Raw genomic sequence first — 72,089 nt, forward strand, 5'->3', positions numbered from 1 at the left:
TTGCCAGGTTTTTAATTCTGCCATCGTCGAACCTTAATCCCCATTAAGGTCATCTCTACAGATTCAACAGTATCATCGAATACTTTAAAATAATATGATGTAATGCATCATTTATAGAATTTAGCCAATTAATCTAAATTCATTATTAGCTCCTTAATGAATAAGCTTGGTGTCTTGCACACAATCCTAAATGACATAAAACAAGTGCAATTACTACTACGAGCATTATTACTATTATTAATGGATCAGTTTTAAATGAGGCTAGCATGTATACATACAAATAAATAATACATATGGCACTTGTTTCAGGCTTGGTTTAAATTACCAGCATAATAGGATAAGCGGCAGGAACCAATTAAAGATATCATAAAGCACTTAACACTACAAGCAGTTATTACACAGAGATAAGGACTTTCAAATAAGATCGCACTAATACTGTAGCATGTTAAATAATGAGTGAATTCTTTATCGCCGTATTTCAATGAGTCTATCGATAACAGAGCAACGTCATTTTGTTTCTAACACACCTACCAAGATAACCATGCAGTTCGGACAATGTGGCGTTGTGGTTTTCATTTACTTTTCTTCCATTGATAGTCCCCCAATCTGGCAACGTGGGTCTGACCCCGCCTGTCATTGATGCCAATATCAAGCAAAGATGATCAATAACAACAAGAAACCCCCTCTCTGCTTTACATTTGAAATTTTGTACTTGTCAGTGAATTTCCCACATATCGGAACTTCTTATCGCTGTAGATGCCGCAACGTCTATGCTACATGCAACCCACCGGAACTTTCTCCCTTCACGATAAACATCTCCCTAGAGATTAACTGTCTCTGGATTTACGATCCCTGCCGACCACGCCTCCGGTGTAGTCGTGGTTCGACAGTGGCCCCGACTGCGAAAAAAGGCGAGCCCGTGCGCCGGCGCCCGGAAAACCCCGTCGACGCGAGCGAACTCACGGCGTGAGCGAAGCCGCCATTTTACATCCTTGAGAGTGACAGAGTGGAGCCGGACTCGTGCCGGGGAGTTGTGCACCCATCTCCTTTTTTTAAAAACTCCTTTTTTTTCCTTCCGAAATTGTCCATACCATACAGTTTAGTGACTCATTATCAGGTAAGAAAAAATGTTTACTATACTGTCAAGCGGACAAGTTGCAAAGTAAAACGGCTGTAGGTACTTGTTCAAACTGTATGATTAAACAAAGTAGAAACTGGTTTGGGATGGATCTTGGGACCGGCTTTTTGAAATGGACTCCATTTAGCCAGCTAGTCTAACAGCTATGTGGCGGCACGTTGGCCGACTGGGCCTTTACGTGTTATAATTTAGACTGATTGTTTTGGAAAAGTTGACAAAAAATGTCATGGGGGTTAATGCTGTTTTATTCATTCATATGATTAACATCGCTAGCACGCTAAATTTCACTTGGCTTGGAATACTAAGTAGCTAACCAACTGTCTTGAGTTAACGTTAGCTAGTTAGCTAGATGTGGGGTAGTTTGTTCAGGAGTTAGCCAACTTAGCTAGCCTATTATTGTAAGTATTAGCTACTTATCTAGTATCTAATGCTGGGCCTTTATATACGCTTTTGATTCATAACAGACTGGCATAGCTGAGGTCTTTGGGTAGATAATTTTAAGAACTGAAGCGAGCGAGAGCGCTCTTATTAGTGGTAGCCAACTAGCATTGAGGTGATTAACAGTGCCTAGCTAACTGTAGAGTCGGGTTGTATAATACCAAACTGTTACTTTGTGTTTGCTAACGTCGGGTGTTTTAGGTAGCCAAGTTAGACAGCAGTTTGCCATGCATTGTTTGTAAGCTAGCTTAATAGCCATACAGTTAGGTAGCAAACGCTAGTTAGCCACCCATTAAACAATGGTCAGGCTGCTGCCTGGGCAGTTAATAAATTTGTTTGTTGGGCAACTTGTTAAGATACTGAAAAAGAGCTAGCTAACTGGACCCGGCCTTCAGTTTTAAGGTAGTGAGATACATTAGCTACTAGCTAGCTAATGTGTTTGTCTGTGCACTGTTTTCGTTAGCTAGATTAGCTCGTTGCAGTGCATTGTTTTGCTAGCTTGTTCCTAGGTACATAGGGCTAGACGAAGTACCTATCTGCAACGTTAGTCTGTTTAAATTTGTAGCAGTCACTTAGCCAGATCACTGGCTAGTTATCTTGCTGTGATATCTGGCTAGCTACCGGAAACTGTGGCGGTGTAGGAAGGAACACGTGTACCACTGCTGTGCGCTGCACATCGCCGAGGACGGCGGGTGTGGATGGGCTTTGTTCGGGAGCGGTGCTGGCTGCCACTGTATTCGCGACGGTAGCTTAGCTCAAGGCGGGGAAGCTGTCAAAATGGTTGACATAATCTCCCAACAAAAGACCCGATCACGCGAAAGTAGAAGCTTGCCCAGTGTAAGAGGCAGCCGTCGCTTGCTAGCAAGCTAGCAGGCTAGTGGCTGCTGTCCCAACTGTAACACCCCGTAATGCAACCAGTTAGACTGTTTGGCTCCATGCTTTGAGTAATAGTATTGCTGGCTAGCTTTTGTGAAGTATAGAGTGTTCCGAAAATTCCTGGGTGCCCCAGTGGTTCACATGGAAAGAGAAGCCATCCTAAACATTAATGTAGTGACAGGATTGATCCAGAGCCGTACTGCTGTGTGATGCCGAACTCTCTAGTTTTACTAAGGGTATGGTGGCTATGATGAGTTAGCCAGCTGCCGCGTGTATGCTCATGCATTGTAATTACATGAATAATGACCCCGTCATCTAACATTCTTTGACCCCCCTCCCCCCAACTTTTGGATTAATTTGGCTCATTGCGTTTGCACAGATTTCTGGAGACATGGCCACAGAACATGTAAATGGAAATGGTACAGAAGAACCCATGGACACCACTGCTGCAGTTACCCATTCTGAACACTTCCAGACTTTATTAGAAGCTGGTTTACCACAGAAAGTTGCTGAAAAACTAGACGAAATTTACCTAGCAGGTAAGGCTCACCAAACACACCCCCAAAGCGTGCTATTCATGCAATCTTTATTCCCCCCCACACACACTTCGCATGTGCAGTTGCATCCAGGATTCCCCTTTAGCTAAATGTGGGAATTGGGACACTCAAGCAACTTTTTGTGGTTTCATAACAAAATGGGTACTGCAGACTTTTAAAAGACAACCCCTCACCCCTCACATTTGAATACTGCAACATCAGTGTGGGGCATAATGTTGTTTGTGTTGTATGTCTGAGCAATGGAAGTGCTGTGGCATGTAATAGTATTGCGTCATCACTTGTTAATGAACTGGGCTTGTAACCATAAGGTTGGAGGTTCAGATCCTGGGAGGGATTCAGCTGTTTTACCTTTGTACAGGGTACTTGAACTCAGTGGTTGCGGTTTGCATTCAGCTGTGTAAATGGACAAACATGCAAGGTTGTTAAGTGCAAAGCAAGCGAAGGACAGCATTGTTTTCCTTCAGAGAGAGATAAGGGAGGCCTGGTGCATTTCTTAAAGGCAGAGATCAGGGGACGCCTTTGGGTGCTGTAATGGGGGGGGGGGGGGGGGGGTGGACAGCCAGATGGGCACATGCAAAAACAATAGCAGCAGCTGGCCGAGGCTGGGACAGGTGACATGCCCTCCACGAAAAGCGGACCGTGGACAAGCTAATTATAGCGGGGAGTGGGGGGTGGAGGCAGCGAAGATGATGGTGTCAGGTTACACCGTCACATCTGCTGTGATTAGCCCTGACAAGGTGGAATAAAGCCGGGCTGCTCAGCGCGTTTGCCTAGAATAAAATGGGCTTGTCCCCTTTAGCGTCTTTGTTCCAGGAGCATCTTTGTTCCTTTCTCTTCCCTTCCTTTTTGGACAGTCCAACGGATTTTTGTCTAACGCTTCCAAATAAAATTGAAAAGGGAAAAATTTGCCTCCCTTGGAGCACAGAAAGACGCAGGTTTCTGTCCCAGCCACGGGAACAGATGAACCGTCGTTTTTTGTGGAGTTGGACCCACGGTGCTTGTAATCTTGCTTTGATATCTTCTGCACAGTATTCCGTGCTTTTGTGCAAATCTGTTGTCGTGATGGTTCAGGGCCCAGGTCTGATTGGATAGAATGAGATGTTTGTGCGACGTGTCTGTCCCTTGTGGAGCGCTGACATGCCTCCTGTGCCTCCACAGGCTTGGTAGCGCACAAAGACCTTGATGAAAGGGCGATAGAGGCGTTGAAAGAGTTTAATGAAGACGGCGCCCTGCAAGTCCTGCTACAGTTTAAAGACAGCGACCTTTCACATGTTCAGGTGCGTATATGAAGGCAAGTCACAGGGAATGTCAGGACACAGTCATTTACTCAGGCACTCACTCACTCACATACACACATTCACTCCACACTGTTTCTCTCTCTCATGCACACGCGCGCGCGCACACACAAAAACTTACTTACTTGTACACATTGTCTCACAGGTGCACACTCTTCTCTCTTCTTTTTAGAACAAAAGTGCCTTTCTTTGTGGAGTAATGAAGACTTACAGACAAAGGGAGAAACAGGGGACCAAAGTGTCAGATTCCAGTAAAGGACCAGATGAAGCAAAAATCAAAGTAAGTCAGAATGTTGTGCAAACAGCTGCTAAGTAACCCTAACAAGGCTTGTATGACACCCCAGTCTCCTTGGAGTTACATTGCTTGTGATGGCGGTGACACCACCCATATATGCACCTCTGACTTAATGTAAATCCCTGCCTTCTCCCTCACTGCCATGAATTTAGCTGCAGCAAAGTTTGTTGATGTGTCTTGAAATTGTCACACTGTCTGGTTGTCTCTGAAGCACACATGGCTGTTTTGGTTGTAGTTAACAGTTAAGCATTTTAACAGGCCCTCCTGGAGCGGACTGGCTACACGCTGGATGTAACGACGGGTCAGAGGAAGTATGGAGGACCCCCTCCGGAGTCGGTCTATTCAGGAACCCAGCCCACCATAGGCACGGAGGTAAGGCCTTCGGCGAATTCCACTTAATCCCAGGGTACTGCTGGTGTTCCAGAATGATGAATTATGTACTCTGTCCTGGAGTAACATTTGTTACACTGATAGTTTACCGCTAAGATCTGACTGAACACCACAGTTTTTTGTCACCCAAGCTACTGAATGAGCTTGGTTTTCACTTTGAAGCCCTTCTACTTGTCATTTTAGTCCGGTGTATTTCTGCTGCCGCGCACGGCATTAACGCTTGGAAAAATGTGTTGTCTCAGATTTTTGTGGGGAAAATCCCACGGGATTTGTTTGAGGATGAACTGGTGCCACTCTTCGAGAAGGCGGGGCCCATCTGGGACCTGCGGCTCATGATGGACCCCCTCAGCGGCCTGAACAGGGGCTACGCCTTCCTCACATTCTGCACTAAAGAAGCGGCTCAGGAGGCAGTCAAGCTGGTACTTGTGCCCCATGTGTCCCCTGCATACACCCCTACAACACTGGTGCTATTTTTCCCCAGTATGTCCTCTGCATGTCTCCTACATACCCACATGCCCTTTATACATCCCCTACACCACCCTGCAACATATTTTATGTACACCATCTATATTCGTTATACACACCCCCTTTATCTCCTTATGACAAAGCTGGTCATTGCCTCTCCCATTAAAAAGGTTATTGTTTAAAAACACTTGAATGGAGATGTGGAAAGACATGATATTTGTTATAAATAAAGACAGTGTAAAACCAAGGAGGAAAACAGCCCTCCTCAGTTCTGTCCTTGCTTTCCCCTCTCTTTTCCCTCACAGCCCACCTTTTATCAGATGGTGGGTTTTGATCAGTTAGGCTGTGGTCTACCAGTTACACACACACCTGCCCTAATGCTTTTTTACTGTGTGAGGTGACCTTTTACAAAAACAGTTTGTGGTTTGTAAATAAAAACAAATGCGCATAGGGCCCTAAAAGCATGCATTCTTACACATTGCATGGATAAAAATAGGAAATAACTTAGTCCATAGTGATGGTACATACATCTTTCATGTCCCGTATATCTTTGCTGTTTTACCTCCTACACATAATTTATGTCACCTGTATGCACCCCTTCATATCTTACACCCACACATCACTCCTACTTATGCTTTCCCGGTATGTATCATACACATCCTTTGTATAACAGGTACATCTCCCCTATACTTTCTTTGTGTGGCTGACTTGTGTGAAGACTCTTTGGATCTGTGTTACTCACAGCTTACACCTTTCCCTCTCTGCAGTGTAATAACAGTGAAATCAGGCCTGGCAAGCACATTGGCGTGTGCATCTCCGTGGCTAACAACAGACTGTTTGTCGGTTCCATCCCCAAGAGCAAAACGAAAGAGCAGATTGTGGAGGAATTCGCTAAAGTCACAGGTGAGCAGGTCCTTGACAGATCACTATCCTCACTGCATAGTCCTGCATGTTACCCTGGATTATCATTAGATGAGCGATCAGTCTACTGTCAAGAGCCTCACCAGATGGTTATGCTTGCCGTCCCTTGGTGTTCATAAGAACATTTCATTCCTTTATAGTTAAGCACATTTCAAGTGCTGTTTGCCCAGCATAGTTTGAGAGGTAGTCCTGGAATCATTGTAACCACAGTGAGTTTTGCCTAGTTCGACAATTTTAAGTAAATGTTAGTTTTTTTTCCAGTCTTGCACAATATGCAGTTAAGTAGTTGTTAGGCTTAGTGGAAAAAGAAGTTAGAACAGCTAAACCTTTGTTTAACATGTCATTCAGAATTGGAGATAAAGTGCGTTGCGGTTAGATTAGACACCAGTCCCTTTAACAGAATACTGACCTGACTTTACCCCTTTGCTCACACAGAGGGCCTTAATGACGTCATACTGTACCATCAGCCAGACGACAAAAAAAAGAACAGAGGCTTTTGCTTTTTGGAGTATGAAGACCACAAGTCGGCTGCCATGGCGCGGCGCCGGCTAATGAGTGGCAAAGTGAAGGTGTGGGGCAATGTGACGGTGACGGTGGAGTGGGCTGACCCCATCGAGGACCCCGACCCAGAGGTCATGGCCAAGGTGAGGAGGCAGTGGGGGGGCTGAGGGGAGATCTCCTCCAGGGTTTCACCGCTGAGCGGATGGTGTGGTGTGCCCCCTAAGCCAGGGCACTCTGCTTTTTTTCAGACACCCCCTTGAGGCCACTTCCTGCATTGCTTTCACTTCTATCAAATATGCTGCCTCAGATAATTGTATTGGCTGTAACAATGGGCACAGAATGTCTGAGTGTTTTCACGGGGAAAACGGAATAGAAGCGCTGATATTTAAAGTGGTGGCACTACATAAGGGCTGTATTGATTGAACATTGTCACATTCTTTGGCGGCGGGGGGGGGGGGGGGGGGGGGGGCTGAAAATATGACCTCAACAATATGCTGGAAATCCCTGTGATCTTGTGTGACATTTTGTGGCACTGCATCCTCAGATGCTTTCTGTACTATGAACATTAGTTGGTAGGTGCCCCCAAACTAGATAAATATTTTTTTTAGTTCATCTAATAAATTTGCAGAATCAGCCAAAGGGGAAAAGCACAGCCTGTTTGAGCTTACCCATTTCCTCAGCCTCCTGTCTCCTTACATGGGTCTCCTGGCATTCTTTCTTCTGCATTTCTCTAACGGAGCCCTATTGCCTTTGTCTTGTGAATCACAGGTGAAGGTTTTATTTGTCCGCAACCTCGCGAGCACTGTAACGGAAGAAATACTTGAAAACACCTTCAGCCAGTTCGGAAAGTTGGAGCGAGTGAAGAAGCTTAAAGACTACGCCTTCATTCACTTCGACGAGAGAGATGGAGCAGTGAAGGTACAGAGAGGGATTTCTGTACAATTGAGTGGCAGGAATTCAATGTGCCTGTTGTGTCGTTGCACAGTGATAGTAACTGCTGAAATGTGGGAGGTGATTTAATGTTTTTCAAAGCTAGAAATAGCCTGTGAGGTGATGTGTAAACTTTTGAAAGGAACCTGACATGCTTATTCCTTTTTACTCGATGTGTGTGTTTATCTATATGTTTTATATTTTTTTATATATTTTCATACATGTATGATTGAGAGAAAATAAACATGTCTGGTTGACTGAGCACTCCTGCCGCTGTTGTAAAATTGTTAATAAAGGTAGGTACATACGCGATGATATAACACATTTTACTTCCATACAGTGATGGGAGCAGAAAAAATGTGAGGTAATACCCCTGATGGTCATGTGATGTAATTACCCCCACTGTCATGCAGCAATAGTCATTTCAGGAATTTGCCAGGTGATTTAATTTACGCTACTGTCATGCAATGGTAGTAAAGTCAGAAGTGTGTCAGGTGATGTAATCTACCCTGCTGTCATGCTATGATGGTAATGTCAGGAATGTGACAGGTGATTGAGTGTGGCCTACTGTCGTTCTACAATGACTGCAACGGAGATGAGAGAACGTGATATTCCACTACGGTTGCACTGTGGATAGTAAATGCAGGAATGTGTGAGGTGATTTAGTGTGGCCTACTTTCACTTGACAATGATCGTTATTGAAAACGGGAGATGATTTAATATTCCGTCCTGTTGTGCCGACGCTGGCCCGGCCGCGGCAGGGAAGGCGCGGGGAATTAACCGGCGCTGTCGCTGTCCGCAGGCGCTGGCTGAGATGAACGGTAAAGACCTGGAAGGAGAGCACATCGAGATCGTGTTCGCCAAGCCCCCGGACCAGAAGAGGAAAGAGCGCAAGGCCCAGAGGCAGGCCGCCAAAACGCAAATGTGAGTCAGCCGCTGCGCAGTAGGCATCACTGGAGACGCCCTTTTTATGGGTCTGATGGGGACATGGCTGAATTTGTGCAGTATTGCGTGTATGTGTAGGTGCAGGTGACCTTTTTAATGTCGCATACCGCCTTGTCTTTCCAAAAACAGCCCGGGTGTCTTTCAACAACCTTTTAAATTCTGATGTCCATGAAATGCTGCTCCCTCCAACATTTGGAGTCTGTTTCACTACACCATGTCAACTGACTTAATATGCAGAAAATCTCATGTTATGAGAAATTGCATTTTGGAAGTGTATGCAAAGTGGCATTTGATTGGCTGTGGGCTGCGTTACCCCCTCAAGACTTGGATGTCAGGTTTTATCAGTCACAGGAAAGTAATGTTGGATGTTGGAAGGCAGTAAGCCCTGTTGGCATTAAGTTGGCTTGTTTGTCGGGTTTTAAGCACAGATTCCCTCCCCTGACTCGATCAGGGAACGTTCGCTCATGATGGCATGGATGACTTGAGTATATGTGATATTTAGCATCCGCACTGCAAACGGTGCTCTCCGCATGCTGCCCGGTCTGTCTGCAGCAGAGGCAGGTTGTGGGAACGGTGTTGCATTGTGCAGAAGTGCACAGGAGCTGCTGACGAAAGTGAGCGCAGCCCACACTACACCAGCCCTGCTGATGTCATGGCCTGGTTACCGTCTCTGTTTTGTCTGCTCAGCAGTGGGGGAATCTGAAGGCGTCCAGAATTGTTCAGTGGAAAAAAGGAACAATACCTGATATCTCTCTATCAGTGCACATTCAACATTGGTTTTCATTCCTTGTTTATATATAATAAATTTGGAAACCCATGGAAATTGTTTTGAACATACCAAGCGCAAGCAGAACAGATGGCATGGACTAGGCAGTCTGGTAAATGCATGGTTTTTCCAGCCAAACGTTTCCTGTGGGTTTACATTTAAGAGCCATGCGAATGCGGGGTGTAGCCGGTGGCCTGTCCTACACGGTGCATTATGGGACTGTACGCAGAAGCAGCTTCATTCTGTGACACAAGCCCACACAACCTTTGTAAATGTCCACGATTTTGTTTGAACAGCAGTGGGGGTATTAGCTGTTTTTTGTTTTTTTTTCTTGTGGTTGGGACTTGTTCTTGTTTGTGATGAAGTTCAGGTGAAGACAGGTGAGGCATGTTTGAATGTGATTGGAGCCTTGCACATAAATATTTAATCACGAATATACAGGATTAGCTGTTACTCTGCCTTTAAACGTTCCCTCTCTTCTCCCCACCCCCACCCTCCCTTTTTTTTTTTTTTTTAAACAATGCAGGTATGATGATTACTATTACTATGGCCCACCCCACATGCCCCCTCCCTCTAGAGGCAGAGGCCGGGGTGGCCGGGGGGGCTACTCCTACCCCCCCGACTACTACAGCTACGAAGACTACTACGATTACTATGGCTACGACTACCACAATTACCGAGGCGGCTACGAGGACCCCTACTACGGCTACGACGACTTTCAGGCCCCAGTCAGAGGGCGGGGTGGGCGGGGCGGCCGGGGGGGCGGCCCCACCCCGGGCCCGTGGGCCCGCCGCTCCCAGGGGCAGGGCCGGCTTCTCCCAGCGAGGGGGTCCCGGATCGAGCAGAGGGGCGCGAGGGGCCAGAGGAGTCGCTCCGCTGAGGGGCCGCGGGGTACGTGCTTCGCGAGGTGGCCGCGGTGGAAATGTAGGAGGCAAGCGCAAAGCTGACGGGTACAACCAGCCAGATTCCAAGCGGCGCCAGACCAATAATCAGAACTGGGGCTCTCAACCCATTGCCCAGCAACCCCTACAAGGTGGTGATCACTCTGGTAACTATGGTTACAAGTCTGACAACCAGGAGTTTTATCAGGATTCTTATGGGCAACAGTGGAATTAGATCAAGCGTAGCAGAGCTTTGAGGGCAGAGAACATTTTCATACTAGCCTGGGGCAATCAAACGTCCCGAAACCAATGGCCTCATGAAACTTGAATGGCTACCTTTTTTATTTTCTATTTTTTTTAATTGGTGTCATCTGGCCAGATTTCTCACTTGTGTGTATATATATTTTTACCTATCCGCTTGGACTTGAACACTAGTTACACTCCCAGCTGCTTCTGGCGAACTTGTACTATTTTATTATTTTTAATCCAGTTTGGACATTTGGACATTTACTTTCACAGGCTTTAAGTGCAGTCTTTTTGGCTGTAGTGTTATATGTATATTTATAGCAATTTTCTCCATGTCTTAAAAGTAGGTTAACAACAGCAAACACAACCTTCAGTTTCCTGTATGAAATACAAATAAAATAACTATTTGTATGCTACTGAAGATAACACTGCTACAAAATAACGTCTTGTTATTTAAAAATATGGACCTTGGTCCTAGTTTTGGCTTTGTTTTGGCTTGTATCCTTTGCTGTTTGTCTGCTTGAATAAAATTGCACACAACCGTGTAACAAACTTCAAATTGTGTTTCAAATTCATGTTTCGGCAAATTTTTTCCACAAATTGCATTCAAATTTAAGGCTCCATGTGGAAGAAATGGACCAAGAGGTTTGCTTTCTCTAGCTCCATGCTGCAATGTCACTTTGCATGCCTTCAAATTACGTAGACCTTTTCAATTTCACATAGTGGAAGTGAGTGGACATTCTCTTTTAGCTGCTCAGGCTAATTATGTAGCTGCACAGCTCGTTTAGTGCCCATTTTGTGCTTTCCTTTAACACAGAGCACCAGTGCACAGTACACTGTGGAAAAATTGATTGCAATTTGATTCTACATGATGCACCCCCACAGGAGAAGATATTAATCTTTTGTCATTTTGAATTCGGAAAACTTCCATAAAGTCTTAGTGCACTTTTGCACAGTTTTCACTTTTGTGCAACAAAAAATTGTCAATTTGTAATTGGCAGTGATTGAAAAAGCACAATTTGATTTTGATGAAGGGCTTTTTTTTTTTTTTTTTTTTTGGAGACCCTGGTCATGGTTAACTGTCCGAACTTGCATGTTGGTATGATTATCATTATTATTTAAAAAGACAGTCTGTGCTACTCCTTCAGTAAGGCACGATGATTGTGCATGCAGTTCCTCAAAGCTTTTGCATCTAGAGTAAAGAATAACATCTGCTTTTGCTCATCCTAACTCACCTTTCTGCCCTTTTTCTGGTGTCTCCCTCGTTGGAGAATGCTGTGAAACTACTGATCTGCCCGCTGCTCTGAAAAACTTTCATCTGCATTTATGCATGAGACTCCAAGGGCGTCATAGTCCGTAGTGAAGTTAGTGGCCAGTTGTATGTTCTGTCTTTCCTCTTTGCTGTGAGGTTTCACTGGTGTGAGTGCTCTCATTAGGTGTTATGAGTGTGTGAGTTGCGGTGTACAACACTCTCCTAATTTCGTCCTTTTGTTACCTGGCTAGCAGGGAAAAGCGGTCGAGGCCGGTCCTGACCTGTTTCTCTGAAGACTGATTCGCTGCGTGAGGGTTACGCCGGAGCCTGCCAGCGGACACGACGGTAAGGTCGACGTGATGGTCCAATGATATTCCAGCCTTACAGAAGCCTGTCTCCCAGACTGCCACCTGACGAGATCGACGGAGCAAAATCGAAGACGTGTTACTTGCTTGGACTTTTTAATTTGTTCAGATAGGAGCCTTGCGTTTAGCAGAACTTGCCACCGTAGCTCCACCCCCCTCCCTCCCCCCCAAAAAAAAGAAAAAAAAAAATTGCCATTTTAAAATTATTGAAGATGTTCAGATTTTCTGAAAAGCATAGTCAACCTAAATACAACATCAAATGTATTTTTGCACTTTTTAAGTTTGTCTTAGTTTGAAGTGGCTCAAAAGGAGCTTGTTTTGCTATTGTACGTTTTTTTGTGCTAATTTACAGCTTTATGTTGGAATATCCATGTTTTTAATCTTAATTGTTTTGATTTGGATAGCTTTGAAGAGAACGTTTGCAGATTTTTTTTTTTTAAGCTGTAACCACCTGGCACGAAGAGTCAGGCATTCCAGGAAAGTGGTTCTTTTCAGAACTTGTCTTTTAAAGGGTTGGTTGACTACCTCAGTACAGAGGACTAAACTACCCTGTGTACTGTATATAGGGGAGACTTTATAGATAAAAACAGGGCCTGTTCTCCCATGAAATATGCACACAGGCAACAGCAGAACAGATGTACTAAATTTAATATAGTCATTTTGCTGCTGTGCTGACATTGCAGACAGTCAAACTGGGCATGTAAAATAATCTCATATGATGAGCCAGAACAGGCCCCGTTTTCATCCTATTTTAACTGAATGAGCACCTTTGCTCCTTCGGATTGTGTAGTTACTGGTTGTATGATAGTTTGACAAAAAAAAGTTACTTTTGTAAAAGCTTGAACATCAGAAAAAGGTTTCAAAGCCCTGCGGTGTCCCTTTTTTCCAATGGAAGACAGTACACCCGATGTTTTTTGTTTTTTTTCTAATAATACTAATGCAGAGGTTGCATCGAAGCAATTATGTTCAGTACTGCTACAGTCCCATCTGTTGTACAGAGTTTGTCCTAATCATGCACACCTCTTCATGCTCATCCCTGGAACATCCTGACGTGTTGCCTTTTCTGCCAAGCTCCTTGAACGTGCCGAAAGGTCAAGTGTCACGCCTTGGCAGCACGCAATGTTAGTTGCGCTAACCAGAGAAGGCTGGTGGTCGTCCAGTTTAGAAGGGGATACTGCGGCTTTGATTCGTACTCCATGCATTGCAAAAAGGAGACTGAACTACTCACCCCAAGTTTGTACACAGTTAACTCTCTCAGCAAGCCTACCATTACCATACACCTTTGGAAAGAAAAGATGTTACCAGTTTTAAATATTGTTGGTGGCCAACAACGTTTTTTTGCATTCCTGCAAATAAATTGTTTTATACTGTAAGATGCGGTGAGTGTAACTTATTTTTGTAATAAAGTTTTTGATTTTTATCTGTGTCTTAAAACTGCTTACTGTGCCAGATCTCCAGAGCTATAACCTGAATCGCCCCTTGTGTGTGCGTGTGTGTGTGAATCCCAGTTCCCACTGATGTGTGTTCTGCAATGGATATTTCTCTTTAATTCAATTTGTATCATTACATACAGCATCAAATGAGTATCAGTGGTGGCCATGCAAAGCCAGTTTCTCTCATCCTTATTTGGAAATTCTTTACTGATCGGATTGTTGCAGTCATATGTATTAATATATTCAGTATGGATTGCATACATTTTTCCTGCCTCACACTGTAAGGGAATTATGCTGGGAATACCCTGTGTCAGTGTGACAGCTCTTCTATGGGGTGTCCACATTTTGCCAGTACCTTTTGTCACCTCACTAAGTGGTCGTTCATGGATCTAGTAGAAAAAACAAAACTTTAAGCCACAACTTAAGTTGAAGGGGAACAATATAAGAATGAATTCCACAGACACATAGGGTAATACGGGGAAGTTGAATACATGACCTGAAATGGTGAAATGCAAGGGAGTTCACTTATGGTACGTTGATGCGTTTTGAAGGCTAGCCTTTGGAAAAGACAAAAAGGAAATAGGGCAGTTGTGTTTGAGGCTATTTGAGATCACTGGGGTCTGGAGAAGCAGGGGCGCGTGCACACACACACGTATATATATATATATATATATATATATATATATATCAAAGGAAACATAAGTATAGTTAGTTATAGTAATTATAACATAAATTATAATTTACGTTTCTTGATTAAAACCCAAAAATCCCCGAAACACCAAAAAAGACACTAGCAAATAGTTCTGTAAACCGACTTTGTTTCAATTAGCACTACACTGAAATGCTTTGCATTGCCTGAGACAATGCGTCAGAAATATTCTGAGGTTTTTTGCTGATATCAAAATTCCTCGCGATTAAAAGGAAGTGACATCAGTATGAGGCAAACGCACCAAAATACCTCCAGAGGCAATTGATCTGGGAGATTATGCACCCCTCGATCGTTTCTGGTTTGCGGAAAAAGTTCCGGTTTTTATTGATGTTTTTGGCGACTTGAGGAGTTCCGTTACGGCTACGGTGGGTAACATCGCTACGATTTTTCAATGCGACATGCAGAGATTATTATATGATTTTTACTATGGTGAATCTGGTGCTTACCTCGCTCCAACTCCCAGGGGATGCAGTTTAGTACAGAGCTAACACTGCAACTACTTACACAGATAGGTAAACTTAGCTGGCTGGCTAACAAGTAAAAATACAGGTGCATTTTAAAACATTCATATGTGTGGGAGGATCTGTCCACGTAAATGTAATTACATCAACAACAATGTAATGCCATCTTTTTAATTAAGATAGCAAGGTTGTTTAGCTTTATAGCTTGCTATCGATTCCAGCACTGCAGTGCAGGCAGAAGCGACAGAGCCGCTTGCTAGCTGGCCACCTGGCTACATCAGTAATTGTAGCTATTCATCGTTATGAGGTAGCTTGTTGGGGTAAGTTGAAACAACACGCCACATTATTAACATAACAAACCAGTACCCTGTTTGTAGATGTCTTTTAAGTTCAGCTTGTTTGATTGCCTGATCGACAGACTTCCTAGCTTCAGAGATCCTAGCTTGCTAAGCTACCTTAGCTGGTCGCTATGTCTGTAACATTTTGGCTGCTGTTTTCAAGAACTCTAATTATGTACTAACGGACGTTTGTTTCACTTCGTATGAAGGTCATGGCTGTTCCAAAAAAATTGCACAAACGTAAAACGCGCAGCAGCAAATGTCAGCTTGGTACCGCTGGTGTTTCCTCTGGCGTCTACTCCGTTAGCCCGCTATGAGAAACGCTATTGAAATTTGATAGTATGTTGCTAGCTACACTTTGTTATTGTGTCAACCCTTTCCCGTATCAATGTGCCAGCTAATAGTGTCATTGCTGATTTTGTTTCTTCAAACAGAATCAGCAATGCAGTGTATTAGGACACGATTGGAGACGTTGAAGCGGAGGCTGAAGTTGGACCTCTTCAGAGAGCTGGGTCGCCAGTATCCAGTTTTCTGTTTTCTTTTACTGTTTTTGCTTTTTTCAACGGTTCTCCTAAATAGGTACACTTTGCATTTCTGTATCATTCGAAAGGTTGCTTTATCGATCTGTAGCCATCGTACAGATTGCAAACATTTGGACACACACAGTGTAGCTCATCCAGAAAACAGTTGTTAGGACCAAAGGTGATCTATGAGCCACCCTCCTCTTCAGCACCCAGTTTGACTATAAGGCCCACTATGAAGATACTTTTTCAATCTACTGCTTGAAAGTTGAGACTGTGTCAGATTCGTGGACACAATAAAAGAGCTTTGCATGAAAAAGCTCTACTGTCAGATTTTTTTTTTTTTTTGCCAGTTGTGGAACTACCAGATTAAATATTAAATCACGATATTAAACTGGAAATTTTCACTCAAGTGATTTTTTAAGCAATACACCTCACTGTTTCATGTTTCTCACAGGATTAATCAGAATTAATCACGGAGGTGGCTGCAGTAGCTATTAAAGTCCTGCATATGACTTGTTCACAGGCTACAGCTGGTGAATCATCGCACAGTGCCTGAAACATGCACCTCACATATTTATATTCCCATTGTTGTAATGATTTAGGTATTTGGTCAGTTGCTACAGTTAACAGTTGTCCTTTCTCAGATATCTTCACATTCTGATGGTGTTCTGGTCCTTCCTGGCTGGTGTTGTTACTTTCTACTGCTCTCTCGGGCCAGAGTCCCTGCTGCCGAACTTCCTTTTCACAATAAAGCCGAAGCCCAAGGTAAAACCAGAGTGTCACTCCAAGGAAACCAAAGCATAATAGAGTGATCATCGGAGTGGTTTGACTTTTTCTGTTATGGCTCATTTACCAATAAGGTCAATGAATGAAGGACTGCTGCAGTAACACGGTCTTGCCACTAGATGGTACACAAATGGTAAAGCACCAGGAGAGTAACAGCAGCTGTTGAATAGACAGGGCCAAATGCACCAACCTACACAGGGGTATAAACCTCAGGATTAGATCAGGACTGTACCAATAAACTCTAATTTGTATGAAATGAAGCAGGGCAGTTGTACCAATTTCACCTGGACTGGCAGTTCCAGTAGAGGTAAATGATGAAGTGATCTTAAACTGAGTTGATCCTCTTGCTTAATCTCTTTGTTCCAGCAGCAGGAGCAGCAGGAATTATTCCCCTTGGGACACAGCTGTGCGGTCTGTGGGAAGATCAAGTGCAAACGCCACAGGTAGGACTGTGTCCTGAGTAAACCACATATTGATAACATCTACAGTACCAGTCAAAAAATGTGGACACACCAGATTAACATAATGGGAAATGTGCAGTCAAAGACATTTTGATCTACTTATGCTTAAATGCTTGAAATAAATTTGTTGCTGAGACAAATATAAATTGTGAAGTTGGTGCCTTGCTTATAACACTTTTTTGGTCACAGCATGATTCCATTTGTGTTATTGCATAGTTTTGATGTCTTTACTATTATATCAAAATGTGGAAAATAGTAAAAACAAAAAAAGTGTGTCCAAACGTTTGACTGGTGCTGTAGATATAAGCTAAAATGTTTCCATTATATACAGAACTCACTGCAGGTTACTGCTAATGTCCTGTTGACAGGGCCTCAGTCAGTGATCACCCTTTTTGAATCAATATTGTCCTGTATAGATTATCTGGCAAAAAAAAAGAGGCAGACTATGACATCATTGAAACTTCATGCATGAAGAAAAAGAAGGACAGCAGATGCCGGACATGCCTGTATTGCCCAGTGAATGGTGGTCATATTACCAGCAATTGAAGCAAACAGTTCATCATCAAGGGATATGCTGGAGAGGGTCTCTTGGTGGCTGGAGATGACCTGGCTAGGTTTGTGCTGTATCACATTACACAGTGTTGGCAGTGTGGTCTGTAGGGTTGCATACTCGGGCAGATGGCAAACATGGCTTGTATAGATTGTGTGAAAGGCCTGCTGCTTAGGCTTAGAGGTGCTTAAGATGACGATGCTCAAATTTCCCAGGGGAAGGGGGGAAGCAGTGTTCCCCCTAGTTGGGGGGGGGGGATTTCCCAGGTGGGGCACTGCTGCCATACCCTTGAGCAAGGTACTTAACCCCAGTTGCTTCCAGTAAATACACAGCTTTATAAATATAATATGGGTGACAGTTAAGCTGAGCAGGTTGCAGCACATGGTAAGCAGCTAAATAGTTGTGGTTTGGCATGAATGGGAGTCCGTCATGATTGTAAAGTATCTGAAAAGATCCTCAACTAAAGTGGTCATCCCTCAGTCTGCAATCCCTCAGGGTGGTGCTGCCTGTTAACCTCTTGCCGGTTCACTGCTTCACCGGATATTGATTACCGCAGAGCACTTCTCACACAGCAGACAGAACCATGCTGCCAGCTGCTCACCCAGGCATCGTAATCTCCTTCCCTGAAGTGTGCTGGCGTACATGTAAAGGAAGTCATCAGTTTAGCCTAGGGGATACCTTCCTGGAGAACATCACATATAATTTAGCTGTTAATTATATGTGTTCTTTTCAGACTTGGTGTTGTAAGTGGGGGAATTCTTAAGCATATATTTGTACCTCTTAACTAATTCTCTTATTAAAGCAACTGACCAACATAAATGAGGTTCATAAAGTGACCTGTATACTGATGCACTCTGTGCTGCTCCACTCCGCCGAGGGGGATCATTAGTGTGGTGAGGGGAGGCAGCTGCACCCCTCAATTTTCCTCTCCAATGCTGACACAACCTACATCCTACATGATTCATACATTTTTTAATGGTAATTACAGTGTGCACATATAAATATGACCAAAGATGGTACTTTGACAAAAAGAAACACAGTGAAAGTGTTTGGTGGGACATGCCATGTATTTATATATCAGCTTACTAAGGTTCATGAATTTTGTGAATTCTTGAAATAAGTCTCTCCCAGTAGAACATGTAGAATGACTGCTTTTTCCAGAGAAGATATTTAAAGTCGGATTAAAGATAATTAAAGTCTAATTAGATATTTGTGTGAAGTGTTACTAATCTAACATACTGATATTTTGAGTCCAGCTATTGGTAAAAATAGTAAGTTAATTTTCAGGGAATAAATATTGTTGCATAGTATTAAGATACTGTAATTTAGCTTTTCTGAGAGGGCAGCTGAAGTCTGAATATAGTTTGCATTTGACCGCATTGAAATTTTAGTCTTAAGACTGTGACTTGGATTGATTTTATCTGATTATGAAGTAAGATCATTTTGATGCAGGACAATTCTGACTTTTTAGCTCCTTCATAAGTGTTATGCTCTACTGCCATCAAGTGGCCAAACTTCTGTGCTGTTGTGGTGTCAGCAATTTGCCATCCCCCATTGGTCCCCACGACAGTGATAAGCAAAACTGAGTGCCCTTGTGGATACAGTGAATTATCCATGCTCTTATATCAATTGCTTTAGAAAATTAACTACAAGACAGCAAAAGGCCCCTCTCTATTAAATACTCTCAAATTGCTTTTTAATGTCTTCATAACAGACCAACGCTGCTGTTGGAGAACTATCAGCCATGGCTCGACCTCAAAGTCTACTCTAAAGTGGATGCTTCTCTCGCAGAGGTATGAAGCATATTTATCATGACTTGTTTTGCTTCTTCATGCATTCAAGAAAATATTCACATTGCAGTGTATTTGCAATTGGTTCCTAGATTCTGGAGCTGGTTCTGGAGAATTTTGTCTACCCCTGGTACAGGTATGTTGTTGCATTACGGAGAGAACCGTCACCAAATGCTGCATGTTACCTTCCGTGACTTTAGCCATGCTTATCGTTGTCGATGGCTCCTCCTTTGCAGGGACATCACAGATGATGAGGCATTTGTTGACGAGCTGAGAGTGACCTTGCGCTTCTTTGCGGCGGTGTTGGTCCGCCGGGCCCAGAAGGTAAACCAGAACAGGCCCAGGAACAATGGGGTCAGATTTTCCGCAGCAGCAGGTCTGTGATTTCCTGCTGACTGAGCGCGCATTAAGGGCTTTGTTCGTGGAGATTTATGATTTCACATACAGATGTAAACCAGAGTCAGAGGAGTTTATGACATTATACTCTGATGAAGGTTGAGGATTGTTTGGGCACTATAGTGGACAGAGATGTTGTCTCCGTGGGAGAAAAGCGCTATAGATTATCATCTACTGTTTCAGCCAAATGGTCCATCTGGCCAAGTGCACATATGCAAAGATATAGCTCCTTTATGGGGAACTCATTTATGTGGAGTCATTATGTATATGCCATGATCTGATATGCTGTACATGTCTAAAAGCGTAGGTGTAGGCCAGAGGAATCTTTTTTCCTTTTATTCTTTTTATTTTGTAGGTTGATGTTCCATCTCTTATAACGATGAAACTTCTAAAAGTTGCCATGAAACACATTGAGATAATTACTAAGGCTCGTCAGAAAGGTATGCCGGAATTTTTTTTGTTTTGTTTTTGTGATGGTGATTTTTTTTCTTCAGTGGCATTCATTTTGCTTACACATGTGAGATAAAATGGAAACTTTACAGAAATAACTAACATTACAGCGAAGTGCTAAATCCCGAAAGGTACATGTAAGCACCTGTCTGTTGCCCCTGCAGTGAAGAACTCGGAGTTCCTGCAGCAGGCTGCGCTGGAGGAGTATGGACCCGATCTCCACATGGCCCTGAGGAGCCGACGAGACGAGCTTCTCTACCTCAGGAAGCTGACCGAAATGCTCTTCCCTTACATCCTGCCCCCCAAAGCCAGCGACTGCAGGTGAGTAAACTCTTACACCTAACCCCCCATAGCCACTGCCTGCACACAAGTGGGGCGGCAGTGTAGCAAGGTGGTAAGGTGCAGGACTTGTACCTGAAAGGTTGCCGGTTCGATTCCCTACTGGGGCCCTGCTGCTGTACCCTTGGGCAAGGCACTTAACCCAGAATTGCCTCTGTAAATATCCAGCTGTATAAATAGGTTACAATTTTTTACATGTTACCCATGTAAGTCGCTCTGGATAAGAGCGTCTGTTAAAATTTCAGTAATGTAATGTAATGAGTAAGCTCTTACATCTGACCGTGCATAGCCACTGACTGCAGGTGAAAATTTGGCCCACAGCACCTCTGGTTTTGTTTGGCCTTTTAGAGAGTATATGCACTCTAGGATTATGTTGTGTGGACATGTTGGCAGCCTTGGCTGTTAGGTGTTTTAAAGCGTGTGCCTGTTTCCTGACTCTGCTCAGATCCCTGACACTCCTGATTCGAGAGGTGCTGGCAGGATCTGTGTTCCTCCCATCCATGGACTTCTTGGCTGACCCTGTGAGTAGCACTGAGACTCACACTACTGCTGCAGTATGTGGTGTGAACAATGATCTTGGCAGGTGCCCTGCTGGACCCTCTAGTGGTGAAATATAGTTACTGCAGTTATCCCTAGCTCGCTCTCTGTTAGTGAGTGAGGGAGTGAGTTAGTGAGGGAGAGAGGGAGGTACAGTACTGTTGCTATGGCTGTTTCCTCCAGTCTCAGCCAAACCATGTCGCTAAGTGGACTGAATACACTGGCTCTGTGGAGCCTAGCCCAGGCCTAACCTGGGACAAAATGGCATACGTTGTGTTATGCATGTGCATGTGTTGAGGCATTATACCTTCCTGAAACCTGCAAATGTGATCGGTTCTTTTATACCGTGACACGCGTCTTGTAATTGATGGATATATGTATTTACGTGTGTGTGTGCGCTTATGTGTAATGTTTTTTATTGTTGTTCTGGCAGGACACTGTGAACCATTTGCTGCTTATTTTTATTGACAGCACCCCGGTAAGTACACGGGATGTCGGCTTTTATGGTGTCTTGAGTAGAGGAATGAAATAGCAGGCTCTCTCCTGTCTGTTCCTGATGAAGATTGATTTGTAGAGAAGAGTGATCGTCTCAAGTGACACGTCTTAGCAGTAGCAGCCAAAAGCAGCAATTAAAAGAGAGTTATTGATTGCTTGTGATTGGTTATTGATTGCTTTTGTGTGTGCATGTGTTTGTTTGTGTGTGTGTATGTGCGTGTGCGCGTGTGTGTGTGTGTGTGTGTGTGTGTGTGTGTGTGTGTGCACGCGCTTTCATGTCTCTTCAGCCTGAGCCTGCCACAGAGCCTCCCTCCGCCCTAGTGCCATTTCTGCAGAAGTACTCCGACCTTCGCAACAAGAAGGCTTCGGTGAGATCCCTGTGCATTTATTGCTGCTGCTGCCCTTGTAACCCTGCCACCAACACCTGACACGCCTCTGATTCCTCCTTTTACCCCTCCCTCCTGACACCTGACCCCTGACCCCCTGGCCCCTCCCCCCTGACACCTGACCTGCCCCTGACTCCTCCCCCTTGTTCCTCCCCCGATACCTGACCCACCACTGACCCCTCCCCTTGTCCCTCCCCCTTTCCCAGGTGCTGAAGCTGGAGCTGAAGGAGATCCGCGAGCAGCAGGACCTCCTCTTCCGCTTCATGAACTTCCTGAAGCAGGAGGGCGCGGTGCACGTGCTGCAGTTCTGCCTCACTGTGGGTAAGGAGCTCTCTCCAGGACTGTGGTCACGTTGGGGAGGAGACACACAGCAGTGGGATCATGTGAGGGGGCGTGTCACACAAGGGGCAGAGGCTCTGAACGAAGAATTTCTCAGGGCAGTGGTTTAAAACCCTGAACCATTTTGTATCATGACTTATTAATTAGTAATTTTTGGATGAAAAGTGTATTCAAGGGTTTTATTGATCATGATGATTGCATGTTTTTTTTTTTTTGGCCATTGTGGGGTCCGAAAGTGGGTTGCGTGGAAGGGAAAGGTTGGGGTAGAAGGGACAGAATGTTCGCCCCACCCCAGTATGCTCAGGGAACATTGTGGTGCATTTTTGTAATGGAAATTAGTCGTGGATATCAAGTCTCTCTGCTGGTTTGCTGTGTTTAAAGCTTAGTCATGGATGTGAAGTCTCTGCTGATTCCCAGTGTCCAGAGCGAGAGGAGTATGTGGTAGTGTAGAGCAGTGGTGAGGATTTGTTACCAGAAGGATGCAGGTTTGAATCATGGCTCGGATACTGCTGAATTCCTTCAGTCCAGCAGATAAAGTAACATGTCAATGAGAAGCTACGTTAACTTGCTCTGGATAGTGGTGTCAGTTAATCTCAAATATATACTTTAACTGCTAGTAAATGTGTGGTTGAAAACTTGCGCAGTATTGGGGAATGAAAGTTCCAGGAGAAGTAATGGAAACAACAGTTACTGCCTCTAAGGAATTGTGGGTAATCTGTGTTTGTCCTTTTCCCTCCCCCCTCAGAGGAGTTCAACGACAAGATTCTGTGTCCGGAACTCAGCGACTCAGAGATGCTGATGCTCCACGAGGAGGTGAACAAGATTTACGAGACCTACTGCCTGGAAGAGAGCGTGGACAAGATCCGCTTTGACCCTTTCATTGTGGAAGAGATTCGCAACAGTATGTGGGGGGAGGGGGTTATTTTTCAGACACATTGCTTTCTTTTTTTTTTTAGTGGATCTTCTTAGTGGTAATTTTTTTAAAACGGACTGTGTTGGGTATTCATTTTTTTAACAAATAAACACAGTGTTGGTTCGGTTCGGTCTGGGGACTTGGACCAGGTTTTGTGACCTCTCGTCTCCCGCTTCCTTCACGCCAGTTGCTGAGGGACCGTACACAGAGGTGGTCAGGCTCCAGACCATGCGCTGCCTGTTTGAGGCCTATGAGCATGTGCTATCCCTGCTGGAGAACGTCTTCACCCCCATGTTCTGCCACAGTGACGAGGTAAATCCCACCTACCCCCCCCACGGAGACACACCCACTCCCCCTCTCCCCCTCCTCATGTCCTACCCCCTCTCCTCCAGACTCGCACACTGACTCGTCCTGACGCTGTTTGCTCTTACACTTGGGCATTGTAACCTCAGTTGCTCAATATAAATCTGGCCGCGTGCAGTTTGCGGTCAGCCCACAGGAGCTGGGGACAGGCCAGAGTCATGGGCAACACCTGGTGCAGATAGCGTTCTGCGTGAGCACCTGAGACCTTGTGCCATCTCCCCGAGCACCCGGCGGCTTTCTGAATCGCGTGGTTTCAATTCATCTGTAGGTTTGCGGTGGTGTGTGAACGAGCACAGGGCCAGGGCGTGACTCTGCTACAAGCGTGTGGGTTTCTGTTGCCCTTCTCTCTCTGCAGTATTTCAGGCAGCTGCTGAGGGGGGCCGAGTCACCTGCCAGGAACTCCAAACTGAGCAGGTTGGTGTTAGCCATTCACAGCCCTTCCCCATGCACACTGTGCACTGATCTCAGAACTGAGCAGGGTAGTGCTAGCCCTTCACAACGTTTCCCCACAGACACTGCGCACTGATCTCAGAACAGGGTAGGGTGGATTTATTCCTCCACAGTGCTTCCCCACACACACTGTGCACTGATCTAAGAACTGAGCAGGTTGGTGTTAGTCCTCCACAGCGCTTTCCCCTGCATACTGTGCACTGATCTCAGAACAGAGCAGGGTGGTGTTAACCCTCCACAGTGCTTCCCTCCCCCACATACTGTATACTGATCTCAGAAATGAGCACTCCTCATGTATGGGCTGCAGGAGCTATGTGCTCTTTTACCTGCAAGCAGGTCCACTGTATGTTTCTGTACGGTTGAGCTCAGAAAGGACCAATTCCTAGGATGTGCTGATGTGCACGCCTTGGTTTTACAGGTGGCAGTCTGCCCCTGTGAGCTGCTGTATAATGGAACTACCCATGCTGATATTTGGATTGTACTGGTATTTATCTATGCTGTTCTATACCTGTAGTAATTGATTCTCCTGCTACCTCCCATAAAATGTGTAGTTAGCTCATTAAACAGAGACCATTTCTACCCTTTCAATTTGGAGTCACTAACTAATCATATAGGCCAATGGTAAATAAATTCCACAATTTGAGTGTTTTTTTCCATCGTACTGCTTGAAAGAGATTTTGAGGTTTACTCCATTCATGTAAGAATCAGAATATGAGTCTCTAATTGGCTGAAAAATTATAGGGTGTCTCTCATGATAGCCAGTCCTCCGTTTATTGGTAGAAACTGATGCACTGGTACCTTCTGGAATCAGATCCTTTAAGGGGGTGCCATTCACCATCACCGACATGATGAAGTAGGCATTCACTGTTGTGGCCACCCCTCTCTGCAGGGCAGTCAGTTTCACACAAAGCAATGCAGAACTGGGATGCACCCTTTGCACAAAGCCACTGTGGTCTCCCAGCCAATGTCAATCAGCTGAACTGCCGTTAGTGAGAGTACCAGTAAAGAAGCACCGATTGGTCAGCCTAGTTCTTTGCTGTCACTTTGTCACCTGGTCACCTGGTCACCTTGTCACCTGGTTCCCCATGGCCACGTGTTCTGGCAGCTGTTGAATACCCACAATGGGTGTGGAGTGTCACGCCTGGTATTTGGGGGGGTGCATTTGTCTCTGCCGGTCGTTGTAATGCCTTGTGCCTGTTATTGCAGAAATAGCCTGAGTTTGGATGATATCCGGTAAGTAGAGACGCTCCCACACTGCACCCCTCTTTCCCCCTCCCCCGTTTTGGCCTGCCCCCCCCCCCCCCCCCCCCCCCCCGCATGATGCGAGCCGATGTCACTGGACCACCTACTAACCACTGCACGAAGGATGTGCATCTAAACCTGCCACAAACTGAAGCTGCCTTTCTAACAAATATATAAAAAATATAAAACATTTCAAATATATATATGTTACTATGCAAAATATTATATATATATAATGTATATCTTGTTGTTTATAAAGTCACAGTCGTGATCTTTCTTTTCAAATGAGGGGAGGTCATGACTGTAGCACATGAACTTGTAACCGATGACATTGTGAATCCGTTTTTGTAACATTTTCGGGACGTTTCTGTAACAGCCTCGTTTCACATTGTGTTCAGAGTATTTGACACTGGGTTGCTAGCGCAGGGTTTTACTGTTTAATATGGAAAAAGATGGAGAAACGGATGGAGAGAATTGGAGCAGGAGCAGGGGGCAGGTCCTGTGGTTTTAGGAAAGTTGATTTTGTTATAAAGGCAGAACCGATACAGCGTGGACAGAGCTGCCAGAGTCAAGGAAGAGGAGGAGGATGAGGAGGAAGAGAATGGCTCTGTGACGCACGGCGTGCGTGAACATGAACGCTAATTGCCCCCACCCATCCCATCGCTAACCCCCATGTCTGTCTCTCTCTCATCACCACCACCCCCCCCCCCCCCCCACTCCCACCCCTCTACCCCATCTGTCCGTCCGTCCCGTCTTTCGTCTCGCGGTTATCGGGCGCTAAGCTCCTCAGAGGAGGAGCGGGACCGCGCCCGTCACCCTGGGGCCCCGCCCATGTCTCCGGGAACCCCGCCCGTGTCCTTTTTCCCCCATGTCCATTCTATTCTAACCACCTTCCCATGCGGCATCCGCACCTCTCTCCCCACTGCGCTCAAGTAAGTCTGCGTCCATTTCAAACCATGCGCACCTCACACGCCCCCCGCACGGACCCCCACAATCCCTCACCACACTGTGTTCTGTATGTGTGTGTGTGTGTGTGTGTGTGTCTTTGCCAGCCCATGATTAAGACATGGGGGTGGAGATGTACCTTCTGTTAGTTTCATAATGGTCCTTCTTCTGTTTCTGATTATTTTGTATTTTCTGTAATTTAACAAGCCTGTCAGTTTCAATATGGTATCACCCATCAGTAGCCGATTCATTTTTACTTAATTGCGTCTATCAGGGTAGCATTACTGTGCCTTTGTGCACTTGAAATTAAGTCATTTTATCTATTGCCAGGATCTTGTTACATTTAATCATCTTGATTAGAACGTAGAGATTGGAGGTGGGAGTGTTTCATGTATTTTTTTGCTTGCCTAATATTACTGAGCATTAAATTCTCACAATTCACGTTACCACATTAAATGGAATCGAGCAACAAGCAATCGGTTTCTGTTAGGCGAGCCTTATTTAAATTGCCATGGTGTAAATCAAAATGATCAAATGCAGGAAAGGTAAAGGTTCTCTGCCGCCCCCTTCCTTTGTAGTGACAGGAGAGCAAGGCTTCATGAACCGCATTTTGGGTGGAGCCACAGTGTTGTCAATCAGTCAATCCTACAAACCAATCAAAAGACGTCCCCCCCCCCCAATGACAACAAGGCCATATTGGTTGAGATTGAGGATCTGATAACACATCACAGTGCCGTGATTGGGGGGTTAATGAAGCCTCCCTCTCCCATCACTGCTAATCTGCGGCACACCCGCATGTGTTCCCACGTGTCCTACACCCAGTGAAGGAGACGTCATGGCCGGTGTTTTGGCAGGTGGCCTCTGGCCGTTCATTCTGTTTTTTTGTGCATTTGTGCTTTCACGAGTTTTGAATGACACACAGGCAGTCCCAGCTTTATGACAGTCCTGTTTGTGGGGATCCACCTTCACAACATTTACAAAAGTGTTGGTGCTTATTTTCAGTTTTACACCAAAAAAGGGTGAGGATGAGAAACCTGAGTGTAAGAACAAGACTGAGGAAAAAGGCCAAGCAAAAGCAGCAAGTAAAAAAAAAATTATAGTTGAGGTTCTATTCTTTAACTGAATATGTTGATTTTGTTATTTATTATTATGCTTGGCTGTGTGTATGTAGTGATGCTCACCCACACACAAGGATAAAATATATAAATCTCCTGTAAATAAATTCCAGCCCAAAGACCATAATTCACATCTTGCTGCATTCCACATCATACCATTCCCAAACTGTGATAAAGTGTGTCATGATACCAAGTATTTATATTGTACTTTATAGTATATATCCTATATAATGATGTATTCAATATGAAAAACTGAAAAATTCTACTTCTGCCCCACATTCAGGTATGTAGCCCCCTTTCATAACCTAGTGTCCGTGGATGAGGAATATTCACTAATGACGATCCAGGAACACATTTTAGCATAAAAGCAGGGACCGCCTGTGCTTTATCCCGCATGCCATTGTGCTGCCAAGCCTCTTACAGAATGGATTTATCAGCAGCTTGTTGCATGTGGTTGACTCGATGTGCGGCCTGTCTGTTTATTGTGTTGTTATGTATAATCTGTCGTTGTGTTCATCTGTCGTGGGCATGTGTCAATCGATTCAAGTATCTGTGAATCAGTCACACTTTTTTGTGTGTTGTCAGCCACGAAAAGCAACAATGCCATTGTTAGATTGTCTGGATTTCACTTGCTATGAGAACATCTTTATTGTTAAAGAGGTTGTGTGTTTTTAAACAGTTTTTCTGTAAGGCACTGTTCAGCAGAGCTGCTTTAGGGATGGTGTTGTGACTGCAGCTGGAGTTCCTCTCATTTCTTTTGTCCACTAAGCTTGTGCCGTGTTCTCAACGGTCCCTTTGTGAGGTTTACAAGGAGAGCTGCGGTTGAAATGTGTGGTCATGCACACCTTTCGACTGAGATGGGTGGAGGGGACGCTCTTTGAGTGTTTGGGATACACAACTTTGGCCTTGGCCCCCAAACCCCACCCCCCAGCCCCCAGCCCCTGATTAAAGCACGCATGGTGCATCCCCCCCGGGGGCCGGTTCTATGGGGGTGCATAGGGGACCTCAGTGCCCCCCCCAGTTGTCTCCTTATATCCGGATGTCTACATAGTATTTTTTTAAGATATGATGTTTTGTGCCTCTCTGTGGATCGCAAACGCACCCCTCAGTATTTTCTCCAGGCGCCGAGCCTGGCCCATGCTCCCCACCAGACCATGGGCTTCATGCCGATGACAGATGGACAGGTTTTCCGCATCATGTGCTGATGGTGTGTGTGACACGCAGGAGCACATCCAAGCGTGGGGAGTCCTTCGGCATCAGCCGCATCGGCAGCAAGATCAAGGGCGTCTTCAAGAGCACCACCATGGAGGGCGCCATGCTGCCGTCGCACGCCATGGCTGAGGGTGAAGACGACATGGTAAGAGGGTGAATGAGTGAAGGACTGAATTCTTAATGCACGTGTCCTGTGTCGATGATGCACATTGAATATGGGTTTACGTTGCGAGTTAGTGAATGAATGAACGCTTTATTTACGTGATTGAGTGAATGGATGAATGAGTGCATGCTTTAGTTAACTTGTGTAGGTGAATGGATGAATTGATTGAATGCTATATTTCTGTGTCCTGTGTCATTGGGCTTACAAGACACCTTTACACTTGCACAACCCAGAACTAAATATTGAGGTAGAGCGAAGGATTTCAACTACCTAACCTAAAGGAAAGCTGTATGTATCTCTACATAAACATCTTACATCTTATACACTCTGTATGTATCCTTACATACACATCCTGTGCTAGTTTAGCACAGTTTGGGTAGAATTATGCTGTAAATGACTGTTCAGTAAAAGCCATATTGTGTTGAATCTGGTGCTAAAGAGATGAAAAGTCCTTTAGCCCTTCATGACCCTAATCAACACTGGTTTCACCCCCCCCCCACACCACTGTGGGCTTTCAGGTGGAGGAGGCCATCATGGTGCTGGAGGATGACTCTCCCATGGAGGCAATAAGCACCCCCAGCACCCCCCGAAACCTGGCGGCCTGGAGCATCGTCATCCCCTACGTTGATTTCTATGATGACGAGGCCAAGAGGGAGAGAATCCCCGTGTTCTGCATCGATGTGGAACGCAATGACAGGAGGGCAGGTGAGAGATGGGGCTCTGGGTGCCAGATTGGGCCACGTGAGTCTATGACCTACCAGTCTGGACCATTGGATGCGTTGTACCAGCATGGGGTTCAAAACAATGGTGAGGGTAGGCTGCCATATTTTTTTCCCTTTTTTTTCAGTTGGTCATGAGACAGAGCATTGGTCAGTTTATAGAAGGTACCTAGAATTCTACGTCCTGGAGTCCAAGCTCACAGAATTTCACGGTGAGCGCATTCAGTTTTCTATCTCACATTGTTCATTCCTTAACTCCCTCTCATGTACACGAACACACATATACACACACACACCCACTCAGACACACACACACACAGTCACCGATTAAGACTGTAGATTTAGGAGTGCAGCTACGACAAATTTAAGCCCATGGACAAATACTTGAGTGATCTAGGAGGTGCTGTTTTCCTGACACAGAAATTTCAAAAATATTTCCATGTGCTTTAGGGTGTGAATACATTCCTTGGTCACATACTAATATGTTTTAGCGATTTGGCCCTATTTGAAGTTTAAGCCAAAGCTATAGGATATTACATAGACCAATTTGGCATTGAATTAGCACAATCAATTTCTAAGTACTGTGTAGGTGGTAACAGGGAACCAAGAGAAAGTTGGTTGCAAGTACAAAATATTTGTACAGTTAGTCTCGTAAACACCATTTGCTTGTTATGTTCAACTGAATACTTGCACTAATTCCGGGCTCCAATTAGACACACATGTTGATCATGCATTAAGAGGTATACTACTGAGAACTTTTCAGAACATTGCTTTAATGTAGCATCATTTGCTTACTGTGTGATTCTGATTTTAAAGGCTCCTTCCCAGACGCCCAGCTTCCTTCCAAAAGAATAATAGGACCAAAAAATTACGAGTTTCTCATGTCCAAGCGTGAGGAATTTCAGGAGTATCTGCAGGTAATTAATGAAGTGGTCTTACACCTTGGTTTTGGCTGTGTGGGTCATTTCAGAAGCTTGTTGTTTACATTTCAGATTATATTCCTTCAGTGGAAACTGTGTGGCCTGTAGTTCTAGTTATTACCTTAATCCAGTGGCATTAAGATGATTAAAAGGCACAAAATATGACCCAATGAAACCATGAAAAGAAAGGAAATGGACTGAAAGTGAAATAAAAACCAATTTACACTTGGACATACCAAATAAAATGATTGACTGATTACATGACTGATTCCCACATGAATTAAATGATTGGACATCACAAACCTTTTATTAACCAATCTGAAATACTTGCCCTTGGTGCCATTTTCTCATAGTAACAAGGTGCCTGAATGATCACTTGAAACAGTTCAATTGGAATTGGAAAAATAACACAGTCCATTCCTTGGCTATACCACTGTTGACATTCCACTGTTATCCATCTGCTATCAGAGTCTGAATAATATTTCTTTGCCCCGTTGATCCTTGGTTTTCTGTTTTTTTTTTAGTTGCCTTTGGAAAACAGAGTATTTTCAGTGCTTTGTGAGAATGTCCATAGTAAAAACATGCTATGTCAAATGACTGATGTAACTGATATTATCACAAGAATATAAGAAGTGATAATGTTGTTGTGCCCCCCCACCCCCCACACCCATGCAGAAACTGCTACAGCATCCTGAACTAAGCAACAGCCAGCTGCTGGCTGACTTCCTGTCCCCACACAGCATGGAGTCCCAGTTCCTGGACAAGATGTTGCCTGATGTCAATCTAGGTCAGGAGCAACTTCCCCACCACTTCCATATCAAAGACACACGTGCTTACAAACTCTCTGCCAAACTTGTATTTATGAGATTTCACATGCACGTATGTTTATTGTTGTTTCATTTTTCACTAGGGAAGATCATCAAGTCAGTCCCAGGGAAGCTGATCAAGGAGGTAAGGGACACAGTTTCCCTCCGTTTCACATGCAAGAGACATGTCATTGGTGGATTAGCCATAGTAATCTTTTATAACTTGCTTAGCCTTTTTACAGTAAGTTACTCTGTGTTCTTTGTAACACTGACAACAGTCTGCCTTTCAGATCTAATTTAACATGTATATCTGATAAGACCTTGGTCTTGGTTTAACGGTTCATGGATAAAGTCAGTGAGTATTTGGAAATGAATGTAGGGAAAGTGTGTAGTTGGATATTGCTATGTGCTTTGGAATGTCCAACCAAAAACTTTCTCATAGAAAAAAATCACTCTTGGGGTCTTTTCAGATGCCTTAATTTGTGCATACAGTATAATTTGCATATGGTTGTTAGCACATTCATGACCTGTGTACCTGGACTGTCTCTCGCCCTTCCAGAAAGGCCAGCACCTGGAGCCATTCATCCAGTCCTTTTTCAACTCATGCGAGTCGCCCAAGCCTAAACCCAGCCGCCCAGAACTCACCATTCTCAGCCCCACCTCCGAGAACAACAAGAAAGTAGGCATGCTCACATCCCGCAACCTCATGCTTCATACGGTGCGGTACCATACTGTAGCACAGTAGCTTCACTGCCAAGCAGTAGTTATGGGGCACTGGGACAAGCGGGTGGAGCTGGAACGTTCTCATTCATACAAAGCTTCTATACAGTTTTTATATTTGTGCAAAGATTTTTGATGGGTTTTTAAGAGTCAGTGATTGACAGCACATGGTAGCTCCACCCATTATGAGATTCATGAAAACACAGTCTCCAAGCGGTATGAAGAGGTGGATGCAATTTAATCAACTGAATGTCTCCATGGCAGCAGCACTGTGGGCTAAATTTATTAAGCAAAAGGTGGCAGATCCCCTAATGGAGCACTTCTGTGCTCTTGAGCTTGTATTACTAATATTACTAATCAATTAAATAATTAATAACAATTGCTTTAATGATATATTGAACTATAAAATAAAGGCTCATGTATAAACTGTATGTCCCCTTGCTTAATGCCATTGGCTAAGAAAATGCAATGCCTTTGTTGTTAGAGGTATTTGAGGGTGTTAAATACACTCAGATCTAATTATGTTCCAACTCAGTCTGACTGATATTGAAATCTGTCTCACTCTGACCAGCTTTACAATGAGCTGTTCAAAAACAATGCCAACCGCTCCGAAACCACAGAGAAGAAGCACAACCAAAACTACTTTATGGAGATGATCACAGTCGAGGGAGTCTACGACTATTTAATGTATGTGGGTAAGTGCCTTGGTGTACAGGACAGCATTATGGTTGGGACACTGGGTTGGTTACCAGAGGGTTGCTAGTTTGAAACCTGAATGTGGAATTACCATTGTAACATTGAGCAAAGTAACCTTCATCACTTAATTAAATACCCAGCTGCATAATATATACAAAAGTGAACAAGATGGTGAGCTCACACATACATTACACATGTTTGAGTTCACAGTCTTATATGACTTCACCCTTTACTGCACTACAAAATGAAAGAAGTCAGTAAAACCATGAAGGATGGTTTCCTTACCCCAAATTACAGGGCTGGGTTGGAAAGTGGAGTCTAGAGTTTTGCCCACAGCTTCTATGAGGAACCGTGCTGACTGCTGCGATGTCATTGGCAGGACGAGTGGTGTTCCACATCCCTGATTGGCTGCACCACCTCCTGATGGGTGGGCGGATACTGTTGAAGAACACCCTGGAGGCGTACACAGACCACTACCTACAGTACAAGCTGGACCAGCTGCTCCAGGAGCACCGCGTGGTCTCTCTCATTACTCTGCTTAGAGGTACGGGATCATGTACTGTAGCATTGTGTGGTCTTTCACTGCTCTGTAAGGAGATACCAGACCATGTAGCACCATGTGGTCTCTGTCATTAATCTGCTCAAAGGTACCAGACCATGTAGCAGTGTGGTTGCTCTTCTCACCCTGCTTAGAGATACTGGACCAAGTAGTATTACATGGCACTGAAGTCCTTGTTACTAAATGAAGTGGCTGCCACAAGATATGGTATTTTACAACCTTGAAACACTGAATTTCAAGTACTGAATTTCAAAACCAAATCTGAATCCATATGAGAAGTCAAATGTATAACTAAACTTTTACCTCTAGCATTGAAAGTTTGTTAATCTGAATCACAGGTTTCGAAATTTGTCTTTAACATTTTGAAACTGACTTTGATCAGTTTCAGATCCAAGCTGATGTATTCAGTAATTCAAGTTGTGAAATTGAAATTCAGTTCTTTTTGGCATTGATATCAATCCAAATTAAAGAAGACTTCTATGGAATATCTTTGTGGGAAAAACATGGATTCACATTTTCTGTCAAATACATTAAACCCAGATCACAGAGTCTTTGAGTCTTTGAGGTCATAGCGCTTACATTTTGTAACTATTTTTCAACAGGATTAATGACAATTTTATAACAAGATTAATGACATTTCCAGTGTCTCATCTCAGTGGCTTATGTTTTTGAAGTTAATACCATTAATCAGTGTGACCCAATCATTAACATGTGACATTAATCTGAGGTGGCTTTTCTGATGATTCATCTTTTTTAAATACTAAGATCCCACAAAAATGACAGCCGATTAATCAAAAAGCAGATTGCTCTTTTGTCTATGAGCATTAGAGAATGGCTTCGGAAGTTTTTGCACTTGCTTTTGTATTTTAAGAGTGTTTTTTTAAAAAAAACATTTTAGATGCTGTTTTCTGTGAGAACAGTGAGCCTCGCTCATTTGAGGACAAGCAGAAAAGAGCCAAGAAAACATTTGAAGAAATGATGAACTACATTCCAGGTTAGTGCTTCAGTTCTCTTTACCAACACATTTTATTCAAATTTCAATAACAGAATTTTCTGTTATTTTAAAATGTGTAAAAGTAAAAATACTTTAATGTTAAAATGATTTACTTTTATACTATTTGTGTAGGTTAACATCTGATTAGACTGTGAAACTGAACTACCTGCTCCTAGGATCACACTGTCAGAAGGATGTTTTAATAAAGTTTATTTAACAAGAAAGATGCAACCGTAGTTCTGATTCATGTAACCCATTATTGAAAATCTGTAGCCTCATTACATGAAAATGTCATATGTAATCTTAATTGCACATGGGGTTTGCCCTGAGCACAAGTGTTTAGGAAGCTGAGCTCATAAACCTGAAGACCGGGTTCAGATCCCATGGTTGAAGGCTCTTCCCATACGCAGAGCGTGGAGATGTAACGATGTTATGAGCAGGTTCTTGGGAGTGCAGTGCTCTCGATTCCCTGCAGGGGCACTGTCCGCTCAGTGTGCTTCACACGTGCTGAGCTGACGTCACTCCCTCCCCTGGCAGATTTCCTGGGAAAGTGCATTGGCGAGGAGGCCAAGTACGAGGGCGTGCGCCTGCTCTTCGACGGGCTGCAGCAGCCGGTCCTCAACAAACAGGTAACTGCCCTTGGCCAGGTGAACCCTTTCCACCAGCATGTGCAGGAGCAGAGCTGGGAGAGCAATGCTATGCACACTACTGCTACCAACCCCTGTCCAGCTTAAGTACCTGAGGTTGCAGGGAGCCACAGGCAAACGCCAACTCAGTAAGGACTGTAGAGATGTACTTCAGAAAGTAGCTATATAATAATGTTTTTTGAATTTATTTTTACTTTTTTAAAAAAATAGAACATGTGTAAGAGCTACCATTGACAAGTTTCTTGACTGTCACAATTGCATTATACTGTGAATAAGAAACTTTAATCAGTCAGTCAGTCAGCCAGCCAGCCAGTCAATAAACAAATCTTTGCTGGGGTGATTAAGTGTGCACCATACAAATCAAACACATATTAAACATTAGCAATGCCAGTTTCTCTGCATGTTGTTGGTGTGAAGTGTACCGCAGTAATCAGTTCTTTTTTGACTTTGCAGTTGACCTATGTCCTGCTGGACATCACTTTACTGGAACTTTTTCCCGAATTAAACAAGGTAACTATGCTTGCCTGACTTAATGCAGTAACTACACATAGCTAAATTAATGTATAAACACTGCATGGCTGAACAAGGATATTGTATATTGGGTGGTCGGTGATATTCTTGCTTTTCTCAGTTAGTACTTAACCCTCAAGATAAGATGGAAGCCGGTTTCAGAAAGGATTTGAAATCATTCAGAGTGTATTAAGCAAACCCCGACTCCTCCTCTCTCAGCAGGTTCAGAAGGACATCCCATTCATGGCTCCATGGATGTAGAATCTATAGTCTTCAGTCTCTCCCTGAACCAAAGCAGTGGTGTCATACTGAATTCCTGGGGATTATGTGTTTGTTTGTTTGTTTGTTTGTTTGTTTGTGTGTGTGTGTGTGTGTGTGTGTGTGTGTGTGTGTGTGTGTGTGTGTGTGTGTGTGTGTGTGTGTGTGTGTGTGTGTGTGTGTGTGTGTGTGTGTGTGTGTATGCGTGTGTGTGTGTGTATGTATGTATGCATGTATATATGTATGTATATGCATGTATGTGTGTGTGCTGGTTTTGTTCCAGCAAATTCCCTAGAATTGGTTCAGTTTGCTTATTATCCATGTACATTTACACCTGTTTCCCAAAATGCTCTGCCGTGCAGTATTTTTTGTTTTAAGGGCTGCAGTATGATCTTAAGCTATTAGGGGGAATTGAAAGAAGCACTAAGCACTGACAGGACCAGTGTAAACATTTATAACAGCCTGCAATTCACAGGGCCCTCCAGGAATTGAGTTTGGCACCCCTAACCAATGGATGTGCAATACACTGTAAATAGCATGAGTACCCTGAACATAGACAACCTCACGCTTTCTCTCATACCTCAACATGCAAGGAACTGTGACTGTCATCGACCTACCCTCCCAGCAAAAGTGCAAGTCTTCAGTTTCAAAATCTGACTGCAGTATAAAATGGACAAGTCCAGAACATCATCTTCTGGGGCATGTTTAATGTCAAGTACCGTATGTATTACCCTAATTAAACATCTGTTGATTAAAAATGGCTGATGTCCTGCATTTACTGTTAGGGTTAAGGCATTTGGCATTTGAGTACACAAGGGAAGTTTTTTTTTGTTTTTGTTTTGAGGTCTCCCTCCTTTCATTTTCATTGGGTCTTTTTGGCTCTTCCCCTTTCATTTTTCTCATTTCCTCTCTATTTTTACTTTTCCTTCTCTTCTCTTTCCAATTCTCTCTGTTCTGTTAGTTGTCCTCATCATTTTGTCCATGTTTATTCATTTCCTTTTTTCTATCCCTTCATATTTATCCTTTTTCTCTCAGGGTCCCGTTAACAGAAACGGAAAAGGAAGCGTGCTGTAAGGACTGTGTTCTCCTCCCTTTTTTTTTGGGAAGTTTGGATTTTGCTTGTCTCCCTAGCCTGTGATTATAGTGGGCTAGACATCTGTCTATACACACACCTGACCCTGTCATTACTCCTCCAATTGTGACTCTGGGTTCAGTCTAGAGACACTGTTTAAGATTAAGAGCAGGGCTGGGGGAAGGTTACTGTTTTATGTAAGTGGTGTGCTGTCTACAGATGCAAAAACCCACATCGCATACCAAGCCTCTACCAAGACCTAAATTGTGTTTACCTTAGGTTATTTTCCTTCCCACAAGAAAAGAACTTATTGCAGCATGAAAACAAGACTGTGTTTTTATTGGCAAGGAGTGGTGACAACCACTGACCTATCATGGATTTTAGAAACCGCTGCATCTGCTTGCCTGAGTATGCGTTCTGTAATGCCTGCATAGCTGACGTGGGCGTTGAATCTGCGGAAAAGATGATGGATAATTTTCATTATCTGTCAAATGACGCATTGTTGAAGTGGAAAATTATTTGTAATTTGCACACCCACCTGCAAATATCACAGCACACCACTGCTTTATATAAAGGTCAAGTGAGGATCAGCTTTGAGTATCAGTTTTGAAATGAACTGACTCCTTCATTGCTTTTAGCCCAGTTAGATGGCACCTTTCAAGTCTTCCCTGTACTGTAGCTCAGAGTAAGTATCCTTTTTATTCTTTTTTTCCTTAGTGTCATAGTACATGGACTGTATAGTATGCTGGAAATAAGTGTCCAGTGTTGTTGTAAACCTTATAGAATAGTTTACCCATTGTAAATGAAATATATTGTAATACACTGAAAAATATGTTGCTCAGGCCAAGAATATATTGGAAAATACATTTAAAATGTATCATTGCAAAATAGGTTTCGATATACTAAAATAATTTACAATAATTTACATATTTTCAATATATTGATTGGGCTAAAGTATATATTCTCTCTAATATATTGTGAATATACTATTTTTATGATTGGGTAGGGTTTGGGGTTCAGGATGGACTCAATGAGTTCATTTATTCCTGCTTTTTAACTTTTTAGAAATATAAATCCATATAAACGTGGCTGTTCAATGGTTTTCCTTTTACAAATGGAGAATTTCCATGCGCGCAGCATTTTATTGCCAGTTCTATGATAAGGTCTGTATCTCTTCCCACAGTGCCCTTTCCGGTGACAGTACAGCAGAGGCAGACTGGTGCTCCTTCCAGTTCAGGAAGAAAGCCTGATTAGTGTCTGGTGTTGCAACTGTAGATCTTGTAATATAAGCAGTGTAAGTCCTACTCCGTTTGTAAATCATGGTCATTGTGCCGTCTGACGATTTGGGACCACACAGTCACACTTCAGGTGGAATTGACAATTACAGTGAGTAAAATGTTCTCATTTTTCATAGCTTGCTGAAAACATGAAACCCATTAAAAAGTTACAGGTTTTATTTAGGAAATAACAGCATTGCTATAACTTCCTGCAGAAATATACACCATAACAGACAGCCAATTGTTAGTCTGTTGCTGTCCCTGTGTTTTACAAAATCCCTGGCAAATTCATTGTAAGCAAGATTTAATAACAAATTATGCTTCATTTTGATAAGAAAAAACTTACAGTACAATCACAGCAGTTTAAAATATTGAATTTTGAGGAGCACAAAATGGATAAAACTTGCAGGCATGGTACATGCCATAGACATTCCACATAAATAATCTTTTCATAAGTTACACAATCCTTTCCTCTGATATAATTATACATCAAAAATAGAATAGGAGGGCAACTGTTTAATATCAGCACTGCCTGAGGAAGTCTGAAAGGTTGAAATTTGTCACTTCATGCTGTCAGACCTATTTCTGTTTTGTCCTGTTTTGTTACCTGAGCAATTCACTGGTCCCTATGGCCTGTAGTCTGTGTGACATCATGAAATCCCGGTTCACACCCACAGCGTCAGTTGTGAAATCACTTGAGGCACACTCCTTTAATCCAATGATTCCAGGCAGGCACTGAGCATTACCCTTAAACATGGCTAATTACTTTCCACAAATTATGTTATTGCATACGGCTTTGAATCCTTCACCCTAAATGTTTAAGGCAAAAACATGGAGACTGGCGTTTGTGGCTTTTCAAATTCTGAGAGGGGATAAACCTGTGGTTCAAGTGATGACACAGTGGAATTGTTGAGCCTAGATTTCGGAAGTAGTTTTACATACCCTGTCGATGAGAAAGGTCCATTCACACACAACATGGTCAGGCCTCTTGTGGCCTCTCCTCTCCTGGCCCTGAGATGCATTGTGGTAGTGTGATGTGAGGTCATTTTTCAGGTAGGCGCACCTCTCTGATGGAGTCCTCAGTGTCCCACAACTTGGGTCAAGGACAGCCCTAGCAACAGCAGGATCACATGACCAGCACTCGCCGTAGCAGAGCCAGAGACCGTTATCCGGCCCTCCACTGCTGGGTGGACTCTCTTCCGCTCATAGATGTAGTTGGCGACAACAGCGATGTCCATGTCACCTGGGGAAGGTAGAGCAGATCACACCCTCAGCTTCCTGTTCCTGTCTGACAAGTTGCCTGAAACATATTGTGCGTTACACCTGCATATGCAGACATGGGTCAGGCTGTAGGCCATCCTGCTGCCACAGCTTCTGCACAGGTTCCACTGATTTGGAAAGCTTGTCCTACTTAATGTGCTCATTGTGTCAGCCCATCTGCGCAGAATCTGTGCAGCATGACATCATAATGCTCATCCAATGACACCTGCACACATTCAGCAGCGCTCTAGCTTAGGTATCCATATTCTCATTTACAATTACATTGCAAGACTCTACAACTTAAATGGTGGTGTTAGTTATAAGGAATCTTTATCATACAGATAACTCAGTTAAGGTTTAGCTGTACCAGCACATACCAGGTATTGTTTGATTTTTTTAACAGATTTTTAACAAGTCACTTAACAAAGAAATGTCTGTCCTAGCTTCAGGTATTCAAATGTCTCAGTGCAAAACATGCAGAACAAACCCCTTAAGGGTATTTCAAACATTACAGTCATCCCCACGGAAACCTTTCTAAATTTGTTTTAAACCGCTACCCACTGCCACTGGGAACAGTGGCCTGAAGTGACCATGTTACAGAAACGGGCATCTAAATTTCCAGCTGTGGGAATGAATAAAGAAAGAAAGTACAGAAAAATATGGTGTCTATGGATGTTATTCGCCCTCTGGGTGGGCTCTCAAAATAAATGCTCTATATAAAACGTGCAGATGGCCCATACTCAGCATAAGGCAAGCTATGGCTTTCACTGTAAGTTCTTCTTGCTTATAATTATTCTGTTTGATTCTTATTCAGTTTTGCAGAAGAGCAAAGAAGTTTTTGTCTCAAGCTAAACAAAATGATATCAAAGAAAAAGGAAGAAAAGCTTTTTTATTGTAGCTTGCCTTATTTCAAACACAGGCTTAATTGTTTTATAATACTTATCAAACTTGGCAGTACTTGTCAAACGGGTCTTTCTGTGTAAGGGCATCTGCTAATCAAAGTGAATGAATGTGTGGAAAATAATGGTTTCCTGATGTTTTTGGGCAAAGGAGGTGATCACTTCCCATGGTTCCTGTCAAAACAAGATTAGGAGGAGGGGGCGTTGTGACCCAGCACTTGTCCTGTCTCGCTCCTGTGCCCCACATTGGGTGTTCCCTTGCCCACAGCGTGTGACCTCAGAGGGCCTCAGACAACCATGCCCAAAAGTCAATGCTACGGCATTGAATATTATTTCCAACCAGAACTGAGATATGGGGTTTGCTATCCTGTTATTGCATGTTTTCAGCCTTGTCATCTCCTTGAGGAGTACAGCACCGTGACCGGACGTTCAGTCAAATAATCATCTCTTCCAAAGACCTTCCTAAATATTAGGCTGTAGAAATACACAACTGTAGTTTCGATACACTGAAAAACACAACTAGCTTCAATACATTAAAACACATCACTGCATTTTTATACACTAAAATGTATGACCAGTATTAATTCACTAAAATACATGACTGCAATTTAAAAAAATGAAAACATATAAACTAAAATACACAGTGTGACTGCAGCTTTAATTAAATAAACATTGAAATATATGAATGTAGATTTAACACATTAAAATACAAATTGGGACTTCTAACCTACTAAAATATTACCCACATATTACTCACATATGACACTTATACACATCAGAAAAAATCCTGTCACCTCCTAACATCAAACTGCAGTTTTACCTGTACCACCAAAAGCACACCAGAAAAAAGAAAACTAAATATATAACAGTATTCCAAAATCCCTATAACCGTAAATATATATTGCTGTTTTAGCTTTTAAAGTCATGAAAAAAAAAACTTTTATGAGTAGCTCTGAGAAAAATATATTTTTTCTACATTAATATTTCTTTTCTGACCCTTGCTTCAACTTGGCCATACTTACTGATGCTGTAGCCTTCACACACTCACTGGATGAAAAATATCACTAATGGTCAACTGATGAAAACGGCAGCTGTTTGGAAATTATGAGGAAGTGGATGACAGCCTTTTCTTCACAGAGAGTCTAGACAAGGAGAAACTTTTATCGCCCATTTTCCCTGGATGTTGATAAAAATTCTCACATATTTTGGGATGCGATAAAATAAAGGAATCAGAGCTGTTTGATAAGCATGATTTATGACAGTCAATTACGTGCATGGCAAGCCCTGAGAAAAACTCATGTCACGAGCAAAGTTCACAAGAAATCTCTTGGTGGAAACTCTCGGCTGGGGTCAAGGAAATAATTTGCCTTTAACAGGAAACCACACACCCCATGCAGCCATCCTGTACATGTCATATTCGTCCCCAAAGAACATCATCATGTGAACATAAAAAAAATAACTGGGATCACTGCACTTTTAGGCTGTTTTTCCAGATGCAATGTATTGTGCTCTGATGTTGGGTATGCAAATTGTGCTTCATACTGAAGAAATATGTGAAGTATCACCTGAGAAAATGTGTCTTGCACTTCCTGTAATTACAAACACTTAACACGAAACAGCTTACCAAAACTACTACACAGGACATTCTGTTCTCCTTCCTCAACGCTTACTGGACTGCTTTTAAACAATAAAACATTACACATTTCTTAATAGATGCTTATTGTCTCAAATGTTTTCATTATCTATTTGCATGCTTAGCTTTGTGCACGTGACAATCTGATTTGAAGCCCGCCTCCCTCGCCCCTATGCCCTGCTGTTGCCTCAGAACTACGGCTCCTTACCGCTGTCGTGTTTCAGCCTCTCCTCTTTGATCATGGAGAACCCGTCTCCTCCGTCTGCCAGGTAGGATGGGAGCACCAGCCTGTAGGTCCGGTCCGGTTCCAGGGGGTCATACCTTGGGACCCGGCATTGTGTGCAGAGGATGTCCAGTGATGTCACGCGCTCACCCACAGGCTGCGAAATGTCCAGCTCAACCCGAATGCCTGGAATGGGGGGGGGGGGGGGGGGGGGGGGGGGGGGGGGGGGGGCAGTGGGTGAACATGCATGAGAGTGACACTCACCCTTCCCAGCAAAAAATGCATTCTCATCATTCTGATCATTCCCTGCTGATCATTTGCTCTACCGTTTAGAGACAAAGATGGCCCCTCCCCTGAAATCCGGTCCTGCAGCTGTTGAGGTAATTTGCCCCCTTTTAATGCTTTTTTTTTAATACACAAATCACAGTCGTTATCATATTAATCATGATTACTGTTGATCATAAAGATATTGATTTATCAGCCATTTACTCTATCTCTACTATGGATGTGGAGGTCTAGAAGTGTATAAGGGAACCAGACAATCCAATATGTTAGCCTCAAACAAAGAATATATATATGTATATATATGTCCCATTATATTTTGTATGCACTAAAAAAGAAGGGTCAGAAGTGTACAGGAGACTGTGGGAAGGTATGCAGCTGTGAGATATCTCGAAGTAGAACTGAGAGGGTGTAGAAAAGAGAACAATTCTACATGTGTGCTGTAAGTTACAAAGTAAGGCCTATTGTTGGGAGGAAAATGAGAGCTAGACATTGTGTGGACACTGCCCAGAAGACCGACCTTGAGTTTAAGATTAAGATAAAACAATTGGACTCTGTGAGGAGGGGGGTTGCAAACACTGGGGCTCTTTGTTTGTTCAGTGCTATGCAAAAGACTGCTTAGTGCCTTATGTTTTTTGGGATACTCTCCCTGATGCCGAGTGTGCATCTATGAGATTGTCTCCTGCAGGAGACAATAAAAGACATTTTTGTCATTTTTGTGTAGTGTTATGTTTTGTCTGCCTAACTTTTGAACCCATTGTGATTTATTAACTGGCATTGATTTTACAGGTGAAGAAGGAGAGGGGGGACGAGATGAAATTTTCTCCAACGCAGCCTTACCCGACACCTGGAGAAATTCCCCCGTGTTCCCTCCGTATCTCCTGACGGAATGCTCGAACGCCTTCCTCAGTGTCGACCCCTTCAGCTCCACCAGGTCGAAGGTCCCTCCGAAAGGCAGGACTGATATGACCTCCTCCATGGTGATGGAACCTGGAGCGACATCACACCACATCCAATAAGCACACAGCCTCCTCCCTATTGTCATCGTGTTACACATCCAATAAGAACATAGCCACCTCCCAATCGTCATTGTATCACATCCAATAAACACATAGCTTCCTCTCATCTTTCATGATGTCACATCCAATAAACACGACTTCTTCCTATCTTTCAACGCATCGCATCCAATAAGCACACAGCCTCTTCTAACCTTTCGATTTGTCCTCGCATGATGACGTTTCTTTCAACAGCCTTTACATCAAGATATATACATAGGCTACATACATATATACAAAGATGTGTACAATCCAATGCCACATTCAAAACGACACCACTGGTAAACAGCCTTTTGGCAGCAGTGCGGTGTAGTAGTAAGGCACAGTGGTGGTAACAGAAAGGTTGCTGGTTCGATTCCCCGCTGGAGCACTGCTGCTATACTCTTGGGCAAGGTACTTAACCCACAGGTGCCTCAGTAAGTATCCAGCTGTATAACTGGATTGTAACCTAAATATAAGTCGTTTGGGATAGGAGCATCTGCTGCATGACAATAATATAATGTAATACAGCCTCATTTGCATTCGAAAAGGAAGCCTTCTCACTTTCTATTCAGAATTTTTCAGGCTGCTGGGGTGAAACCCATACCGAGGTGCACTCTCTTTACAGTTCAAGCGGCTGCAACTACAACTCAGAAGTGATTTTTTTTTTTAAATGATGGCACGGAGGCGTAAAAGCAGGCAGTTAGTTTCCCGGGTGACCCTGGCGTTCCGGCACAGCTGGGCCGCCGCTCGGTACGCACCGTTCCTGCTGCGCTCGTCGATGGAAGACCGTATGGCCCCGCCGTTCAGGATGCAGGAGCTGACGTGGCTCCACTGCACCTCATCCGCGTTTCTGAGGTTGTGGTGAACCTGCGGGAGGAGACACGTTCTCAGGGTAGCCATCCTGAAGCAATGCGTTTAAAGGAGGGGAGGGAGGGGCGGAAGGAGCAGAGCTATGCACAACAATGTGAAGACAGTTCATTTTGCAAAGTAATACAACCTGCATTGAATGGCACATGTGTGGTGTGGGGAGAATAATATCCATGCTATTTTCAATGGCGTTTTATTTTAAATTATTCATTTATTTAAATTATTATGATATGATCACTTTAAATTGTTCATTCTGACAAGTCTTCAAATGGATCTTGTCAAAGAGATATATTAGTTGTTGGACACATTTTGGAGGGGGGGGGGTGGGGGTGGGGAAGAGGTGGGGGAGAAGAGCGGTTTTCGAAATCCTGGCACTGCCTGTGGGGCTTGCTCACCATTGCATCGCAGACCATATTCCCCAGGTTGCACTCCCGAAATCGGCACTCCTCGAAGGTCCCGTTCAAGTATACCAGAGTCTGCCCCACGTACTGAGAAGAATAATTCGCCAGGTTCTTTTTCCACTCCTCCACGTCCTGAAGAATGCCTGGATCTGGTAATAAAGCAAACAAGAACTCAAGTCACCACTATGAAGCACTTTTGCTTCCAGTTACAAACAAAAAACTCCTACCCACCACTGACAAAATAACTAATGACTAAAAACTACTATCAACAATCCAAAATTTGTAGTCAGTGCAAATGTAAAATATGGTGCCACTGTGTCGAAAAAATAAATAAGCAACATGTTTCAGACTGGAAGAACCACACGATTGTGTGTGTTGTTGTGTTGCTTTGCACATTTACCTTGAATGACCTTAATGTAAAGGAACAGATGCAAGCTGGCAATGCATATTTATTCAAAAGAACCTTTTGTAATGTGTCTTTTGTGCTGAAAATGCATGAATGAATGAATGCATAAACAACCATAAACAGTTTAAAGCTGGATCAGCATATGTCAATGACTCTCTCTGTGGGGGATTATTGCAGGCCCATGCCCTCTGAACAGTTTCAGGGAAGCACTATAGATTAGGTGATTGCATAACTTTATTGTCCTCATATGAGGGCAATCCGGAGCTTGTACAGTAAGACAGCAAAAACAAGTATAAGCACCAGTTAGGACGTGAAAGACACTACGACATGGAACATAAATGACCCCGTGGTGCATCAAACAGGATGACGTTGGCAAATACACTGCACATTCAAAAACCGATAAAGTTCCAGACCGGGAAATGTTACCCTGCGGCACACTGCTGTTCAAAAGGATGGGGTTCCCCGTTGCCCTGACGACGTTGCCGGCCTGGTCGAATGTCACTTTCAGGTGGCCCAGGTACTTCCCGAAAGCGTAGGCCTGAACAACGGGGACATTACGGCCGTCCTCTGAGGCCACCATGAAGGGGTACAACCCCACTGGGACCTCTGAGGATGGGGGGCTTCCTTCAGCAACAGAAATGCAGCCAAACAGTTATCAATGATTTGATTAAGTAGTTACACTAACAACATTCATTAACATAAGGCAATAATATGATTAACATTAATAATGTTTAATAATTCATATTAATATCACTAACATTAATAATGGTCATATTAGCTATTACTTAACATATTCATTAAAATATAATATTGTAATGATAACCAATAAACTATTAAACTATAAACAATTCTGAAATATATTCTCTATGCATTGTTATTAATTTGACATGAATTATTATTATGAGTATCATGGTGAGATCCATTATTTACAGTATCATAGTGAGATACATATGTACAGAAAAATGTATATGTATGTGTACACAAAAATTCATATCACAATGAAATGAACAATGAACCACCAAAACAATGAACCAACCACTGAAAGGTCTTAAAATTCACAGCCAATTACATTCATGGTAAATGGACTACTAAAACATGACTGGGGAAAAAAAGCACAGGTTCATCATTTGAAATGCATGTAAAATAAAAACAATGAAAACAAGGTCACAAGTACAGAACACAGTAGTTGGACTCATAAACGGTTTACAAAAAAGTACAGGTCATGAGCGAACCAGTTACTTTCTTTAAGTCATTATTGTTTTGTCTTACAGTAAGCAAGATCAAAAGTTCAATGGGGTCTGTACAGCAAGGAAGAAACTGTCAGTAAAATGGCTCTTTTCATTATCAACTATTAAAACCTTTTCTGTTAAACTGACAGTAGTTACAGCTTTCCAGTTAATCTGTAACACTATTTTCAGGCCAGTTCATTGGCTGAACGTCTGTTTGCTATACCATAAAATTTATCTTTTCAGTGAACAGATCATTGATTACAATAACGATAACCAGGGACATCCGGGGTAAATTCATCAGGAACTAATACACAAAATGGTGTTCATTTTATTGAGATAGCAGTCTGATAGTCAACGTGGCTTTTATATAGCAAGAAACAGTATCTTGGAACTGGAAGAACTATATATACTCTGCCACTGAATAGCCCTTATTTACTCCCTGGACTAATGGAAAAAAATGCTACAAATCAACCACAAGCCGTTACATGATGAGCAAGAATTCACTAGAAGTTAATTAAACTCGTGCTGTTAATTGGAAGAGCACGCATTTCTCATTACAGCTTATGAATGTAAAGCATAATCAAACACGGCCAAAGGTGTGGGCTCTATTCAAACAAACTGTAAAGCCCTTCATTCTTAGCTTTCATGACATTTACGCATGATGCAAAGAAACCGCACTGATTCAAAGAGACTGAATCCCCACATCTCCAAAAACATCATAGAACAGTAAAAACACCTTAAGGGCAATATGCTGGCATCATAAAATATTTAAGGGAATGTAGAGTCAAAATGCAGTCAAACAAGAAATGCTACCTTAAATCACTGCATCTATAATGGGCTCTGTATCAAACAACCCATGACAGCAATACTACATTACATCTGACCCTACCATACTTAAAAAGTGACTAACCAGTAGTTGAACTTCTTTGGGGTGTTTTTCTGAATGGATGAAGAATGGCTGCTATATAGACTCTTATATAGAAGTGTAGGTGCTGTTTCTCCAGGTTTTCTCCAATATGCACATACTCAGTGACAGGACTATATTTAACTGTAGGTAAAACAGATGAAACTAGACTGTAGAAATAGTTAGAACATAGAATATAGTGTACGTGCATGTGAGTGTGTGTTAAATGATAAATTATGTTTTTGGAAGAGCTCTGGGTGTTCCTAAACTCTCCCATGTCTTTCAGTTACTTGAGAGAAGCGAAGAGTGAAGAACCAATTTATAAAATGTGAACAAGAAATCCCTGTGCCAGTATGGATGCTATAACTGAGCTTGATAAATCCAATACTGAGCATGTGCAAGGGGAGGAAATGTGGAAAAAACAACACACACACTTTACAGACTTAACAGCTACCAATGCTGTCCCTTTCATAAAAACGCCATCCCTCAGGAAGTTCACTTCAAGTATGATTAGCTAATGCAGTGTTACTTTTAGAGATCATTGCTTGGCATCATAAAAACAATGTGACTTAAGGTAATGTTCCATTTACAGATTACCATTAGACTCTGTGTTTACTTAAGTACTATTTGATGCAAATATTGTGGTCTGAAGGGTAATTGTTAGGCACCATGTTTTTATTTTTATGGACTTTAAAAAAAAATTTAAAACCAGTTTTCATTCTGATGTTCATTTGATGTGCTACCATCTGTTACGTACCCACCTCTGTGGTATGGAGCAGGGCTTGTGTCCCAAACCCTTTTTTAAATTTATTTTATTGTTTACCAGGATACGATCCCATTGAGATCTAGAATCTCTTTCATCCAGGGAGTCCTGGTCCAGAAATCAGTAAAACTGTTACTGGAGTTAACAGTCAAATCAATATGATGCAAAAATATATCAAAATAATAAAGATAATAGTAAAATATGAGACTTTGAATAAATAGATAAGAGGTACATAAACAGAACAAAATAAATAAGCTAGAAGCAAGAGCAAACAGTGACCAAATTTTCCTTAATTAAAATTTAAAGTCATGAAGGGGTATTAAACATTCAAGATATAGTTGTTTCCATGACCAAGGGGCAAGGTAGCTAAATGCTTTCTTACCAAAGACAGTGCGTCTTAGTGGAACACTGAACAAACCCAATTCCTGGGAGCTCAAATCATATGTACTGGGTGGTTGCCATGCCAGGACTAAACAATGACAATGGGGCAGAGCACCAACAATTACCACAGTGAACCAGGTTGCTGGTTTAATTGCAGGCTACCTACTTTGCATCAGTAAATATCCTCCTGTATAATTTAACAACATCTGAAAATGATAAGATCTGGGATAAAAGTGTCTAGTTAAAGCAATGTAACATAATAATAATAATGATCACTCACTGTAATATTGAATCAGAATAATGTTACTACTACTGAAATTTAAATATAATTTACATGAAATCACTCTCAATAGTATTGCTATGTATAATTCCGATACGAAAATATAGTTGTGTGATTCCTGTTCATTTCATCATTATTGTAACTTTTCATGATCCTGTTTGCATTTTGAACCTATTTATATTCATGGAACTCTCTGAAAAAAAGTACCATGTGACAGCATCTTTAGAACTCGGCATTATTCAAGGTTAATCTGATCATAATTTCCATAGATAGCATCCTTTTGTAAGCAAATAAACTGCAGCCACACAACATTGCTAACACAAGCCCCGCAAATTGGCAGGAAATGTGCTAAACAATACATGCTTAAGGGCAATGTGTCTTCCTTGAAGCTTTTGCTGAATCATACTTTATGTCAGATAGTGCTCATGTTCCGGTGGTCACATGTATAGTGGTGGTAATAAGGCTGTACATATGTGAGGGAGAATTTTAGATTCTTTAGACAGTTTTTTTTTTTACATCAGGAACATATCGCCAGGCCTCCAGGCCATTAGTGTGACAGATGCCTGTATTTCCAGCTGACATTTTAATTTCCTGTTTTTGTCTGTGTAGCAAGGAAACATGCAATAACATTTACTATTTGCCATGGAAATGGAGATTCTTATCGGGCATCTAATGCCAGAGTGGTCAGTCATTTATCAAGTTCATTTTTGTTCAATAAATTACAAGGAAAAGACCCTGTGTTGTTTGGTTCTTTCAGCTATACCCACTGTGTTTCACCAGTGCTTGTTTCAATGGATGTGCACATCCCATGGACAACTGACAGAAAGGTCTTAAAATTCACAGCCAATTACATTCATGGTAAATGGACTACTAAGACATCACTGGGGAAAAAAAACACAGGTACATCACTTGAAATGCATGTAAAATAAAAACAAAAAATAAACATCCTTTCCACCTGAGGGGCACAACAAAGCTAACTGTACCAAGAAATGACACTTGTAAAGTCATTCAAGACAGCTCTGCTTGCTGCAGTTTGCCAGTGTGCTTTGCACTAGTCAGCTCAGACTCTTTTAATTTTTAAGCATGAATCAAACACTGGAGATGAGCCAATGGAATGAAAGAGTTTCTCCATCCCACATTTGGGAAACACCAGTCTGAAAAGCTGGTACTTGAATATAATAATTATACTAAAAACATTGCACAATACTCAGTGTAGGTTCCACATAAAAGGTGTGGATACTAAGCTCACGTACAGGACAAGGCCGATGATTACTTCTGGCTCCAGGCCAGAGAAAGCCTTGAACCCTGGCTAAAGTTACACCATTATATGTGTAATGTTTTACTGACTCAGAACAGAACAGAGGTGAAATGCCAACAGCAGAGGTGTATCACCCTCCTTAGTGGCACCGCACACCTTCCCACGACCCGTGCCAAAAGCATCCATGGATATTTGCATAGTGTGACTGTAGGTTTTGTCAGTTCTGTAACACTAGCTCCGCAAACTCTGTGATCACATCCAAAGAGCTTCCTCTGGAATGTAATTTTTACAATGTACAGAACAACCTTGGCTCGCGGCTTTGGAAAATTATTCACAGAAGATGAATACAAGCTGAGATGAATATTAAACAAGAATAGATTAATTTGTGACTTAGGGTTTTAGGGGAAAGGGATATAATGAGAAAACTTGGTTCTAGCTGTACAGCAGACAAAGGGTAGACTGGTTCTAGCAGGACAGAGGAAAATGTGTATAATGAGCCAACCTGGTTCCAGATCTACAGTGGAAAACGGGTAATGAGATAGCCTGGTTCCAACTCTACACTTGGGAAGGAATAATATAAGACAGGAATTTATGAGCCAGCCTGATTTCACCCCCTCAGTGGAAAATGGCATTACAAATGCCTGCGTTTTCAGTTCTTCAGCTAACGATGCATGAAGTACAGAAACCAGGTGCAAACATAAACAAACATGACACAATGTTGTACCTGTATACAGGAATGTGTTGGTGTGTCCACCAATGACCACATCTATCCCTCTCACTTTCTTGGCAATTTCTTTGTCCACTTCAAAGCCGGAGTGCCCAAGCGCGATGATTTTATTAATTCCCAAGCTGACCAGCTTGTCCACCTGAATCTGCAGGGCACTGACCTCATCTTCAAACACTAAGTGCGGACCTGGCCAGAGACAGAGAAAACATTTGTTATTTACAGACCCGCAGGACAGTAAACTTGAATTGCATGCTAAGCCTTTAGACTACACTCCCTTGTTTGTGTGCCAATCTGAATAACAAAAATCACACTTCAGGGCAAAAAGGACTGCCCCAATATGAGGGGGTAATGTTACTGCCCAGGTAAGCATCTCACACGGGTTAACCCGTCAGACCAACTGACCCTTGAGTTTACCTCCAGTGACTGTCCATTTACCCTGTGCTCACGTGGTCACTCTTCTGGTGTGCTGTTCACTGCACTTCTCAGACTGAAAGTGTGGGTTTGTCATCGTATTTCATGTGCAATAAAATGCTAACTCTTTTGAGCTACTGATGCGTGCGGGTACTGTGTCACTTCCGTTTGCCTAGCAACTGAATACAAATGGGTATCTATGTGTGTTTATATGTATGTATATTTTCTTCTGGCAATTTATCCTAACTTCTAAACGTTTTCTGCAACCACACCATGCCTACAGAGAGGTGGAAATTATCTCTTTAAGTCACAATGTTAACCAGGGTAAAATGTGATCAATAGAATTGCACTGGCTGGATCAATATTGTATTTGCACCATCATCCATTAATGATTTATAAACTAAAGACATTGCAATGAGAAAAGCACCACCTCAGCATGGCACGGAAACCACTAATGATATAAGTGTTTAGAGCGCGTATTCTCAAAACAAAGAATACAGGAAGGAACTCTTCATCCTCTAAAAACTGAGCTCACCAATTTATGCATTATAAATTTGAACACAAGGCCTGTTTGACCCTTTTTTTGCCATTTTTAAAATGAAAATTTCTAAGGACAAAGTTTGTGGTAGGTGCTCTCTGGATGCATGCACACGTTGTGGGAACACCCTGTCATACAATATTTTGGAAACCATGTTGTAGACGAACCAACTGCGTGCGTATGTGTACACGCCCCTGCAGCTGCTCCTTTTTGGGCAACATGCCCACACACGAGAGGCGCCTCTTACTGGAAGGCATGACTTCATCCAAGAAATCAATCCTGAGAGGCTGAGAGGACCTTATCAATCGGAAATCAGTTTGGCTATCTCACTTCCCCTGATGTACTGAAGTTGGAACAGTGAACAGCAAGGCTCCTCAGGGCTTGGAGTAACCACTTTGAACAGCTGTGAGCTTTGCTACTGACCTCATCAGTAAGATTCAGCTGTCTTGTCATTATCATAATAGTCACTCATGCAGTGCTCTGAATTTTAAATATTTGTTTAAAGAAATCCATCACCCATTTAAAGACTCAATGAAAGGGATGTTTACCTGGCAGAGACAAGGCTGGTGTCTCCTTTGTCGTATAGCCCACCACGGCCACTTTCTCAGAACCGATGTTAAATATCTTATATGGCAAGTACCTGCCGCTGATTTCAGGAGCCAATGTCTGGTCTGGCTTGACGTTAGCACTGAGGACTGTGCAGTTTACCTCCTGCAGAAATGGCTTCAGCAACCCCTCCACTCCATTGTCAAACTCATGGTTTCCCAACGCCTAAAATCAGAACAATACTTTTCATGATTGAATCAGATAATAATTACGACATGGAGTAACTTGTGGCAATGCGAAAATGCAATGCTTACATCAAAAGATAAGTACTTCACAAGGGGAGAGCACAAGGCCAAAGAATACAACATAGTCTTTTGATAAGGGCATAACCCCCAGATGATAAGTTATGCATTACACATATCAGGGTGACTGATGCCAAGCAGTCAGATTTGACTTGATATGACATTTAACTTGATAAATGAATTATCAGGGAGCAGCTCACAAAGGACACCCCAGGATGGAGTAGTTATACCATAAAATTGATGGAAGACTGTGTTTGTAATCCTACAAACTATCCTATTATTAGTGCTATTAAAAATAATAACACTATTTTTAATATGTGTCTGAACCAGAAACTATTAATAAACAATGGGGTGTTGCATAAAGGATGCTGGATAAATTGTTTACATAATGTTCAGAACTTGTATTACCCACAGCGTCATAAGTGCAGTATTATGGTTAGGACACTAGTCTCATAACCAGAGGTATGTAGGTTCCTATCTCATTGCTAGAAGTATGTACGTTCATTTTTTTTTTTTTTTTTTTGTATATGTGTATCAAGACAGAATGTACAGAATGTAAACCATGACTGCTGGCCAGAAAAAGAAAACCCAGTCCAATAATTTCCAGATTTTGTTCACATATGTTTTTTTTTTATGCATCCCACGTTTTGAGCGTGCGTTGGCATCTGAGCTGCCCAGAAAATATGAACATGTTGATCCAGTTTGAAACTTCACCACCACAGGTGTCGCTCTGGCATTTTGTTCATATAGAATCAGAATCAGAATCAGAATTTCTTTGTAACATGTACAACGAATATAGGCTATTCAGACGATTGCAGGTAGCGAATCAGGACGAAACAGCGCATTCAATCTAATTTACTACTTTAGTGCCACCTTTAATTACACTCGAATTAAACGCTATTATTGGCTTTGAGTTAAACACATTTACCCTTTTAAATATTTTATCACAACCTTGTTTGTTGACTCCGTTGACTGCCAAACACGTGATGATATAATTATTAAAAATGTTTGACTTGTTTTAAGCCTTTTATACGAAGTTCCATAAGTACATCTGTCACTCTGCATTCTAACTCAACAATGTTATACAAGAAAAAATGTGATTTTCAAAATGACCTTTGAAAGGACTTACCATCGCGTCATACCCGAGTTTGTTCATAAAATGCGCAGCTTCAGCGCCCTTGTAGTAATTGAACCACACAGTACCCTGGAACTGGTCACCCGCGTCCAGCAGCAATACGTTCGTCTCTCTGCCCCTGATGTCTTTTATTTTCGTATACCTCCTTGCCACTCCGGCGAAGCATACTCCTTTGGTACACTTGCCGGAGTCCCCGCTGGTCTCCTCTATTCGTGCGTGGACGTCGTTGGTGTGAAGCAGCGTGAGCTCCAAGCTGGACACAAAAACAGTATTCGCAATGTGGATAAGCAAAACCACGAGCTGAAGCCGTTTGGCCAGCCGCTCCATTTCACTGCGTGTGACCACGACAACTGGAAGAACCGTCAAGTTCAACAGCCAGTTTATGTTGGGCGTGGGCTATGAAAAGGCAACGTTAATTATAAACACAGCTCCCAAGATGTTTGCCGCATCTTTGTTATTCTTTGTGATTCAGCCCATCAGAACACAATTACTAGATCTATGGAAATAATAAAACTGAAACACCTGAACCACGCTGTGTATGAAAAAGGCAGACAAACTAAAGCAGTTAACCCAACTGGGAAGGTACTTTAATGTACACAACGTAGGGAAATATTTCAGGGCTGGAACCTTTCTTTTTTGCTTTAGACCTAGATCGGATACCGACAACTCAAAAACTTCTTACAAATGACTGCACTCACATACACATTCTGTATATTTAAATGCATTCAAGAAATGCGTACTCAGTTGTTCTAAAATTTACAGTGGAAGATGAAAATAGTTTGCTATTTGTTTTATTAAGCTCTGGTTTAACCAGGTCTGCGTTTGAATCTTACGCATAAAAGGCTGCTCTGTGTGATTAAATTTAACCAAGTATTTCTGAAACTGCTGACCTCCCAATGCTGTCCAAGAAATACACAACGAAACCAGTTCACTTCAGTACCTCTCTCGATGTTAAGACTGACTCTGAGTCTCCAAGTTGAAATGGTCTCTGCACAGTGCGATTTTTTCCCAGCTGCAGCACCACAATAAATTCAGCAGATGGCAGGAGACGCTTGTAAATAGAGCTCCTGTTCCTAAATAGTATCGATACAATGAATGCGCGTTTATTCCTGAAGTCCCGGAATAGCGGTTATTTGACTGATAGTCTGTTTGATAATGCATGCCTTGACATGTTAAAACCATTATAGCACAAATTGAGAAGAGGAAAATAATGGCTTCCCACCTCCAACCACGAATACCCTGCACGTCCCGATGAATATTAGCACGAGATCAGTAGGCTACTGATTTCCCAAAATCACGAATACAGAAAAAAAAAAACATTGCTAGCACCATTAAAACACCGAAAGTGTTACATGACCGTAAGACGCATATTTTTCTCCTATCCTGGAAACAATTATTAGATCTAATTTGTGAACTGAATGGTAGGCCCTCTGCAGATGATAGCAAATCTACCAAGAACTGTGACTGGAAACACCCACTGTGGTTTGCCAACATGCCAGCGTGTTTAGACCTTCTGGATGCAGGGGGCTGCTAAGATTGTCCTGGAAATGTACGTAGACAGGGAAGCCGACAGCCTTCACTGCTTTTCCACAATGGGAAATTGAGACAGTTGGGTTAGCTAAACCCACAAGCTCCTCACCCATGGCCTGTCCCAAACAATGAGGGGAGACAGAGAGGTCTAAGGTCACAATGCGTCTCCCCTTTGATCGCAAGCCGAGAGTATTGCGCAGTTTGAATTAAATTAGACCGCAAGAGCAAGCATGTGGCTGAGAGTCAAATATTTATGTGGCTATTTACTGAGAGAATGTGAGCACTGAGGATCAAATCAATAACAGCAATAACCCACCTGCTGCGCCATCACCACGGTCCTCCGTTCTACTCCGGGATAATGTGAGGACATGCAAGGTAAAAGTATCCAGGGCCCACAGTAGTGTTAACACGAGCAGTAAATACTCCCGTGCAAAGGGAGCAAGCTGCATGATGGGTAGGTCTGTCTAGTGACAGGGACACACCCCACCAAGAGGGTTCACTTTCACATTCCTGCATTTTTTTTTTTCTTTTTAGAAAACAGTACAGAGTACAGTGAATGGTATACAAAGTTATGTAAGTTGCTCTGGAGTGATGATGTAATTCACATCTGTCTCACTTTAGGAAAGCTGGGGTCTCACAGGGTCCCTCACCGCAGAAGCTTGCTGAAGGGAGTAGGTCAAAAGCACTATCGGCAAAGAGCAGCAAACTCCTCAGGAAAACAGCACTCATAGAGGATGATCCTGCAGTGAACTACACCAACGAAGGCCCTCAGTCACTCTCAGCACAATAAACAACCATGAGATCCCAGAATGCCCCTGTGATACACAGGGCAAGTCAACTCAAAGACAGCATTGCTTTGGCAGAGACTTGGACTATTTTCAAATTGATAGCTTTGATTCAAAATGATTTCACCTCTGTTAAAAGCAAGAAAGCATGCAGCTGAGATGATAAGGTCCAGCACAGTTTTATTGTAGTTGCGCAGCCATATGTTTAATAAGGGATATCCTTCAAGCATGACCGTGCCCTATCAAGTCCTTATGTTGTAGGTGTTTCAAACACACAAAGTAATATTTACCTTTTAGATCTGCTAAAGAGACAGTAGGTGTTTCTAAACTCTGGTCCTGAGAGTACTTTGCTTTCCCAAGCACCTACTGATTATAAAGAGCTCCACAAAATCCAAAAGGTATTCAGCCACTCCAGAGGGGCATTCATCACAGGCTTGAATCCACCAGAAATCCTCATGCTCGGCCTCATCTCTTCTCCCAGGTGACTGTGGTGACCTTGATGGTGTTCTTCTGAGGTGTGGTTAGACAGCAGGGCCATTAGACAACATTACTTCAGAGAACTAGTCTCGGTACTGTCGTACACCACATCCTTCAAGGCCTCTCTGGCTGTTCTGTATGGAATGGGCGCAAACCTGGTCCTTCAAGCCAGAGTAATGTTTTACTCGTGACTAACACTCATCGGTTCATGATCAGTTCAACACATGTCAAGAAAGGTTTCCGTGTGTGTGTGCATGGCAAACAGGTCTATCAGTATGTGCACATCAGCCAGGATTATCTGTGAGCATGTGGTTATCTGTATCATTGTGTGTGCCAGAGCCTGTTCATGAGACAGGCCTTCCAAAATTTGTGCACACAGTGACATACATATCTGTGCTATGAACTAACACATTTCTACTATTGATTAGTATGATACTCAATACTACTAATAAATTAATAATCATGATTTATTTCCATTTTTCCCGCTACAATTCCAATGTTTGTTGCATCTGAACTTTTAATTAAGTTTGATTGAGCTGTTAAATGAATTCTTGTTAAATCAAGTCTTTGAAGGAAGAAGTGTGTTGTTGATTCAGAGTTAATTTAAGATATTATATGCTGAAAGAGTTAGCGGTCATAAGTGGAAATTGTGATGACCTGAGAGGTGATATAACCAGCATGCCTGTTCCCTGCTTTTGCAAGTAGTCCTGCATGCTATCTGACTCTGTTACATCAAATGGGGTAACATCAAGATATTGTAGGGGGAACATCAAGATCAAGACAATACGTTGTTTTAGTTTATGTTCCAAAGGCCCACCTCAAGGTTTCTTTTTACATAGGGTGTGTAAGATGCCAAAAAATAATTTGATTGGTTAGCTAGAAGGGGATTACAGCTTCGGAAGACTTTAACTCCTGATTTTTAGTCTGTTATTTGTGCTTTTTGTTTTCGTCAAGTGGGTACAGATACAGATACCCCCTGGGTTCCGTGACTGTCTTTTATTTCACCATGGAGTGATTTTGCTTTAATTCATTCATATTGATATTCATATTCCTTATGCTTTTCCATTAACTTTATGCTGCCATCCATGATTTTTATTTCACCACCTGAAGCCCCTGCTATCCAGGCATGAAAAGACTCTTGTTGAATTGAATTTTCCAAGTTAAATTTGGCAAGATCACATCCTTGTTCAGAAGATTATTTGTTTACACCTGAAATAATTTAACAGTGTATTTTTGGTAATATCTGGTTCTTAAAGAAAGAAGGCACAGCTGTCTCAATTAAGCTTAATTGCTTGTTTAATGTCTTGCTCAACAATAGGCCCTAGAACAGTCAATTAAACAACTAATTATTCTTAATCATATTGAATACTAATTGGTACTTCTAAATAGCCTAAGGGACAAATTGATCAGAAACACAGAGGCTTGTGCCTCTCAAAATCACACACATTTCTCTCACACAAAGGACTAACAGCATTTACCTGTCATTTGATGCCACTGCAAACTCAGATCATCTATCAAAGTCATATTTTAAAAACGGCTCATTTAGACCTAATTGATTAAGAGCTGCGCTGGAATGAACATCAGCATATACATGTGACCATGTGGGCAGAGCTGGATAACAGTTCTCTGGAGTAAAGTCATCTGATGGCCTTGCTGTCTAGCCCCACACCTCAGTGAGTTAACATGGAAAACACTCACCATCATGGCATGCCACAGTCACCTGGGAGAGGAGATGGCTGAGCATTAGGGTGTCTGGTGGATTCGAACAGGTGATGCCTGCCCAGACTGGCAGCTTTTGGAGTCTGTGGAGCCGTTTGCTTTACTTTGCAGGCAATAAACAGACAGCAAGTCCTAAAAAAAATCCTCTCAAGTAATCAAATATCAAAAAGTCAATTAGAATTAAAAATGGGAAGTCAGTGACAAATTATTCAGGATTAAATATGACACCCAACCAAAATGCACACCTGAATAATAATACTAAAATACTATATAATAATATATGATAATACTAAAATACTAAGTCTTTGTCAAATTAGCCTCACACTATAAGGTAAACAAGCAGGAGAACAAGCCAGTCACATTTCTGCATACAGATTAAAAGTGGCTTTCCCTTATTTAATACTATTATGGTCATAGAATTAGATGAGGTATCAGTAACATCTGTAATTCATTCCAAGGCCTCTACTCGATCTGATCGTTGAGGTCGTTTGTCTTCTTAACTCTGATTGTATACAACTGCCTCTTCTCAGTTACACTTCATAGCAGAATAATTTAGGAAAGCACATTGACTCAGTAACTTTGTGCAATTGTCAGTGTGTTGAATGACTCTCCCCATATTTCTTGTCAGTTTTTCGACACCCCTGTCCTGTGACGCGCTAGCAAGACTAAACAGACTTTTCACATTGTTTGAGATTCAAAATCCTTATGCTCAGTGTGAATGTAAAAACTCAGCAAATGCAGCTCTGGCCAGTTTTAGACTGACCTTGCAACGACGCGACGTGGCATCCGATCGCAGAATCTGATTACAGAAATTTGGCTGTGTCATTAAGTCTGTCAGACCACGCTGGCTCAGCCCGGAGCACCTTGCACGCGCACAGGGTTTGTGCTGAGTCTGACAGAAAGTTGTCCGTCAAAACTGAAATTCCCAGCAAAGACGGACATTTGCCACCTTACACCTTCCTCGTACGAACTATCTAGTCAGATAAGACGTTTCAAATCCCTCATGTACTTCTTATACTGCGCGAATAGAGGATTCATCCTCTAATCCATCTAGGCTGTTAATTATGTAACTTGTTAACGAGGCAGGGATTTTAAGGATTATACAGGTACAGTTTTATCAGTCCTCCTCGCGCCGGTGTTTGTCCAGTCATTGGGGGCCTGTTGCTTTATCTGCAGCTGGAATTAGGCTGACACTGCCAAACAGCATTCTCCTCCAAGGACTGGGGGGCAGGCAAACAGAACTCCCTGTCTTTCAAACTGCGCTCATTTCAGCACAACGACCAGAAATATCCCTTCAACCCACTGAGGCTGGTCTTACTGATACAAACCGGGAAAAAGTGTCGCCGTAGATCAAACATTACCTCGAGCAAAGACAGACACATTGTGCACAAGTGTACATTTGAAAGTAGTTTTGAATCTAGGTGTTTGAATCTAGTTGCAGCTTTCAGCATGCCCATTTTGTGGTGTCACAGCTCTTAATATGGCTTTTGACCTTTTATTTTATCACTGTGTGCTTCACACTGAAGGCACAGATGAAGGGTTATTGAAATTGGGTTAAGAGATACTGTTATATGTAAACATATTAAACCCAAATCAGAGCTCTGCAGTTCCATTTATTTACATGCCTACTTTATGTACGATTTGACACCAATAAGTACATCACAGTCTTTTTTAGCCCTGTCTTTATGCCCACCACAACAGCCTTTTCCCCAATACAGCTGGCATCATATATTTTGAATTTAGAATTCTGTGTCCTAACTGAAGACCAGGTGGTAAAGTAAAGATTTGAAGTGATTTTTTTAGAGGCAATGGTGACAAACTGCAATTGCAACATAAACATCAAGCCATAGATTTTTCTGAATGATGACTGTTGTACTGTATGAAGGAGCATGGGGCCCATTAGAAAAAAAAAGTCAAATTATTTCAACTTTAAAAGCAAACTTTAATCTCTAAAGTTCTGATTCGGAAGTGAAAGGTTTCGATTTCTTTTCGGAAAGTTTTGACTTTCGTGACACCAAAGTGACCGCTGATCCTTTACCAAAAAAAAAAAAAAAAAGAAACAGAATGACAATGGCGGAAAATCTTTCATTTTGATCTTTCAGCAGAGAAAGGATTGATGGGACAAAACGCCGCCGCTTGCTGGGTGCTTATCGGTGCTTATCGTCTCATTCCTGCCGCTATTCACAAAGCTTGCGACGGAGCCTCCCAATGGAATCGAAGCCTCTCGGCGGGGTCAGGGAGAGGTCGCTTCCTCAGGTGAACCCCCGTCCTCCCTTCCCCGGCAGTATACGCCGCATTATTAACGACCGAGCCTGTCGGGGAGGGCGGGGGGTGATGGACAGCCGGAGAGGGGGGGATAAAAAGCAGACTCCACAAACCTGCTGCAATCAGACACTCCGTCAGCCTCGGCCGGCGACAGCAGCCTGACAGTTACAGATAGCTCTGCCCGGCGTCCACGCCTTGCTCGCTGCGTGTGACGCTTATTAGATTTCCCTTCGGCCTGCGCGTTCCGTGCCCCTGGGTCTGCAGTTCGATTGCAGCCGGGAAAACGCAGGGCGGTACACTCCCCCCCTTTTTCCCCACAAACAAGAAGACGCTTGACCCTATTACTCCATCAAAAGGACAAAAATGCTTTACAGGAGGAAATCTAATGTCACATGATTTGCTGTTGCCTGCCGGCGACTGTAGAGTTATGCCTTTATGCTCGCCCCATGCCTTTAATGCTTGCCCACCCTGTGGTCCTCCATTTGCTGGGTCCATAATACTTTGGAGTTTTAGTATGGATTGGAAGTGGGCGGTAGTGTAGCATAGCGGTAAATTGCAGGGCTTGTAACCACAAAGTTGCTGGTTCAGTTCCCCACTGGTGTACTGCCGCTGTACCCTTGAGAAAGGTACATAACCCGGAAATGCCTCAGTAAATACCCAGCTGTATAAAGGGATAACATGTAAAAACTGTGACCTACGTCAGTCACTGAATAAGAGTGCCTGCTAAATGACAATAATTTAAAGTAATGTAATGAAATCATGCCTGTATTAGAAGACAGTTTGCTCCCCCTCCACATGAGCGTGTGGGATTGGTAGTAGTCGTGTAAATGAGTGGATGAATTAGAGACAAGACTGGAATTGTGACAGTGACCAAAGAGCAATGCTGGGCTGCTATTCTCACTGGGCTACAAAAAATCCATGTCAAATAGTGTCAGTCCTGGGTGATCTACATATTTTACATATAATCCAATAATTACAACTGGAAATTTACAGAACTAGTAATGGTATGTAGCTATACCATGCTCAAGGGTACAATGGCAGAGCCCTTTACACAATTAGAATGTGCTGAGTACTAAATTAGTCTCCTAATATTTGGTCAGCGAAACAACTTTTTTCTCTCTGGAACCTCCATACTATCTGGGAAACAATGTGGTGCGGTAGGTTGAACTGTGGTGAAAGGTTACATGTTGAGTTTCCAGGTGGGACTACTGCTGTTGTACCCTTAGATAAGTTAAGTTTACAAGGTACATAAGCCAAATCGCTTCAGAAAAAATACCCAGAAGTATGAAAGCGTGATATGTGAGCCATGCAAGTTTCTCTGCATAAGAGTGCCCGCTAGGCAAAGCAATAATAATGTCTGGAGCTTGAGTTGTCATTGCAGGAGACACGTGCCACAGGCTATGACACAGGCATGTGCTTTGTAAATGTCATTACTGTGCTCAGGCCAGATAAATATCAAGGGAGCGGAATAATATTACGGATAATATCTCAATCCGGTCCGAACACAATGATGACGTCAATATGAGATGCACACACAGGACAGTAGCAATAGCCTACAGATGAAAGCTGGATAAGGACTGTAAGGCCTTTATGAAGAGGTCCAGGGCTTCAGGAAGAGCTCCAGGCCTTTAAGAAAAGCTCCAGGCCTTTAAGAAGAGGTCCAGCTCCACCCTGCAGCCAAACCGTTCTCAGATGGAACTCTAAGCCCAGCCTGGAGAGGACAAACCAAAGCCTCTATTGCCCCAGGCCTGTTTCTCCCATTGAGTCTCTGACAGTGAAATTAAACTCCTATAAATGCCAGCTTCCCTTTGGTTCTAATAGTGACAATTAATCACCAGTTTAATCTTCATCCATTGCCAGTAAAGTAGCTCCATCACTGCTAATCGAATGAGACGTGAGATGCGGCCACCGTCATATTTCTCGAAACAGATGTTTACCTATCTCTGATAAGGGAACCATTTGGTGTGAAATATATTTTGAACGTGGAGCCATTTTTAATTTGGGCAATCGTAAACCAACCCTGTGTAATCCGCAGCATTCTAATGTGGAGGGTCCAATTCAGAGCCGAACGCGTAGCCGTGCCAGGAGTCCTGCTGCTGCGCCTAAACGACAAGCATGCTGTACCTGTCAAGTGAAGTCAAACCCACATCCTTGATTTCATTAACAGCTCAATAAAACTTAATTAATTAAGAGCTCGCCTGGTAATGAAAACCAGTTTACTCGGTGGATTCCCCCATGCCCAGACCGGGGAAAACAGCTCTTCTAGGGAACTCGTCACAAGGATGGCACCAATAGCTTCGCCACAGTGTTTTGACCAGACTTTTTTAATGGGCAGTCTGATTTCACAGGAAAGGGGCCCATGGGAGGAAATAAACATAAGCGCACCACAGGGCACTGTCCCTCCAAGATGATGCAATGATAGCCCATAATGGATCTGTTCCATCGTAAACTTTTAAACATCTACTTATGGGGCGAAGCCCAGACAGAAAGCGAATATGAAAATCATTCATCTTTTCGTTTTTTTTTTTTTTTTCTTTTACCTGAAACACGACCACTATTTATGAGTATTATGACAGAGGAGAAGAAATGCTCTTCCCCGGAGCTTCAGAGTGGGTGCACTTGCTGCAAATCCCTTTGTCTGAGGCGATCCTAATGGGGCCGCCCCTGGAGATTCAGAGGGATTTCGAGATTTTGCATCGTCATGGGACGGGCAATCTGTGTGAGAAACAAAAAGCCCTCGGGAGAAAACCTGACATTCACTCCGCCTGAAGGTGAATAATTATAGATGGAGAGAGAGAGAGAGAAACAGTGACAGAATGAAAGAGAGATTGAGAGAGAAAAAAATTATAGACACTGCATGAGAGAGAGAGAGAGAGAGAGAGAGAGAGAGAGAAAAAAAATGGCAGAAACTGGGAAAGAGGGAAAGGGAGTGAGAAAATGAGAACGAGACGTTGAGATACTCTAAGATAGAAAGACAATGATTTCGGTTTCTCTCTCTGTGTCTCTCTCGGTTGCCATTAGAACACTGTGCTTCCTCTGCTTAGTGAACTATGACAGCAGGAGGGCCAAAATACAAAGGCACCTTTTTTTTCCTACGGCCCTATGATATGACAGCTCCACTGCCGTCAGAGGTGACACCTAAGTGCCACTAATTCAGTCTAAGCACTCTGGCTTACTGTCTGAGCTACGCTTCAATAGACATCTGTGCTGAAACACCTCTACTCACGTTGAATGAGGGAAAGTGAACTATTATTTAACACCCCAGATATTGATCTAGTATGCCAGCAGTATCAGTTTCAAAAAGGGAAATCTGTACACACACACTCACACACACACTGTGTCATATACCTTGCCCTTTGGGAGTACTTATGAAACATCTCATCTCTGCTTAATCCTTTATTAATTCTAAACCACGAAGTGCTTTGTCCATAACTATGAGTGTCAAGTGTTTAAGCCCTTTTCAGCAAATGAAATGTCTGATAAAGCCACATGAAATCATCCTTTAAACATCACATTGATTCCTCCTTCTATAACTATTGCACACCACATACAAATACACTGTGAGACACTCTTTGTGTGTGAATGAAGTCTAAGTAGAGCAATTACACTATAGAAGCCACAGACACAGCTACATACGCCCTCACACACACGTGGAAAATACATACGATTGGAGATTAAGTGTTTATTTCTTCATCTAGGTGATGAAGACACAAAAAAATCAGCAGCAGAAAAGTAATAATTATGAATGTGTGCAGTATCCCTTCTCTAGCACATTCTACGAAAATTTCCAGCTTCAGATCCAACCAGAGCAGAAATAAAACACGTTTCATTGGCTGCTTAAAACTCTTTTTGCTGAAGCAGATACTGTTCGGGTGCCAAGAGGTTCCAGTGTGCAGGGTCTGGTGCTATCCTTCTCTCAGGGAACCTTGATATCCATATTCATGCAACAGAAACTGAAGACCATCTTACTTTCATGTTGTGGTGCATCTCAACAGTCTCCATTGCTGCTTCCTGTGATCGCTTATGCACTGCCTTTGAACAGCCCCAGCTCCAGATGTGTTAAGATCATGGACAGTCGCGAATCGACTGAACTTCAATAGAGCTTGGTCATTGGTGACAGTTTGAGGGACCCATGCCAAACCTATGCAGGCACACTGATACCCAAAAGGGGGGCTTTCTAGGACACCAGTGATTGTTTAGACATCCTCCCTACCCCGTTTTTAAAAACAAAGCCTCTTTCATCTTTACTATAAAGCCAATAATGTATCACTGGCTCTTAACCACGGTCTTGAAATCTCCGTGCTTCCAGCTGCCTAAAATGTGCACATCCATAGATATATTTGAGCCATCTTCTCTCTTATTCACAGATTTTCCACGCATAGATGATAGTTTTATCAGCACATTAGAGCCTTAATGGAATAGCCCTACACCCTGTCTCATTTTATCGTTTCATCTGGGATTGTCTTATCATGTCTGGAACACATGCTGTTTGAATTCAGAGCCTTGAAAATGGCTGGACTTCAGAGCACAAAAAATGAGGCAGAGAGTCCTTCTTCAGTTCTCCAATTCTTCAGCTTCAATTTGCAGCCCATTTCTACTTTATGAACATCAAGGTGCATTTCAAAAGAGGCTACCTCTTATTTTGTCTTCTTCTTAGAGACAAAAGCACTGTAGCTGCTGTTTGCTAAAGATTTCACATCCACAAAAGACTGGTTACCGCAACTTGTAGTGCACTGAAATACACTTTTGATAGATGAACATTGTGTCCCTGTGCCGAGACTGAGAAGAATATCATTTGGCATTCAACGGAAACAATGGGTCTGATTTCTGTGACCGCATGGTGCCTAAACACAGTGGTACAATGGACATCAGGTAGCCATTTTTGGTGAACCAAACACATCTGTTACAGCTGAATGAAGTTTACTCGCAGAGATTCCCCCACGAAAACTTAACATATATTCATAATTAAAATAGTTTGCTTAGGGGGCTGGGTTCTTAGTACAGCTGTGAGCACAAGACCAAAGATAGGCTTCTAGAGCAGTGCACAAATAATAGCTGCCGATATCATTATTCTGGGGGGGGGGGGCAGAGAAATTCAGCTGTGACTATGGCAACGCAGACGACAAAACAGACCCAGGTGTAGCACAATTCAAAGAGTCTGAGCTATTGTCATTGCAGTGGCTGCCTTCGACATGTTTGACTATCCACGGCCAGGTTGCTTTAAGATCAGGTTGCTTTAAGAAAAGGGCTATATATGAGGGTAGCTTCTGGCCTGCTTGTCTCTGCTCGTCTTGTCTCTCCCAGTACCATCTTCTATGTCTCCACTTTTGCTAGTAGTGAGGTTCAGATTTTTCCACCAGGTCTATAAAAGACAGTGTTAAAAGTAAAGTTTTTAATGCAAAATGGTCCCCAAAGGCATAGGTACAGTATCACTAAGCAGAAAGTTCCATGATCAATTCCCAGATGGGACTTTGCTGTTGTATCCTTGAACAATATCTTCAAAAAAGGGCAGCAGATAATTTGTGTCTTTTATTATAATCAGCCATTAACATGTAACTGATGTTCATTGTATGCACATTTGGAAAAAACAGAGACGAGTGTTGCTGATTTAATCACGGAATTAACCATTACTGTAAGGGGCAAAATATCTAGTTAAAGGTACTGCATATATGTGTTCCATCTTAAGCTGAGTGTTTCAGACCCGTGTCTGTGTGTGTCTGTGAGTGAGTGTGTGTGTGTGTGTGTGTGTATGAGTGAGTGTATGTGCATGTGAATGTGTCTATATGTGAAATTATGCATGTGGATGTGTGCCTCTGTGTGTGTGTGTGTGTGTGTGTGTGTGTGTGTGTGCGCGTGCGCTTAGCCCAGGGATTTTCTTTAAAAGTATTCTTTTTATTCCATTTGTACTCTGCCTTGCAATTTTCTTGCTGTGAATCTTAATAATAATAAACATAATAATAACTGCTGGCTGGGGAAGAGTACCCAGGGATATACATTAACAAGCTCTTTACAGCACAAATCTGAGAAACTTGTATCCCAGAGTGACTTTCAGTCACTGGAGTGGAGAAAAAAAAATTAATTTATATTGCAGAGCTGTTAAGCCATTCAGGAGGTCAGCCTTTGTAAAACAAGCCCGCTTTTCTGCAGTACACAACACTCTGCCTACTCCACATTCTGGTTCACAATTTAACGTCCGGAACTCGTCTCTTTCATGCATCTCACATCCGGGCTTCCTGCTGGAGCTATTCCAGCTGCTTATTGTCAAGGAGATGCCCAGCTTGCTTTAAATGCATCAGTACTGGCTGGATCCATTACGTCATATCAATCATGTTTTATCAATTATGTTTAAATTATCGATAAGGAAGCTAGATGCTTTCCTGGCTCTGAAATTACCACACTGGAGTGCAAGTAACAAATTCAGTGGGGCCAGACCAGCTACGAAAGAGGAGTGGCAGAGAATTCACCTCTGTTTGATAACTATAACCATGTTTTTTTATCATTTTGCACTCTAATTTAAATAAGGACCACCGTTTAGCCACTGATTCTTTTGTTCCTTGATTGGATCTTAATTCGACTACTCTCCCTCCGCACTTCAAAAGTAATAATTTCGGCTGTAATGAAAAAAACAATTTCCAATCTCTCTGATATGATCAAAATGATTTAATGTAAACCCAATCTCTTTGTTATAACAGAAATTACTTGTGAAGTGCACAACAGCAGCGCTATCACATTAGACACAATTAAGTAAAAAAGGAACTGACTGCTGATGGGGTATCCTTACTGAAACTGACAAGCTTGTTAGTCACAAAAAAAGGGGACAAAACTGTTTTCGTTTTAAAGGTGAGCTCTCTACCTCCCCTATTTGAAGTGTGCCTCATCTGCCATCATTATATTTGGCCCACATAAAAATAATGAATCCTTACAGGGCATAGCTTTGGTTGTTCGGGTTGAGCGTTTAAGGGTAAAAATGCTACGTTGAGATGTAGTTTGTTGAAAAAGATACTGCAACAGTTTTTTTTAGGTTACTGTATAGTTTGCTGGTACCAACAGTTGTAATTTACAGAACAAATAAATATTTACAAAACTAATGTAGAAAAGGGCCACATGTGTCTGTTTCTGTCTTTGTCTTTGTCTTTGTTTGCGCACCACCCCCACCTCTCACAGGCACTTGTTTACGACTCAGCTGAAACCTGGCCAAACCGGTCCTGCTGCTCCCCTTATCAGCAGGACCCCCACAGGTAACTTGAGGCACAGACACACCCCCAAGGACGGCCCCCAGGTCACCATTTGCCCTCGGACCTGCCCGTATCCTTTGGCCACCAATCAGGGCCTCAATAGGGCCGGGGATACAGGACAAGATAAAGGTGGTAGCGACCTCCCCCACCTCAGTACCACAACAATATCTGGGAGGTGAAGAACTGGAGAGACCAAGCCTTTGGGGACCAAACATTGTGCTGTTGTTGTGTGCGTCTGTGCCAAAGGAACCACACACCCATACACCACAAACCCTTGTATCCATCCGTTCAAAATCCCCAATAAACAACTGAACCCGGAACCTGACTCCTGTGTCCTGACCGACACCCCACTGTGACAGCAAAGTAGCCTGAACCTAGTACGGGTGAAACTGCCCCCTCAGTTTCAACTAAACTCTAGCGAACAGGTCAATATATTGTGTATATGTTGGCAAGATGAAGAATATACTGCACATACATTTAAAATATAATAATGCAAAGCAGGAATTTATTGCAACATAACAAACTTGCAATAATTTACAATACATAATGTTTTCAATATACTGATTGAGCTAAACTACATATTCTCTAAAAAATATTCTCAATATTTTATTCCTTGTATGGGATAACTGTGCCATTTCCTTCCATGTGTGGATAAAAGCCATAAATATCTTCAAAAAACAGCAGTCTGCTCCCTGACTTTCCATTCTCGGCCCCACTGCATTAAACATGGGACTATAAGGCTCTTGTGCATTCAAGAGCTCAGGCATTCTATTTACTGAACAGGCATTGAGTTCAGTGTGCTCCAATTGAATGAATGCAATTTATTTGCCATTGTTGCAGCGGAAAGAATTCTGATTTGCTGGTTCATTGGGAATATTCCTAAAGGGACGTGACTGTTGATAGCTTGAACATCACAAGGCAGGTAGTGCCTGAATTTCTTTGACACAAAATTTTTGAGGACAAAAGAGGTACGCTCAGCCGACAGCCTCCACTTTAACAATCTTAAAAGGTTCAAATGGAAGTTTACTTGGCTAGAGAGAAAATGCTAAATTCTCATTTCATGCACATCTCACACATATTAAAGAACACTTTTATGAAGTCACATGTTCTCTTGAACCTAATTTGCTCCACAAAACATACCAGAGACTTTTTTTTCAACATTCTGGAGACATTCTAACTGTTTACGCACATCGATCGTCTCAACAGCTCGGATAAATCACAGGGCAATCGCTCTCTGTCTCCGTCTCCGCCTGAAGAGCTAGCCCAGCCCCGATGCACACCAGCGTTCCCCGATGAAGATCAACCACCCAAACAGCTTCAGGTTTAGCGACGCCGGTGATATATGTTCTGGTAAACTTTTAGACTTTCTTTTTCAGGGAAAAGAAGGAAGCAAAAAAAAAAAAATGTGAGCGATGATCTCTCAGGTGCAACATGAAGGATTGTGATGAACGGTCCAGGCCACGGGCAGAGTCCCTGCACTCACCGAGTGCTTTTCTTCAACGCTCTCATTTCTGCCGCGGGCTCTCGCGGCGCGGTGGAGATTTGTCACCAGGCTGCGGCGCCTCTGCTGATTGGTCACGACCTGTCCAGCAACAAAAAAACTGTATAGCGCTGCCCACGGCATCAATCGCTGCCTACATTAGGCCTCCATCGCTTTGTCATTCATCTGTTTCAGACGTTCAGGATGACATTGCATTGACACATGAAATATTGGCCACACAGGGACCATCATTCATCATTCACTATATGGTGGCATCAGGTACATTCCCTCATATAAAAAAAAATATATCCAGGACGTCTGAGTTATGAGTTACTTGCACATAGGTTAACGGTGAGGGTGATAGTGGGACATCAGCCTTAAATAAGGCATTTAAGTCAAACTTTGTCATTCAGAAATCTAAGTAGAAGAAACAAGCGCAAAAACCTGACTTACTGTAAGTAAATAAATGATTGCAGATCCAGTTTTGGAAAGTGGATGGGGGTGGACATCTGTGACAGTATTATATAGTGGCGAAGGACATTGGAGACACACAAATACGTTCATCACTTAGTGGGGGACCGGCTAGCTACAACCAGTCTGCAGCTGGGGAAAAAAACATTGCCTGTAGCAAGAATGATAAGGCGCTATTCTGAGGCAAAGGCCTCTCTCATGTTTTTCCTCATGAGAGAGAAATTTTGCTCAAGTGTTGAATATAAATTTAGTGAACACAAATCTCTGACATTTGTTGCAGGAGTGAATCACTTTCTTACCTAGAAAGGCAAAGGAATTGGCATCAAAGAAAAAAATATATATAACTATAAATATATATTATTTTATGGTTTCTCCCCTTTATGCAACCCTGTTTTTGAATCACTAACTGTACATGAGGATAACCTCAACACAAAGACCTCTACACTAATGCAGGAGCACTGAAATAAGAGGCATGCAGTCCTCTGATTCTCGCATACATCCAAAGGCTATTTTCTGCACTACGAGCAACACTATGCTCTACAATGTGTTCACTAGAGAATAGGCGCTGACAAATTGCAAAATGCCGAGCCAACCTACCTACCCCTATCCTCAGCAGAACCAAGCCAGTTTGTTTCGCTGCTGTGGTGTGGGATCATGGTCATTACTGGCAAATGGCATGGGCAGTTTCAAACCAAGGCTGTAGGGCTCAGTCTCCGCTCAAAGTGAGCACCTTGCCAACTGACCTTCTTGGGAGCCACAGTAAGGGATTTTTGAAAGGTTGTACAGCTTAGCTTTAAACAGCCAAATAAAAAGGTGTGACATCCACCCATGTGGAAAAAAAAACAATAGTTTTAAATGGCAGCACCTTCATGATACTGTTGCTGAGGGTCTATTCCCACTCTGGAATGGAGTAGGATCTGAACCCTCTGTCTTCTGGAGGATAAAACCCGTCAGCCATCACAAGAATGGAGACAGATCAGAGCTCTTTGTCTTTCAGAGAGCAAAACCTGTCTCATATCGGCACAATGGAGAGAGATCATAACCCTCCATTTTTCATCTCTTGTCTCCATCCAGAGTTTCATCCTCTGATGTTCTAATCCACACAGGGACTACAGATGAACATGAGAACATGAAATAACTCTGGTACAGTGCATAATTTGCATTAACATCCTTGTTAAAATTGTACCTCGCCTCTCCCAAATAACTGAATAAATACTTTTTGAACTATGGTACACTGAAAAAAAAATTCTCAAGCTGTTACATCTCATCTTCAAGGGGGTTCTTTAGCAGATCATAAAATGAAATGTGCAAACAAAACAAATCATGTAAAGGCTTATAAATTAGTTATTCCCTTCAATCACAAGTGCACCCTGTCTCCAAAAATAAAGTAATTTTTTTCTTTTAACATGCAGAAACATTTATAATGGCTTTTCAGATGTGTTCAAATATATCCTGCATTTAAATATTTCATTCGGTTTCTTCACACTCAAAACAGTGGGGAGATAAGAAAAATACACTTAATTACCGTTTCATTAACTTCATCTCTCAACAATGAACCTTTCTAGCATTAAATATGCATGATGCCTCCAAGGACACAGTTCTCCTCTCCCGTTGCTGTTTTCAACAGTGTAATGGATGCCGTCGCGTTCAACTTTTAATGCGTGCAACCATGATGGAAAAAATTCTCTGGAGTTATTATTGAAATAATTGTTGTGTACTAATATATGCACATCCTCTTAATTATCCCTCATGTAATTAACTTCCCTCAAGTTATCCCACAGTTATGATCAATGTCCCTGTTTAATCTACCTCGCCGGAGAGGTGGTACTGAAATCCCACATAGACCGCTGCTGGCATACAGCTCGGCTCTGGCGGATCATATCCAGGAGCCGGCCGCGCTACACCCACCAAAATCACCTTAGGAACTTTAACACTGGTGAGATTTAAATTCAACACCTTCACGGTGTAATACGTCGCTTCTGGTCAGAGTTATCAGTTGTTGAATGCGGAAAGAGGCGCTCTGTTTGCACTCTGCAGAAGCAAAGAAGCGCTAACGTAAACAATGCTGACACCCAGCTGGTGGGCGTGGCTTGCACCCACAATATTAATTTGACATTGGCGCTTCCTGTTGCGAAAGAGCGACCCTGCCAATACAAAAAGGGCTGGGTGGTGGCCTCCTGCCCACATCCTGAGAGTGACTTTTTCACACCTTCTGATTTTGTCAACAAGATGCACATTTCACTCTCTGTCTTTTTAGCTCACTTATTGCTTCATATTATTCGTGTGCTCAGCAGACACCTTTGCCAGAGTGATTCACATGCCTTAGATTTTACCACAGAGCAATACAAATTAAATGCCTTACTCAAGGGAACATCAATGATATCCCATTCGGCATCCTCACCTGTAAGCCTCACCTCCCAGTGGAAAAGTTGAAACATTTGGCACAATTGTTGGGTGGGTAAGTGGGGGTGTCACAGGGTGACACAATCACAGAGACACACTTTTCTCTGTGTGTGCATGTGTGTATGTGTTTTCACATATGTTTGTGTATGTGGGCATGTGTGAAGGTGTGTGTTATGTGTGCGCGGGTAGCAGGGGGGGTGCCTGCTGAATCAATCCAAACCATGAGGGTGTGAAGCAAACCAAAGCCCATGGTTTTGTTTGCTGCATGGGAAGGTTGTCATCCCTATAATCCTTACAACTTACACCTTTTATTGCTTCTGTCCAGCCACAGAAGGCATAGCCTGCCCATATCCGTGTATATTCGCAGATTCATTGTTGCCTTGTTCTACTGTAACGAGCCACAACA

General features: G+C 42.7%; 3 protein-coding genes across 3 annotated transcripts; 2 read left to right on the forward strand and 1 right to left on the reverse strand.

Moving 5' to 3' along the window:
* The first annotated feature begins 982 nt into the window (after window positions 1-982).
* Window positions 983-11,547, forward strand: LOC118787045 (heterogeneous nuclear ribonucleoprotein Q-like). The gene is given in 12 exon segments (XM_036542449.1): window positions 983-1,117; window positions 2,832-2,991; window positions 4,168-4,286; window positions 4,477-4,584; window positions 4,858-4,971; window positions 5,232-5,408; window positions 6,222-6,357; window positions 6,811-7,019; window positions 7,645-7,794; window positions 8,609-8,730; window positions 10,044-10,275; window positions 10,277-11,547. Coding segments are annotated over 11 exon segments (1,872 nt in total). The 5' UTR covers window positions 983-1,117; window positions 2,832-2,843; the 3' UTR covers window positions 10,634-11,547.
* A 3,290-nt stretch (window positions 11,548-14,837) lies between these two features.
* LOC118786752 (sorting nexin-14-like) lies at window positions 14,838-35,542 on the forward strand. The gene is made up of 30 exons (XM_036542049.1): window positions 14,838-15,184; window positions 15,637-15,781; window positions 16,371-16,491; window positions 16,879-16,955; window positions 19,238-19,316; window positions 19,406-19,449; window positions 19,550-19,637; window positions 20,065-20,149; window positions 20,324-20,480; window positions 20,944-21,019; window positions 21,469-21,513; window positions 21,818-21,898; window positions 22,123-22,237; window positions 23,001-23,156; window positions 23,356-23,480; window positions 23,887-23,945; window positions 25,188-25,214; window positions 28,508-28,640; window positions 29,177-29,363; window positions 29,506-29,589; window positions 30,194-30,294; window positions 30,973-31,084; window positions 31,208-31,248; window positions 31,663-31,782; window positions 32,395-32,518; window positions 32,899-33,063; window positions 33,977-34,072; window positions 34,610-34,701; window positions 35,173-35,229; window positions 35,449-35,542. Exons 2-30 carry the CDS (start codon window positions 15,645-15,647, stop codon window positions 35,488-35,490), a joined length of 2,826 nt encoding a protein of 941 aa, XP_036397942.1. The 5' UTR covers window positions 14,838-15,184; window positions 15,637-15,644; the 3' UTR covers window positions 35,491-35,542.
* Window positions 35,543-38,070: 2,528 nt separating this feature from the next.
* Window positions 38,071-53,656, reverse strand: LOC118787183 (snake venom 5'-nucleotidase-like). The gene is made up of 9 exons (XM_036542648.1): window positions 53,313-53,656; window positions 51,884-52,106; window positions 50,384-50,572; window positions 45,271-45,468; window positions 44,433-44,587; window positions 43,929-44,037; window positions 42,974-43,123; window positions 41,837-42,037; window positions 38,071-39,079 (listed from the first exon to the last, which is right to left on the reverse strand). The coding sequence occupies exons 1-9, from the start codon at window positions 53,643-53,645 to the stop codon at window positions 38,916-38,918; spliced, it is 1,722 nt and encodes a 573-aa protein (XP_036398541.1). The 5' UTR covers window positions 53,646-53,656; the 3' UTR covers window positions 38,071-38,915.
* Window positions 53,657-72,089: the final 18,433 nt, after the last annotated feature.

Source organism: Megalops cyprinoides, chromosome 12, assembly GCF_013368585.1.
Source record: "Megalops cyprinoides isolate fMegCyp1 chromosome 12, fMegCyp1.pri, whole genome shotgun sequence".
Classification (NCBI taxonomy): Eukaryota; Metazoa; Chordata; class Actinopteri; order Elopiformes; family Megalopidae; genus Megalops; species Megalops cyprinoides.

Bases quoted from the DNA above. Each gene is read 5' to 3' on its own strand.
- LOC118787183 (XM_036542648.1), bottom strand. From the start codon at position 53,645: ATGGAGCGGCTGGCCAAACGGCTTCAGCTCGTGGTTTTGCTTATCCAC. The intron at 52,107-53,312 runs GTAAGTCCTTTC...TTCTGATTTTAG, and splicing joins AACTCGGGTATGACGCGATG to GCGTTGGGAAACCATGAGTT. The intron at 44,038-44,432 runs GTGAGCAAGCCC...CTCCTCCCGCAG, and splicing joins ATATGGTCTGCGATGCAATG to GTTCACCACAACCTCAGAAA.
- LOC118786752 (XM_036542049.1), top strand. From the start codon at position 15,645: ATGCAGTGTATTAGGACACGATTGGAGACGTTGAAGCGGAGGCTGAAG. The intron at 16,956-19,237 runs GTAGGACTGTGT...TCTTCATAACAG, and splicing joins ATCAAGTGCAAACGCCACAG to ACCAACGCTGCTGTTGGAGA. The intron at 30,295-30,972 runs GTAATTAATGAA...ACACCCATGCAG, and splicing joins AATTTCAGGAGTATCTGCAG to AAACTGCTACAGCATCCTGA.